The following is a 72,089-nucleotide window of genomic DNA, read 5'->3' as shown; positions in this document are numbered from 1 at the left end:
TTAAAACAACATATGGGGTGGAAGCATAGATCAGCCCCCCAGAATAATTTCACTTGGGGGGCACTAGCCCGTACCCCAATCCTGGGTCTGCCACCTCTGTCTGTAACAGCCTTTTGGTTTCAGGAAACGTTCATGTGACAAGTTTTCATGTAAGAATTACTACATTTAAGGCCAGATTTCTTGCACATTATGTATAGTCCCGTGTTCTGCAGACACTCCCATTCATTTAAGTGGATCTACTCATAGATCATATTAAATCTGAGTAAGGAGGGTAAAATCTAGCCTTTAATGTGGAATTTCTAATCAGATGAGCACCATTATAATTCTGGCAACCAAGGGAATTTTAATTAGCTAAACGTTTCTATGTGGAGAGAAACAGAAGCTGTTAGATTTTGGCTACTTTGGAATATTTCAGAGAAAGATGTTTTGTCTAAACATTATCACCCAGTTTAAATAGCACTCACTTCACTAACTCACTGGCCAAAGGGGATATTGCCCAGGGAATATTAATATTTTCACTTGGTTCCATGGATGATTTTGGAGATTTGAGGCAGAAAATTAGCCATGTTACTTGTGGTGTGGTCACCAGCAGGGCTTACTCCTGCGTCAAAGAAGATTATGACTAATAGGATTTGGTACTTGGAAGCTGCTGGCATGTCTGGTGCAAACCCTGTGTTTTCTTAAAGAAGAATATGGACCCCATTTGTCACATCATTTTTCTTCTTCTGGCCTTTTGCAAGATAAACCCAGCTCTTTCTTATTGTGTTATAGGATGCTCCTGCTCCAGTGATAGCTTTGGAAGGTAAGAAATGGTGGCATCTTATTATTAGTCTTTGGAAGGGTGTTTTGGAAATGCTTCATGTGGACTGGGCAGTCTTGTGAATATTAGACAATAATAGATGGCGATATGTTGTGGATATCGCTAATGTTTTTTGGGTATCACTAGTTCGAGTAAATAATAAGATATTTGGTATATGTATTTTAAGATAGTTTTTTATTGGGTTAAGTTTTTCTTTTTCAGGGAGTAGGAAGTTAACTCTATCTAATAGTACATTCCTGATGAGGGTGTCCTGTTTATAATTCCTAGTACCCATTGTGCATATTAGGTAAAACAGTTTGTTACCCATGAGCACAGCGTGTTAGCTAAAGCTTTACTGATTGCCTCTCTAGGAGTTTGCTGTGCATGTCTACATCCCTGAGAAAGATACCTGGCGACATCCCTCAAGACATCAGAAAAATTAGAATAGAAAATTCTCATCTAACAGAACTGCCTCGTGGGTCATTCTCCAATGCTAGTGCCTTAGAATATCTTTGGCTGAATTTTAATAATATCACAGTTATGCACCTAAAGAGCCTGGAATTCCTGAAGGATTTGACAGAGCTGAGATTGCAGGGAAACAAGTTAAGTTCACTACCATGGACAACATTTCAAGACACTCCAGCTTTAAAAATACTGGATCTAAAGCACAACAGACTGGATGTTCTTCCAGAACATGCACTCAGGTACCTGCCCAACCTGACCTACTTAGATTTATCCTCAAATCAGCTTACTGTCATATCCAGGGATGTCTTCTATAATTGGCCTGTGTACCAGAAAACCCAGCAGCCTGAGAGGAGGATGGAAGCTATTTCCAACGCTGTTCTGGCTTTACACGATAACCCGTGGATCTGTGACTGTCGCCTTAGGGGATTTGTCCAGTTTATCAAATCTGTTAGCCCACCTGTGATTCTGATGAATTCGTATTTAACTTGTTCAAGCCCTAAATTTAGGGCAGGGAAATTCTTTCATGAAATGGAGCTCAACAGTTGCATGAAGCCATTAACCTCATCCCTTGACTCCAACCTGACTGTACCAGTGGGATCGAATGTTACTATGGCCTGCTTGGTACAGGGCAGGCCCTCCCCAGCAGTCTGGTGGACCTATGCCCTAAAACATTTAAGGGCATTTAATGGTAAGCAATAGTGTCTATTTTTTATTTACAATGTAAGGAGGGGGAGTCAGTGTCCATGACTGCTCTGCGCTGTTTCTGACAAGAGCATGCTAAGTATGTTATTTCAAATAATTGTAATGGTTAGGTGATGTCTGAACGACTCACTAGTAGGCAAGGAACTAAGTCCAGCAAAGTTTTTTCAAGTAGGATTTCACTGTCCATTTGAGAGGAGCGAAGCAGAGACCTTCACAAACAAGCTTCTCTCTTTTCTGTGATCATAATTATGGTGAAAAACAGGAGGCTGTGAAAAAGATACATTATCCAAGGCAGGTGCATTGGGCCTACAGGCCTTTTCCTGCTCCTAAAATTTCTTAAGTTCTTATACACAGACAATACAGCAGCTCTGTTATCTAGCTGATCACGTAAACCCTCAAGTTTTTCTACAAACCAAAGTATATTTTTCTGGTCCTTGCATAAAACAATAGGTCACAGAGTCTACTTGTTCTATTCCCTTCTGGATTTTGTCTCGGTTAATGAGATCCTCTCTTCTCCAAAGACTATACTCCAAAATTCATTACCATTCCTCTTTTTTCAGAACTTAGATCCTTAAGAGACTCCATCTCATGCTGACTGCCTTCAGTAATGTAATTTATGTATTTTCATAAGATAATTTTTATAATTCGTCCTGTTTTCCACACAGAATTCTGAGTGGCACCACTATGCCTGACAATTAAATTGAATAGCTTTAGTCATGAATACCAGAATATTATTTGCTTTTATTTTAATGTTTTATCAGCATTTGTGATTTTACCTTAACAAGCCACATATTACATCAATTCTGTATTTTCTCTCTTGTCATATATCCATAACTATTGTATCTAGTTAGATTAGACAATATTTTCATCTGGTAGAAAATACTATTGTTAAGATTGTTTTTCAGTTTCCATTCCAACCCACCTTATGTTGCTCATAATTTTCTTCAACACATTTCTTTAAGGCTGAAATTTGCCTTGCCCGATATAATGGACGACAGAATTTGGCTTAGAATACATGTCCATGTTCATTAAAACACTTTCTCTTTGATATATTGTCACTTATGTAAGCCATTTGGCCTGCTGAGCATGGAAGAATAAGCAGGGTTTTGCTGGGAGATAAAACAAAGAGCTCTTTGTGCTTATTATTTTTCTATTTTTTAATGATTTTCACCTGTATTTAGAAAATCTGTCTACGTAGGTGTGTAGTCCAGCACACTCATGAGCTAATTTACAACAACCACCGGTAAGGCAATGGGAGAAGTGATTAGATACTGAATACCATCACTACCTTCCAACGCTCCAGGGAAATAGTGATTTCAACTAAAGAATCTGAAAACGATGAAAAAATACCATGACATTTTCCTCTTATGTTGAGCTTAGCTATGTATATCTCTAAGCCTGGACATGCTAGGTAACAGATGCTATGCCCAGACCTTTGTTCTTATGTAAATGTTTGCTGACCTAGATGTGAGTTTGTATTTAATGTAGTCATAACACGTCTGTTCTGCATTTCTCATGGAGCAAGTGAGTTACCATGTTCCTGACTTATTTCTCCCCTCCTCCCCAACACACACATCTGTCATGTGATGTCCTGCTATTCCCATGAGATGGAACATAAATCAGTGAGTCAGCCTGGTCAGTAAATGGGGGCTAGAGGGAAGAAACATTCACAATATTTTCATGAAATTTTATGTCGGGGGTTAGTTTTCGTTTGGGATTTCGAGTCAGAATTTCCTGACCCGTCTCTACCAAGAAGTCCTTATCTCCCTCAGGGTTACTCACAGGCAGGAGTGAACTCCTGGAGCCACTGTGCCTAGAACACAGCTGGTGGTGAGTGGTACAAACTGACATGTCTGCTTTTGCTCTCCTTTTCTCCCCAGTGTCTACCATATATATCAGTGACGATACAATGAAATCAGAGCTGGTGATTCCTTCGGCTCACCTTATGGATGAGGGCAATTACACCTGCACAGCTGCCAACTTCATTGGCAACACCTCTACCGTAATCTCCCTGAAAATCCAGGCTTCCAGAATGGTAGCTTCTTCCTCTGTCTCTGCAGAGAATGCCTATGTTGATGTAAGGATTGCCAAGCAGACAGTGTATGGGATTACTCTGGAGTGGTATGCAGCAACTGAGAATCCAGGAGAAACCTGGTTTACCCTTCACTTCGGGAAGTATGACGATCCCAAGAAGGAGATGATTTACATTGGCCCTGGCATCAATACGTACTCAGTCAACGACTTGCTCCCAGCTACCAAGTACGAGGTGTGTGTCACTTTAAGGAACCAGACACCCCGAAAGGGCCAATGCATTGTGTTTGTCACTGGCAGCGACATCAGCGAACTGGAGCAGAGGGAAAAGCTCATCCACATCATCATCATTGTGTGCGCCATGGTGCTGGCCGTGCCTGCCGGGATGTACGCGTGCACCACGGAGACCCGGCTGAACTGCATGGAGCGGTGTGCTGAACTCTGCCGCAAGGATCGGAAAGGGCAGAAGAACCTGAGAGCCGGCAACAAGGAAAACACCTTTGACAGTTTACCCACCGGCAGCGAGGAGGGGCTGTGTTATCGAGACTCCAGCGAGGACAAGAGAAAGCCCAGGTCTCTGGAGGATAAGGAGAAGCCTGACAAACTCAAACCTAACCACAGAAACAGCGCTGATCTCTATTAGCTGCTACAAATTCAGTCCCATATTAGATTAGATCACGTTAAATATAGACGAAGCAACAAAAATATACATACACATAGGACATAAACACGGGGCATGCGAGAGGCAGGCATACAACTTGGTTTTTTCAAAGGTTTTGGAGACATTAGAAACTTTAAGGAAAAATGGGGTTAATGGTAAGCAGGGAAGTAATGCGTGACATTGCTGTCAGGGGAGCTAATACACATACATTGAGCTACCTGGGAAATTCAATTAGATAGAAGACAGAATATTCATACATGCACAACCTTTTGGGAAATTACTGAGAAGAAATGTATTCTAGCATTATATGCATAAATCTCCTATTAACTATTTCAGCCATGACAGTTATTCAAAACTCCAAATTGCTGAAGCTAAAGTTTTCTCCATTTTTGTTTCTTTGTTTTTCCTTTTGTATGCAAACCTACATGCACCCACAAAAATTAGATTTTAAATACACAAGGAAATCTTGACAAAATTCTCATTTACTTCAGTGAGGACAATATTTTCCCCACAGGATCTGTTTCTCAGTTATGTTAAGGCCTCTTTTTATAAAACTTATAAATTATGATTATCCATATAGTGAATACGCTCAGCCATGTACAGAATATAGGAGAAAAAACTATCGCCTGTTCCAAGGAAATGCATGTATTCATGTATTAATTATGATTATTTATTATATGTATTGTGATAGCAGGTAAAATCCCTAGGCATGCACCAGGACCCCCATTGTGCCAGGTGCTGTATGAACACAGAACAAAAAGATGGCCCCTGCTCCAAAGAGCTTACAATCTAAGTAATGCATGTCCTTAAGTTTGAAAAACAAAGTTTCTTCCCTTTAAATGTAAGAAAAATTAGTGTATAAAAGCAATTACATACCTTCTAACAGTGTAGTTACAGCTGTGTTTCTCAGGCGTTTGAAGACACTTGATTTTTGGATTCCTGCTCTAAGACGTAGCCAAGGCATGTGGCTATCTCGTATAAATGCGAACGGGTTGCTGCAGAAGTCTTCAGGAAACAAAGTAGAGCTGAAAACAGTGCTTTAGGTGGATCTTAATAAACTTGGCGGAGATTCACTCTGTCGTCTCCTAGATTTGATGGTAATAGTTTAGTAACAAGTAACAAGTAAATAATGCTTTCATAGGTATAAGAGGCTATATTTTCTTCTCTAATGCTTATTAGTTCCACAAATTATTGTACAGGTATTTAACTATAAAACTTTTATTTAAACAGCTCTTATTTTCCACAGTTTGTTTCAAGTGGTTTTGCAGTCTTGACAGGTAATTCTTAGCTGTAAAATATGGTTTTAAAATAAAATAATTGATTTTCAGAACACCCAGAGTTTTACCCATTAGTGAATTTTACTTCCTTGTGCATGTTTGTTCTTTTATATATAATTGCCTTACTTGAAAAGGAACGCGTATGGCCAGTGATTAAATGAGGCCATATCACATGAGTTCACAAAAAAGCTCCTATATGTCAGCTGTAACATCTATACTGCAGAGGTGACAACGTGAATGGAGGAATGTCAAGGGTGAGTTTGGCCCTGTAGAGCTTGGCCCCCACCTCTACCAAGGTAACTTCCTTTTCAGGAGATGAATGCTGAGGTTTCCTTTAAGAGCGAGCCAGCTTAGCTTGGTGGGAGAAGAGAATTTCAGGGAAGAAGCCTCCTTCAGGAGATCCAGAGGAACAGTGAGACCTGTAGGAAGACAGGTGGGTTGCAGAAAGAGCTAGTAGGCTCTCTTCAGTGGGCTGAGGGAAGAGGTAGAGAGCCCCAGAAGGGGCTGTGGGAAAGGCCCAAAGACAGGCTGATGTCGGGAGTGGTCCAGGTAGGCAAAAAAAGGTGTTTTGAGCTGGTGGATTACTGCCTGTGATGGGGTCCCTGGTGTGGAACCCAGAGCAGGAAGGCCTGGGTTCCCTTAGCGGTGGTGGGAACACATGAGGGATGAAAGACTATTGAGCTGGCATTGGACTGAAGATCCAGTGTGAGACGGATTGCTTGCTTGTTGGATTTTTCATTTACCCCCTAGAGTGATTTGGCTGGAGGGCTAAATCATTAAACAGCACTGGAATTTGCCTATCTAAGAGTGGGCCACTGAGGTGCCTGAAGATGGAGAAGGGAAATTGAGCCACAGCACATGTAACAAGGTGATCTTGTCACATGGAGTTCTTTTAAAAAATGACTGAGACTAAATATCTAATTGAAGCACACGACGAAATACTGCTTCAAAAGGGGATTTACTTAACATTAATGCGAAATGAACGATTCTCCCTCCTGAGGACAGAGACCTGGCTGACCTCTTACAAAAGAAACATTGTCTTATAACCAATACTGTGGAATATAATGACTGAGTCAGTTCTGCTTGATGTTACAATCCCATGCTATCTAATGATGAGCTGTTCCATAAGAACATAAGACCAGCCAGACTGGGTCAGACCAATGGTCCCTCTAGCCCAGTGTCCTGTCTTGCAACAAAGGGCAATGTCAGTGCTTGAAAGGGAAGGAACAGAACAGGTAAATCATCAAGTGATCCATCCTGGCACCCATTCCCATCTTCTAGCAATAAGGGTTAGCTTGTGACTTGGCCTACAACTCTGCGCAGAGAAATAAGAACACTTCTTATGCTGCTGTATAGGCTACTTATACATTGTGCCTTGGCTCTGCCCCCGGTGTGCCAGCCAGCATGGGGATGCTGTCATGTCTGCTTGTATATGCAACTAGCAGCCACTACCTCCCAAAGCAGGAAGGGAATTGTGCCTTAGAAGAGTGTCTCTTGGGTTACTCTTGAGACTGTGTCAAAAGATATAATCTAGCCCTTAATGGCTTGATATTAAACTGTGGGTCTAACTTTCACACTTGGATCCCTGGTTTAGGTTACCCAATTCTAATCTGGGCATTCAGCTCTCTTGCAGGTGCCTTTAAATTCAAAGCCTGCAGACCTAACTCAGAAGTAAAGGCCTGACCCACCGCCCATTGAAGTCAGTGGAAAGACTTCCATTGACATTGGCGGATATTGGTTCTGACCAAAATGTTTTCCTTCTGTTTTTTGTAGGGGAGCATATCCTTATTCAGACAAAACTCCCAAGACCCCATAGGTTGGTTTTAGCATTCAAATGCAAATATTTTAAAAGGAAATTTTACACATTAAAAGCATTTTGTGACCTTTTGTGTAAGCAAAGGACCCATCTGTGACACTTTCACAGGGGGCTCAGGACTATGGTTCACCACGCCTTCACTGAGAGCATCTTTCTTGTAGTACCTAGATGTCAGGTCCCTGACACTGTCAGCCCGTCAGCCATTTAAACACTTTCTTCAGGGGTCTGCCCAACCCTACGTTGTCCTGCAGGTTAATACTTGGTGTACCGCAGCGCCTGAATTCCTCTGAAGCATCTCCCTATCCCTGTCAATGGACACTTAGAGTAATTACAAGGTAAGCTATCCCCAAGACACAGTGTACACACAGCTTGACTGGTACAACTCAGGATCAGGTGCTTTCTAGCAACCCAGCACTATAATCGACTTAAGGTGAAAACAAGTCTAAGTTTATTCACAAAGATTAAGATTTAAGAGATGCTGAGAAAGGACAATGAGAGGAAACACAACTCGTTACCCATACAAAGCAAAACATAAAATGCAATTCTAGGTCTATGCTTATTAAAGGTTACTGCTTCTATTTTGTAAAGTAGATTTCCTCTGTGAGAGAACTGCTGGTTTTCAGTCAAAACCAGAATCTAAGATTTCATGAATATATCCCCACCTTGCAAGGGGTTTCATCAGTAAAGAGATAACAACATAGCTTTTTGCTTGTCCTTATATTTCCCAAAATCAGTGTTTTCGCCCTAGAGAGTCAAGATGGCATTCTGCTGTTTATTCTGCAGTGTGCTAGCTCCATGTTGTCTTCACATCCTCATGTTGACTTGAAATACAATGGTAGCTGCCATTGTGTTTTCACATACAAAGTTTAATCGACATATACACCTAGGCAGACATGTGACTATACATCTCTTTGGCTGGCAAAACCAGTTCTTCACCTCTGCTAGGGAGTAACACCTTGATACGAACTATGAATGATGTATTTTCAGGCTATATATGTGCCTTTTTAAATGTAATTAGTACATACGATATAGTCACAATAATGAAAATGACCAGCATGATCCTGGCTTTCATTTAAAAATCTCATGCAACATTCTATATAGATAAATACTATGTCAGCAATCTGTTAGGAGTAATGAGGTTGTCAGGCCTGATAGGAGTTGCTGTTACAAAATGAACCGTTTGCTGGTTAGCATTGAGGGTTCTTACCTCACCTCGTACAATGATGCAGTAGGGTCAGTCACTGGCTGAGCTGTAGGCGGCGACTCATAACCCTATTGTCTGGACAGAGCATCTGCTACTACATCCTCTCCCCTTAATATACACAATTTCCATTTTATATTCTTGGAAAGTGATGCTCCAATGCAACAGTTTGAAATTGGTACCGTTGGATTGATGGAGAACAATCTGTCAGGACCCTAAATTTTCTTTTAACTGCTTGACTGCCCAGATGATAGCATAACAGTCTTTTTCTATGATAGAACAATTATGTTTAGTGGGAGTCAATTTCTTACTCAAGAAAGCAATGGAATGTCTTTTGTTACTTTCCCCTGACTGTATTAGTACTGCCCCAACCCAATATCTGATGCCTCAGTACACAGTTTGGTTTTTTTGCATGTCTGTGATAGCTATGTCACTAAAACCAGGTACGAATTGGTGGTAATAATTAACCAAACACATGAAAGACTGGACTTGTTTTTTAGTGTGGGGTATAGACCAGTTAACAATAGGTTCCATCGTCAAGGGGCCAGGAGAAATTTCGCTGCCCACAACCCAGGTAGGAACTTTGGCAGCTCCTATTTTACATTTTGATACCTTTGCAATAAGACCTGTAGCTTTGCGTGTTGGTAGCACAATTCCCAAATGTTTTTTTTATGATCTGACCAATGATTGCTAAATAGTGCAATGCCATTTATAGAAGCCCATGCAAAGTCCTGTACTCCATTTAACACTTGATTAACAAGCCACTGAGAGGTGGCCCCTGCACTAATTAACCCAGTTGACCCATGAAGTCCCATCTCAGTAATGAAAGTGGATTTTCTCTGTGCTTCGCTGTCTGAAGGTAGTTGCCAGTAGCCTTTAATCAAGGCATAGTACTGAAGTATCTACTATATCAACAGTTCTGGGCATAGGATAGGTGTCAAGTACTGTGACAGCATTAAGTTGTCTGTAATCAACACAAAACCTTATAGTCCTGTCCCGCTTCAGAACCATAACAATTGGTGAGGCCCATAAACGGTCAGACTCTTTAATTAGCTCCATGTCCAGCATACTACGTATTTCTTTACAAATTTACTCCTGTACTTCGTCAGTGGTTCTGTAGACCTGGCTAGGGGCAGGCTGTAATCCCACAGTGTTAATTTTATGGACAATCTTATGAGTCAAACCTGGCATGCTAGAGAAAATCTGCTTGTGCCAAAATTTCTGCCCTTTTCATCAGTTAACTCATTACATCTCTTTGGCTGGTGGTCTCTCATTGCCAAAAACAAAGAATTGTAGTGCTACTGTAGGAAATGTAGGCTATCACTGAGCAATATTAGACTAGGAAATAATACAGGTACGTAGGGATACAGAGGGATGTATAGAACATATATACGACAGACAACTTCTAATCCATTTATCATGTTCCACTTTGATACAGGTGAAACAATAATTAAACACTGGGCAAAGTCAATGAACGCACACCTAGGTCATTAGAATAATAAATAAATTAAATAAAGAATAATTTTAAAAGAAAATCCATCTTTTTATAAATAAACCTGTTTAGTGAACTCTGGGCTTCCACATCCATCAATGAAGAGGAAAACCTGATTAACACAAGTACATAGGTAGTGGGTTTCCAAATAGTAACTATATAATGACATCATAATAGTAATTTCATTTTAGTATCAAATTTGCTCAGTTTCTACATCAAGCTGTTTTTTTCTATCTTCCACCTCTGCTTTTTAGAATTCAGCTAGCTTTTCAAATCCCTCCTCCTTCCTACTATACGTCACCAGCAAAAAGATTCTGCAAGTTGGAACTTAACCTGCAAATTTTGCTGTTGACACATGAGGCAGAAGAGCATCAACTTTCCTGTCAAGGGTTCTGCAGAAGTAACCCTTTCCTCTCCCAATGTCATTTTTTGTCATCAAAGGAAAACTGTCTGGCTTGCAGATGCACGAAGGACAGTTAAGCAGAGTACGATGTTACCATTTTTATAGTGTCCTAAAACTTAAGATAAAAGCTGCAAAGACACCACAGCCAAGAGAAACAAAACAGAAAACACTGATGCCATGAGCATTGGGTACCTTTTATGGATTTTATTAATAAAAACATAGGGAATACAGTGTAACTGGTAAGAACATCTGTATTCACTGGAAAAAAAAGTCTCACAATATATAATAAAACATCTTTTTCCTCTTAAATGTTTCTTTAAGACTTTAATCTTATAATTCCTGTTAAGTCTCATTTAATTAAATGGTCCTTACAGGTCTTCCTCATAAACATTAAATACTGGCATAAATACATCAGTGGTACAGACAATAGTTATAAGCTTTTGGTACTTTATGAAATGTTGTATAAATAGATTCAGAAATGTAACAAACAATGAGTGTGTTATGTACAGATCATTACTTCAAGTCATCACAGTACTTCAAGTACCATACAGAGTGCGCCTCTCTGTGCAGTTATGATGTTACCTGACTATCCCGGGGGTTGGGCCTGGACTGTAAAGCAAAGCTGTGCTACTGCTGCTACTGTTGTTTTGCAAATGGTGCCCTAAGGAAGCTGATCATTCAGGCAAAAATTGGAGACGTGTATGGAAATGTTAATGTTGCATTTGGCCAGCGCACGAGGCCAGAGCCTCAGCTGGCAAAAACTGACATTGCTCCTCTGGAGTCAGGCTGATTTACACAACCTAATGAGCTGGTCCTTCAAGTCAAGCCAGTACCTAGAGAAAAAGTGCAAACAATATATTGTTGTGCATTATGCTGTATAACACCGATGAGGAAGTGCAAGAACCAGGGAAAAGCTGCCGCAAGCAACAATGAAACAATAGGGCTGCATGGGAAAAAAAGTTCAAAAATAGGCTTGCCACCTGACTTAAGTGGAGTGATGCCAGCAGAGAATTTTGCCTGTAGTGGTTTGAGCTGTGAAACTCAGTCACCACCACTGTCACAAGCCACTTTTAAAACGTGCTCCATTTCTATAAATTTGCCTATTGAGGGAATAGCAAAAGCCCAATTAAACTTTGTTTTAAGTGTTTCAAAGTCACGTTTTTCCCTGCTCAGACAAACACGCTTTGCACAGTTCTACTTCACAGCAAACGCTTCTTAAGTGTGTTCGCACAATAAAACAGCCAGATTGATATCACTTGGTCCTCATTTCTAGATTTTACTGGAACTAGTCACATCTCCCCACCCCCTTCAGTGTGATGATTCAAAAAGAAATAGAGCCAGTAATTAGTACACTGGTGGCGGTAAACAATTGCTTTGCCGGTAGATAGGGCAAGAGACTCCATCTCTTACACCAGGTTTAGGTCAGCATCACTCTAGTGATGTAATGGAATGGCGACTCAGGCGCATAGCACAGTCCTACTCTCTAAAATCCTATGTATGACACTGTGCAATGTCTCGCAGAATATTCTATACCTAGCTGTAGCCCTTCGGAAATACCGCTTGCCTCAAATCTATAATTGCAATATAAAATATTCACTCCTTTTCTCTTTATGGGAAATTTAGCCAGAAATAAGTGGAAATAGTAATGTTTTGGAGCCTTTATAGCATGGCTCGGACTAATTCTGCTTCTGCCATTCAGTCACGTTGGTGTAAATGAGTGAGAATCATGGCCAATATTTATATATACTTACAAGAGAGTTAGTTAAACTGCCTTTAAGTACAGTTCAAAAGAGTTTTCTGCTCCACTGCTTTCTCTGGTTATCTTGCACAGCTACTGCTATGAGCTTTAGCCAAAGCATGTGCCAGAGTATTTGTCTTTTCTAGAGTGGAGACAGATGATAGACTCAAAGGGAATACTTTGACAGTGAAGCTGAGTCTCACTGTACCTGCTTGCACCAAATTGTGACACCTAAGTGATGTCAAATGGCTATTTTACAAAGGTCTGAATCTTGGCTTTAAACAGAGCCTAAAAGCAGGCAGTGAAGTGTGGTTATAGGCTATAGGAGTGTCCTACTGAATATTAAACATTCACTCATAATGCCTGGGATTGCTGCTACGACTCAGCACATACAGGCAATGTAGGCTCTACTTTAGGGAACTCATGCCAACCCTTTTAGGGAGTGTGGGAGCTGCAGGCCACTTGATACTTGATCTAATGGGGGTGAGAGAACTGTGGGCAGGCAGGAAGAACAGTATATATGACAGAGCTATATGACACCATCTATTGAGTCATTTGAGGCATGGCATAGATGTTGCCCTAGGGAAGATGGCACATTTCACCTTCCCTGATGGAGAAAAGGTGAGGCAAGGAGCAGTCACGCAAGGATGGTAGATGTCGAGAAAAGAGACTAAATGATGGTTTATGGATAGAGGTGTTATGGAGGGATCCATAGCTAGGTCAGCCCTATTGCCTTAGACTTACTCCCCAGCTGCTTTTGAACAAATCAGTGCTGCAGAGGAGCTGTTGTTATGGCCTAACCAGCTGGATTGGTACAAAGCAGCCAGACTGCACTTCAATGCTCATTTCAGGAATACAGACAAACAGCTTAACCTGCTCCCTTATGGTTTACTGAGGTGTTTATTTCAGGAAGAGTAAAGAACTTTTCTTTAAAAATCAGCATCAAAGAGGATAATCCTAGGTTAGACCCTTTTATTACCAAGTCACAAACTTCAGGAAACAAATAGGGTCTTCAGATGCAAATGGGAGCAGCTTTTTAACTGCAGCATAATTAGGTCATTGATGTTTTGGGACAAAATGGAGCCTTTATGTTGCCTGACAGCCCCCCTCCCTACAACAGCCTATGACAGGTGCGGAAACATATCACACCAATGTTCTATGCTAGAAAGAACGCATTCCAAAGATCTAGGTAAATAACTTTTTTTTTCCAGACAGATTCCTACCTGATGGACCCAGTTTCCAGGACACTGCTTTTCTTTTCACTTCTATTTTTTGCTCAGTTTTTACATTTCAGTCTTGCTGCTTTAATAACCTTTTGCTTCTCCCTTATTCTACACCATTGTTGGGTGCCCTAGGGGCAGGGCGCAGCATTGAATTAGTATTAGCCCCACCTCTTGTAGGTGAAATAATTTCCATATTTGGACCCATCACCAACTTTTGGAAAGAATGAGTTGGCCTTTCCTTTTCCTTTTTGGCAGGGATGTTTGGCTTGGAAATGGAGGAATGCATCATGTCAAATCTGCTCTGGAAAAATCCAGTGTAAGCTGCATGAAAATGAAAAACTTATTAAAGCCCATCTGTTTATATCTGGGGATCAAGGATGCTTAAGTCCTAAGCGCATTGCTTCACAAGCTGTTGCAAAATGTGGAGTATATCTCTGAGTGTAAGTATCCATTTATAATTTATTTACTTAGAGAATAACAGCTTGCCTGTGTAAAAAAATAACCTCCTACATTGTTATACCGCTAGTTCTACCTGAAGGCCAACCTTTTCAAAAGTGTGATGTGATTTTAAGTGCCCAGTTTTAGGTACCTGGGGACTATCCTCCAAAATTGATGAGCATTGACATCCACAGGCATTGTGGATGCACAGCTCCTCCGAAAATTGTCTCTCTTCAAAGAGTCTCAAGTTGGCCGTCTCCAAAATTAAACCACCCCAAATCACTGGCCACGCCTGAAAATTATGGCCTACATCAGGACAATTAGCAGCTTGATCATACAGTCCAGGCAGGAAACCCAGTTTTTATAAATGATCTGAATAAAATTTTAGCACTGACATTGATATTATTAGATGCTATATGTGAAATAATTCCATTGCAAAATATATTATATTAGCATGTAATATTTTTGCAAAGTAATGGGTGATTGTAGCTGTGGGGAATTGCTTTTAGTTCGTTATGTATTGAAAGAGATGGAAAAGATTAATCACACCATGCACCTACATCCATGCACTGCAGGGATATGTGATCTCCATGCCTGGCTACTATGGATACACTAGATCTGAGGGTTGTTGTTCGCTACGTTCCTCTTTTCAAACTTCTGTTTGAGCTCTGACACGAGGGCATTGTGTGTGCTGCTGAGACCCTTTTTCTTCACCTGCTTGTTTATAACCTTGGGGCTAAGGGAGCCTGATACTGTGGGCACTCTCCACTCAGTGGCATTTATCTTGGGCCCTAAAACTGGGGGAGCGGGCAAGGCTGGGGCGGTAGGTGGCAGACAGGGCACCTGGATATTATTGTTGCTGTTCTCATTCTGCAGACTCATTGTATCGTCCTCAATGGCAAACTTCTCGGCAGTATTGCTGGACCTCTTGAATTTCAGCCACTCCATCCTGATCGTCTTGGGTTGATGGATCGTTCTCTTTTTTATGATCCGTCTCACCGGCATAATTTTGTTGGATCTCTTATTGCGCCAGAACATGGCAGTTGAGATCATGATTGTGATCACCACCATTACGCCCATGACACCAGCTAGCACTCCTAAGGCTTTCATGGGGTTATCTTTAGTTTGCATCAAAAAGGCGGCTATAGGCCCTTTGTGAAGAGTCTGTAAAAGAGTACAAAGAGAACATATGACTTACTCTACGGGACAGACAGAGATTCTATAATTTCATTTGTCCAAAATATGTAATAATGAGAGTTGACCAATAGAAGTTGTCTTTTTGTTTAAAAAAATAACCAATTTGATTGTTTTACATTTGAATTTGGGTCATGCAGTTTTAATATCAAACTGGACAAAAAGAAATCCCTGCAGTATTGTACTGGAATGGTCAAACACTGAAGCTTACTGTGGTGTTACTGCAACGATTTGGATCAATCCTGTGTGGCACTGGAGTATTTATTTAGCATAAGGGAAGAAAAGAATTAGCTCTGCAATATGCAGCTGAACTGTTATGCTGTATTTTAGAGCTAATTTTGAAGAAGGAATAATACTATTGAATCCCAACAGAAATGTACAAGTGGGAAATAATTGTTTTGAGAAGATCTGCACATGATACAGTTTATGGAAGTGTTACTAAAAATGGCATTAAAGATATTTTGAGGCATTTTTTTAAATTGCAATGTACAAAATAATTATTTAGCAGATCTGTGTTGCATTCTGTTTTCTAGTACTCTTTTACAGACCTAACAAAACTGTCTGAGGTAATGGACCTGAGTAGAACAAGATTTTTGGTTTTTAAAAACTAAATAAGAGCTAATGTACACTAAATATGGCATATTAAGGACAAATGAATGAACAGTTCATTTTGTAGCTTAGCACACTGAGCGCTTTGGAGGGCCCCGTATAATTTTTCGGACTTTGCCCTGTGGATGAAGTCTGGATCTTTTCACACTTTTCCAGTACGTGATGGTGGAGATCACCATAGTTACAGAAATGGTGGAAAGGACGCCACTCATGCAAATTCCAAATATTGTCCAGGGACGCTTCTTGAGGCCTAAAATATAGGATTTTACCCTTGACTTGATCTGGAAATGTCAAAAATAAGAGAACTTGTCAACCTGTGCACCGTTATAGTCCAAAGCAACTGATATTTTGTTGTAAATACAGTCATAGCACACTAGAGATACATGATGCCTAATTTTAGGTACCCATCTTGGACATAAATCTTTATTCTACATACAAATTGCCAACTGTATGAATTAATCCTACATTTTCCCCATCCCTGACCAGTTCCACAGCCACGAGAACTGGGGTAACTGATGAACATGATAGATTCTTATTCACTGACTTAGAGCAGTCGAATTATTTCTTAGCCCTCCATCATTCATGTTCTCCCCTAGCTTTGTCATGTGGTCATAGGACAGCATCATGCAATGGGTGGTTCATGTGATTTGAATGCCCCCCAGCCCTTCAACAACACTTGCATCTGCGTGGGGGTGAGGGCTTACTGAGCATCCTCATAGGCCTAACATAAAGTAAGAGTCTGAATTGCCCATAGACATATAAGCATCTATTTCCTATACAAACGCATGGAACAAAAACATACCTGGCTCTCCTTAATATAATTCTACACAAGAAAGCTTCACAGCGGTGCACATACAAAATGAAATTCCCTTTAAAATGACCAGGAGGTGTTGACGTGTGGGGCAAAGTATCATATAGGGAAAAACATCAAGAAAATTAGTTCACACTTTAGTATGCAAGTGGCCATATTAATCTGATATGGCAAACTCATATTCTTTTAATTAAAGCCTTAGCCTGCTAAGGAGAAGGTCAATCACAGAAGTATATCTTCACCATACACTCTGTTCAAGACTGCAATGTAAAAGACTACTAATAATACTTGTTTGCAGTGTAGTTATAGCTGAGAGACAAAGTGGGTGAGGTAATATCTTTTACTGGACCAACTTCAGTGACAGGAAGAAGAGCTCCTTGAAAGCTTGTCTCTTTCACCAGCACAAGTTGGTTCAAACTACCTCACCCGCTATGTCTCTCTGCTAATAATACTTAGCATCTGAGACTTGCGAAGGTAACTCCAAAGCCTGCATTGTCACTAGAAGCCTAATAACAGAGGATCTGGCAGTCATATAGGCTATGCGATTTTCACTAAAACACCTGGGCAGTACAAGAATCATCAGCACAGTAGTAGGCAAAGGTAGCTAATGACTAAAGAATAGAGATGGTCCTTAACAGTTTATTTATTCTTGTCAAGGTAAACCTTGTTCCGACTTAGGCTTTCCATTTTTCAAAATTGTTAAAAACCTTTCAGTGACCTTGAAACATTTGCCATGTTTCACCAGTCCTATAATTATTCACAGCTCCTCACTGGCTAGTTTTCTCATTGTAACTGAGAAAATCACAGCAGTAGACATCAAAGCATTCTCCCCGTTAAAATTGGTGTTTTAACTCCTTTGATGTGCTGTGAAAAGATCAAGGGCTTGAGAAGAGTGGGCTTTTTAAACATGCCGAACAATTTATGTTTGTGAAAATACTACAGAAGCTTTCTGGACTAACATTATTTGATTTCTGTGTATGAATATATTTAATGTATACAATCTGAATTGAAAAAATTAAAAACACAGCCATATTATTGCCTAATATTCATATCTGAGGAAATTACAGCGTAGTAATATTTCACATACCCATTCCTATGTGCTGATCTACAAAGTATTAAAAAGCTGGCCAGTTTTTATTGGCCAGTTCATTCATTTCATTTCCAGTATAACAACTTGAGGGTTTATGTTTGAGAGGTAATAATCATATGGGAGCTGGATAGTTCTGAGGCCAAAATGTTCAAACTCCAGGGCCTAAATGCTTCCTGACCTTCCTCATGGGGTTATGTAGCTCCATACCATTCCCAAGGCTGGCCTGTATGTTAATCACACAAATTGGTTCAGAATGCTTATGCAAATCAGACATCCACAACCATAGTGCCTAAGTGGTTAAAAACCCAGCTACAGGGCCACATTATCCATTAGGCACAATAGGCACAGGGCCTAGGGCCTACGAAACTTTCAGGGCCTAAAACATTTTTTTTCATATATAATTCTTTATTTTTATTTAAAAAACTACTTATTAATAGCTTAAAATCAAATTAATTATTTCGGTCAGGGGGCCTACGACGGCAAGTGTGCCTAGGGCCTACGAAGGCCTTAAAACGGCCCTGCCCAGCTATTACAGTTATGCCATTTTGATTGGCCAAGAATTCCATTTCAGTACACAGTAGAACCTCAGTGTTATGAACACCAGAGTTACGAGCTGACCAATCAACCACAGTCCTCATTTGGAACCAGAAGTACATAATCAGGTAGCCATAGAGGGAAAAAAAAAAGAAAGCAAATACAGTACAGTACTGTGTTAAACTTAAACTGATAAAAAATAAAGGGAAAACAGCATTTTTCTTCATGGTAGTGTTTCAAAGTTGTATTAAGTAAATGTTCAGTTGCAAACTTTTGAAAGAACAACCATAATGTTTTGTTCAAAGTTATGAACATTTCAGAGTTACAAACAACCTCCTTTCCTGAGGTGTGCGTAACTCTGAGGTTCTACTGTATTTTTACATGTTGTTTCATATATTTAGTCTGTAAATGTCCTGACCCTGGCAAAATGTATGTGTTCCATATGAAAGCTGGCAAAATGCATAGTATTTTCAATATGAACATTAGAAAAATTCATCTTCTTATATTTACTTTAAATCAGACAAATGATGAAGAATATGATGATGAAGATGCATTGTAAATAAAATAGGCTGTATAGGCGGAATCTGATTAAACCAGTGATGTTTTTAGTTTTGGCATAACATGAACAGGACCGAAACTCAGTGAGACAGGAAACAGTTCAAGGGAGTTGAACTATGAATCTTCTAATATGAACTGTTATATATTTGTATTTAATAATGATTCAAGATTGTCAAATAGCAGGTTCAAATGGAGTTACTTAATGAGAAATTAATACAGCACTAGACAGAATACAGAAAAAAGACATACCCCTGTAGATGGTGAAGAGAAGGTAGTTTTGGTCTCTTCCTCTGTACCTAGTGGAATGCTGACAGGGTTTATTCCCAACCTAACTGCCTAAACCTCTGTTCTTTTGTAGGGTGTGAGAGAAAGAAACTGCGTTTTGGAGGGAAAATACTTTTCCACAATTAATTTTATCATGTGTTCTGTTTTCCTAATTACTGATGGAATTTAGTTTATCATCCTCAGTTTATCTGACTGATGAGTAAAACGGAATCTCTAACCCAGACAAACTGCTGTGAAAATCTACTGTTCTTAACGAGTGACAAACACCTTCCAATGGATCATTGGTTCATCCATTACAGACCCCTTCTGTAAAAAAATTATTCCTTATTCATCACCCAGTCCATTACAGAAAACAGCTGCCATAACATATATTCCTTATCAATCACCCAGTTTTATTTATAACAGTCTGTAGATATTTTTATTAGTTTGAAGGGTATTTTCCCTGGACACCTATATTCCACAGACTTGGCGATGCTGAGGATATTGGTCTACACTGAGGATATTGGTCTATACTGCTGCCAGGGGTCGACGGGAGATATGCAAGCTACATAAAGTAGCTTGTGTATCTTCTGTCAACTTACTTACGTTGCCATACCATGGTGTCTTCACTGAGCTGTGTCGACCGGAGACACCCTCTGGTCGATGCAGCCTCTCTCCTTTCGGGGAGGTGGATTAATTGTCTTGGTCGGAGACCACTTTCTGGATCAATTGAGCGGGCCTCCATAACTCGCTTAATCAATCCTGCTGCATCGATCCCTAAGTTGCCAGCAGTGTAGACATACAGCCCAGCACTCAATCAGATAAAAATTCCTGAGTGCAGGTCACTCACAAGTTAAGAACCAACACCCTGGGTCTTAGAATTTAAAACACACTCTTTGCTAATATCATAAAGATTCATATAATAAATAGTTAATATGCAAATGAATTTAATATACAAGAAAAATTGGTCTAAAATGGTTAATATTTACTATCAGAACTCAAGGCTATACTGCCATTTAGACAGAATTCAAGCAATTACATCTTCAAGCTGTATCCCATTGGAACAGCTCTGTTCTGCTAACATAGAGTGCTGTCTAAGCCCATTTATTCATGACTTTCAGACAATTTATCTTGCCATATAATTAGTACTGATAAATAGCAACCTCTATAACATCAATAATCAGATGAACTACAGGTAAAGATAAGAGTGCATCAAGGATCAGCACTGAGCCCTTTCTTGTTTGTCCTTATCCTGGGTACCTTCACACAATGCCTAGAGAAGGAAGTACCTTGGTGCATGCTGTTTACAGATAGAATTCTATGCAGTGACGAGAAAGATAGTCTAGAAGAGGATTCTTGATAAATGGAGAAATGTGTTGGAGAGACATGGGCTCAAAATAAGCAGAGGAAGAACAGAGTATATGGTATTTTATTTAAATACTCTGAACAGTGAAGAATTATTCTCGAACTAGATGGGCAGGCAATATCAAAATGCAAAGTTTCAAGTATCCAGAAGTATGGGTTCCAGAATCTGGGGAAATGGAGTACAAAATGAGAGGTAGGATAATAAATGCCTGTCTCAAATGGAGACAGATAAGTAGTGTCGTATGTGAAAGGAGGATACAGGTAAGATTAAAAGGCAAAGTCTATAAAATGGTGGTTTGTACATGTTTAACATATCACACTGAATATTGGGCAACAAAGAAGAAAAAAGAGAATCTTGAAATATGAATGTTGAGATAGATGTGAGGTGTAAGCAAGAAAGACCACATGGTGAATGCGTATGTTAGGGACAGGCCCAAAGTAACATCCAGAAATGAAAAAAATGAAGGAGTATGTCATCTCAGATGGTTTGGTCATGTCAAGTGCAGTCCTGACAAGAGAGTGAGAGAATCCAACAGATCGTGACTGAAGAAAAAATTCAAAGAGGCTGACCAGAGAAGAAGTGGTGGGATGTCATAAACGAACCTATGTTAGCATGAGGAGTAATAGAGGATATAGCATTGAACAGAGCACTTTGGAGGGAGAGGACTTGTAGAGCAGACCCCATTTGATGGGATTAACACAAGAAAGAAGAAGAAACAGCAACCTTGCCAGTAAATGTAATTTTTCTCTCTCTGTTGTTCCTATACTATACAGCCTTCAGTGTCATGATACAGAATTGATTCTGACAAACATTCATAGTTAATGGGCACATTTCAGGTCATGTACTACTTAGCAGGGTTTATCTGACACTTAATTCATCAGGCTTTCATATACAGTTAAGTAACTCATGGGTAGAACTTTTTCATCTTCAGGGAATTAAATGCACCATGTCTACCTAATACAGAGATGAGTCTGAGCAGCAAAATTTAGATCAGGATCCAAACTTTCCAAATTTTGGGGTTGTTCATATCTTGAGTTCTAGTTCCATCTCTATTTTAATCATGGGAACACTGCATGTGCCTTCTTGCTCACCAAGATTAAAACCCATCCCTGGATGAGGCACCACTGAGCTTCAATGCAAATCCTTTGCCAATTTCCCCAGGCAATAGGATACATTCAGGTTGCAGTAATACTAGTCTTGGATAAAGGTGCTTGGGGTGTGTTGTAAAGCGCAGAGTAATAAAAGATAACATGACATGACAAATGAGTTGCTCAAGAGCAGGCTCACTGCACGCCACTTCATAATAACCACTCTCCATTACACTATTTCCAAAGGACAATCTTATATAAGTGGCCTTTCCCAAAGGTAATGTCACTCTAGGTGAGAAAAATTCTGTCATTCATTGGTTGCTAGCCTTATCTTAAGTTTATGGAAACTTATTTTAAGAACTTCTAAATGAATAATAATGCTATAAATACCTAGCCACTGTGGCAGTTTCAATTGTGGCAGGTTCTTTCTTTTCCTGATCATCCTAGTGTTAAAACCTCCCCCCAAAAAACTCTCTTAATTCCTATATAAAAATGTTTTCATTTTTAATTTCTGCCTTATTACACTCTGTCTTATCTCTCATGCCTAATGTATATGCTTATCTTCCCCTACTTTTATCCATTATCCATTTGTTCTGTCATCATCATCTATATTTCAGACGTCTAAATAAATGCCCAAGCTGCAGACTATTCAAAAATACCACTGATTTTAGCTGCCTAAATATGGACTTAAGCCCCAGTCCTGCAAAGAGCTGTGTACAGATAGTTCCATTGAAGTCAACGGAGTTCTGTGTGTGCAAGGGTCCCTCCATGTGAAACAAGCTACAGAACTGGAGCGTTAGGTGTCTAGGTTTAGTCACCCATCTTTGAAAATATTGGCACTAGAGAATAAATTTTAAGGAGGACATAATAGGGAGAAAAAAAGTGGCTTCTTCAGTGTATGTTTCTTACTCTGATGAGCAAGGATCGGAGATAAAGAAAAGCACTGGGCACCGATCGATACCAATTTCCGTACAACCAGACTCAGTTAAATTAAACAGCTCCTTGATTTTTTTATTCATGTATTATTCCAAGAGCAAAAGGTCTTTTTGATCTGTTATACTGACGAACTTAGCCTCAAGGCATCTTTCATGAAGGGCACAGCCTTATGCTAATTGCAATGGTAACTGTTAATCAGAAAAATATGCCTGTTTAATTACTCAGTGTGATTAACGCTGTGAGAAACCTCTAGTTATGCTGTCAGAAAAGCTCTACATCCAAAAGTGAGTAGTTAATAAAAAAAAATCACTCAGCATTCAGCACACTAATGGAGATGGTTCGTGCACAGCGAAGAGAGAAAAGAAGACACATCCACCTATAGCATGTGTGTGTGGCTGGTGCATAACCCTAACAAAAGACTGCTTCCTTCACATGGCTAAGATTATGTCCAGCATAGATTTTAAATGCTATATGGACTCCCCTCCCCCCCCACCAGATATGACCTCAGATAAATGAGTGACAACCCAGATGGACTCTTCAATGTGTAAACAGGACAGAAACTGAACACTGATTACAAGAGGTACTCATAAAGCAATAGAATGAAAACCCGTCCACAGCAGATTTTTTGTATTTGAAAATTGAATCTCCCCCACAGGCTGAATCTGAGAGTATTTTTCGCAAGTAACTCTGGTCGCCATTGAAAAACTACAAGTGATGTAAGAAGTGATCAAGCACTGTGCAAAGATTTTTTCTGTAGGGCAGGCTTCAAGATTCGTTTTGTATCTCCTGCTTGAGTGGACTAATTATGAAGTGAATATAGTGGACTGAAGTTCATAAATGCAATACTCGAGGGATAGAACACTGAAAATCATTCTATCAGGAGATGGACTGAATGGAGAATACGCAACATCAGCAGGTTGCTAGTAGGGAGTCAATGTAGTAAAAACAGGAAGAAAAGTTGCTTCTCCATTCTGGTGATTGTGTCATCATGGTTTGTGAAGTGGCAGTGCAGCAATTTTTTGATGAGCCATGGCATAGGAAAGAGAATAGGAGAAAGGAATAAATGTGTCTGAAAAGTGTGCATGTCCCAAAGTAGGTTCATGGATTGTACACAAAAGTACACGTGCACATGCAGGGTGTAGAACTGCACAGGGGAATATCATTTGGTTTCCCAGCTACCTTCCTCCCCTCTGCTCACCGACACTCCCCACCAGGGAGTTCCAGGAGTGGAGAAGACACTCACAGGGCTATTCTATTGTCTCTGCAATTTGCCTCGGGGAGAAAAAGCTGGTGGCAGGTCTCCCTTTTCTCCTGGAGTGGCAGGGCAACTGGAAGTGGCAAGCTCTCTCTCCATCCCTCTCTGCACCTCGGGAGGGGAGGTGAAACTTGCTGAGGGACAGATATTTTCTGCAAGAGGCAGGTAGGGTAATCCTAAATGGACACTTATTCTCTTATTAGGAGTCAAAGCTGATTCACCTACTGGCAGGAAGTCTTGGAACCTTGAGATAACCAGCCAAGCAACAGCCTCTTCTGCCACTCCCACTTCAGCTTCTCTCGCCTGAGGAGTCCTCATTTCACCGGCCAGTGAACAGAGAGAAGAATGGGGAGTTCTGGGCGAGCTGAGCTACCCCAGTGCAAGGGAGGGAGATGGAGATGGAGCTCAGCTCCCCTATCCGCAGAAGATAGAAAGGAGGGAACTCTCCACTGCTTTTAGCACAGCAGGGGGAGCTGCTCTCTAACACATCCTCTCTACTTTTAATGCCACTCAGCTTGTTTAGCTTGTTGTGCTGATGACAAGTCACGGGTCCCTGTGAGCTCCCTGGTGCAGTATGCTGACTCAGGTTAAGGCCCAAATTTCTGTGATGTCTCTCACTTGCTGGACTAATAGCCAGGTACACACTACCGTGAGGTCAGTAGCTAAGTCCATCCTCACTATGCTACTGAAGGAAATTGTGTGAAAGGATGGTTGAATGGTTATTTTACATTAGAAGAACTGGAAATGTTCTTAGAATTAATGGAGTGGCTCAAAATCCAATTTGACATAATTCCATGTCACCTAGTATTAAATGTGGAAGTGGAATGTTTTATTTTAATTAAGGCACAGGTTAACACCAACAAGCGGTTGCAGACATTACAGTTTGCCTCAGGGGGTTAAACACTTCTACATTTACACTGGTGTCACTCAGAATCTGGCTCATCATTTTTAAAGAGACAAGTAAGATGAGTTTTCTCTGGTGAAGCCTTTTATCTGTTAGGAGATGGATAATAATCAATGGGCTCAGAATATGCACACAGGGAGCATCCTGTAGTGCAGAAACCCCTTTACCCTGGATGACTGATATCACTGGAACATGAAAGGGGAAACAGAAAAAAACCAGAAAAGAAGAGAGATTCTAATATTAAAAGGATACAGAAAGTTGGCTGCATTTTGGACAAAACAAAGAGAAGACCAGGCACTATTAGCATGAAGAGATTTGCACTTATGCTGTGCAGGTGTGGTCCAGATAGTGAAAGGCTACGGGTGTGTCTCTTTTGCATCAAAGTCTGTTTGATACCCCCTTTAAGGTCCCAGTACAGTGTAAAAGGGATTTAATATAAATGAGAATCAGGCTTGAAGTGTGCACTGTTATTCATAAATTAGTACTTGTTCTTTAACACATAAACACATTTGGATTGAAGGGACACTGCCAACAAATGCATATATATATTTTAAAGTATTTTTGTTTAGATTATTAATAACACCAAGGATGATTAAAATACATACAAATTAATTTATTTTAAGTGTGCATTATGTATGTTTACATTTCACTCTTGCTAAACAATGAAATTTGACTGGATCATTTCTATGTTGTCTCCAGTCAACTTCCAATCAGTAATGTTTTCTGGTTCTCATGCTTGGAAGATAATTCTGGTGCATGCGCATGCTTACTTTTTAGAATGCTGCTTATATTGAACTATTTTTTAAAAGCAAGAAAATATTTTAGTCATAGTAAATCCATACAAATATTCCTCAGATTGATCTCTATATATCTTAATATATATTTATAAAACTTAAATTTGGGGTCTAAAAGTTCTTAGGAATAGTCCTTCAAATGAGCATTTCTGATCTCTTATATTTTTAGATGTATATTATAAGAAACCAATATTAAACTCGACACATTTTATAACATTTAGCTGGTGCAAGCATGTATTTTGTACCATGCATTTGGATGTATTCAATAAGGGCATTTTTTCATTAATTGTAATGGTATCCTACCTTGGAAAATTGAGTAAAAAGTTGCAAAGAAATTACCCTATTTAGCTAAGTAGAATGAAGAAAGTTTCTTCTTGTCCGCAAATTATGGTGCCTGTCTAAAGAAAGCTACCACTTGGTTAGAGGCATTGCACACTGGGCATTCAATAGCTCCAGTGTTTTAAGGAGAAAACAATTCAAGCACCAGGACCAGACTGAGGGACAAATATTCAGAAGTGGGAGCCCCGGTTACACTGGCAAAGTTTGTGTGAAAGCCTGTTCCAGTTGTAAAACTCACATCTGTGCATTCAAAAAGTACTAGTGCATGCAAAATTTGTACTTGCATACTTAAACAGACCATTAGGTAGCCAGTTATCTACTGCAATCCCTCAGGAACAAATTATGAGCCCTGATTGCATGGTAGTAAATGGTATAAAAGTCCAAATACACAGCTGGCTGTACACTAAGCTTACTGATCCTCAGTATCATGGATCCACTCACATCTGGCAGTGACTAAGTGTGGAACTCCTTGGAGGAGCTAGGAGAATGTTCCATGAGTTCTCTGCCTTCTTCTATGCATTCACCTCTTTCTTTTAGCCACACTGAGATTATGGAGGTTACTATACCCAGACAGCCATGCTGATATCACAGGGGAAAGAAATGGATTACAGTTAGTCTAGATTCTAACCCCTCATCCCATCTCCTCCAATCAGGATCTTCTTAGGACTTTGAGTCCATGGAACTTGGTTGGACTTAGGGCTCTGGAAAGGCTCTGAACTGTGGAGCTACAATAATTCTGTGGGGAAGATTCTGATAGCTGGAACTTTATTTTATTTTATTTTATTTTGTTTTTTGCTTTTATCAACTGTTGAAATTTTAAACCACGCTCTTTAGAAATGGTGAGAGTGGAAACTCCTCTTTGGTTCCACCAAACATCTCTCAAGACTGGTAACTTCTGTTCATTATTTGCTTACCTCTTCTGTGATATCAATCTTCAGCACTGCTGTTGTGCTAAACGAAGGGGAGCCCCGGTCCTTGGCTTGGACTACCACGGACCATATGCAGTCTTTGTTCTTTGTGATGTTGTGAATGATATCCAGGGATCTGATATAGGACTTCAGCTTTATTTCCCCAGTGCTTTGGTCTATATCAAATACATTGGCTGGATCTGCTTGCATAATGGAATAGTCTACAATGTTGTTGGGTTCTTCTGCATCTTGATCGATAGCCTATTCAGGAGAAATATTGAAAAGAGATGTGTTATTGCTGATGAATTTGAGTGAAGGAAGAATGCTAAAAGTTCTTGGGCATGTATTTGCACACTTTAGGGATAGTCAAAGCATATGCTGTGAGATTACTGAGATGTTACTGTGTGATTTTAGATGACAAAATTAGCAGTCCTTTCAGTCTGGGCAATTTTTATTTAAGATTAAAATAAACAAGAAAGAAAGTCCAAATATAACGTATTCATGGATGTAATGGTTATAAATGATAAATGGTTATAACAGAAGGCATGTTGTGCTAATTTAATGGGTATTTCCCTGTAGCCAAACTAGAGGGAACACTTTACTCTTAAAGGTGAAGTTGATAAAAAACAATCTGACAGTTAACTAGCTCTGTACACCACAAACCTATATTTGTTTTTGTTATTATACTTTGATATTTACTTTTGCTAACCATATGTATAATCTTGTCATCAGACTTGATAATGTATATTTGATAATATATATTTTAGGCAGATTCTCATTTGACTGTACAGGACAGCTGCATTTTTTTTCATATTCCACATCAGGGGAACCACATAAGCTACTGGAAACACAAACCCTCTCATTACAGAACCAACGTAATGACACGGACAGATGCAAGTATCCCTACACAGTCTTGCCAATGGATGTGACCTCTGTTTTGAAGGGTAGCTGGGTTTCAGTTCCCATGCGCCTTTACTCACTCCATGGCATCTGTGTCAATTGTGATGGTGCTGGGCTTATGTTAAATTTAGCACAATACAGTACACTATATCCAAACTGATCATTTCAATGATGTGGCTTGGGTTTATTGTTTTATACAGAATTGTATTTGTTTTGGTGCATTTCCCCTTTTGAACAGTATGGAAAAAACATTAGCAGTCCATGTTTTATATCTCTGGTCTACACTGCCACATCCAACTGGCAAACTGAAACATACTAGAAGTAAACAAATGTGGTTTGTTCATCCTCACCCCATGTAGGCACACTAAGGGTAGGATTTTCAAAGCACTTGGTGTTGTGCTAACTCTGCTCCCAATGAAGTTCCATATATTGTTTCATTCCTCACCTCTATTTTCACTGGTGATCCAATGATCATAGTCTTTTCCTGGATGTTCTCATGGAACTCCGGAGAGTGGTCATTGACATCTAGCACAGTGATAAACACCTCAGCCAAGCTATACTTCCCCTCTGTGTCTTCTGCCTTCACATAGAAGTTGTACTTTGCGGCGACTTCAGCATCTAATGTGGCCCATGGCTGGGTATAAATAATTCCTGTTGATGGATGAATTAGAAATCTGGAAGCGATGCATGAAAAACAAGCGTTTTGAGTGTCATGTGATGGATGCTCACATCCTATTCTAGATGATTGAACTGCTGAGGTGAGCTATTGGTACCCAGAATAGATGCAAACTCAAGTTAATTTACATCTTGTCTTGTTGGCTCTGCATAGGCTCAGTGGTGTCACATGGTATACACCAAAGGCTAAACAGTCAAGTGACAAACACAGAGGCCCCTAAAGAAGCAGTTGAGGTTTTCCTCTGACAGTAAGGAATCCTTGTGTGGCACAGAGCTGGTATAGCTTGTTCTATGCCATCCATTTCCCTGCCTCACAATGCAGGGTGCTGCATCTGGGATGAGGAGGGCTTTAGCAAAGGTGCAGTACACGACACTTCACCAGATTTTTGGCCACTGCTCTAAATTATGCTGGATGCCGCAGCCCAGGACTGGGGTGGTGGAAAGGTGGACTAGAGACACCTTTCCTCCACTTTCTTCTCAGCTGCACTGAGTGTAAACTCTACCTTGCTGAGAACTGAGCTTATCGTACAGTACAATTCAGTTATGGTCTAATGCAGATGGGATTTTTAAAGATCTGGGCAGTGGTATAATACTGGAATTAATGCAGCTGGGAGCCTTATACAAGGGCTGGCCTGTTCTGAAAACAGACTTAAAACCTGATAGATCCCAAATCACTGACCCTAGATTTTTTGTTTTGAAAAACAGAGAATTATTGTTGTGTGGTGTTCTTTATGTGTTAGCCCTTTCAGTTGCAGTTCTTAGAAGCTTTTGTACTCGTGAAATGCTCAGTGTGATGGCTTTTTCCCAAATGTGATCTCTTTGTGTAAAAACGTTAGAGAAGTGCATATTTATTCAGTTTGTAAGTACAATGTATTAGATCATGTCCTGAATAAAATAAGATTGATTGACACCATCTGAATAGCAAAGGAAAGTGTGTGGCATACAATATTTGGCTCTTGGTTAGCATCTCAGATGTAAACTAAATGGTTCTTCTGAGCCCACTAAAAAGCGCAGGGGAATTATGTCCTCCAGAAACTAATCACTGTTTCATAAACTGGTTTTGGGAGGTTGCAGGTATTCAGAATTAACCAGGGTGAGTTCAACTCTATGCATTTTTAATTACTGAGCCACGGTCAAGAGCGACAGGCAAAGGATTGAATTGATCTTAAAAATACCAACATCCTGTCTTTTAAAAGGGCTCTGTCAGTCTAGACCCAAAATGCAGGTTTTCTAAAAATGAAAGGTTTTACATAGCCTATAATTAATGCAAAATAGAATAAAGTATATTGTGCATTCCAATTTTGAGCTCAATATATAATTATTATAAAATTGGCCTTGTTAATATCTATGATTATAAGTGGCTTGTATTACAATAGTACCTCCCAGCCCCAGTTAAGACTGACACCTTATTGTGCTGAGTACTGCACAAACCCACAGAAGAAGCCAGTCCCTATGTTGAAGTGCTTACAATCTAAAAAGACAAGAACTACACAAGGGAGTTGTGTTATCCCTATTCTACAGATGAGGAACCAAGGCACAAAGGCCTTGTCTACACACAAAAATTGTACCACTTTAACTATACCAGTATAGTTATAAAATACCAGTCTAGTTAAAGCAGTTCAGCACCTGGTGTGGGCTCAGTTATACTGGTATAAGGCAGAGTTATACTGTGTGATAGGGTAGACAAACCCCATACTGGACAATCAGGGGATAAGGGGCTGCTCTGGGCTCAGCCAACTCTGCGTCCCCACACCTGCAAGAGATGCACAGGCTGGAGGAGGAGCTATAAAAGGGGAGCAGAACAGCTCACTTGTTGGCAGAGCAGGAAAAGAACAGATCTTCAACCCGCAGCTCCTGACGAAAGGGCCGAGGAAGGCAGGAGCTTCCCAGACGACCACTGTCTGATGGCCCCTGCCTGAGCGGAGGAAGGGCCAGATCCGGATACACGCTGAGATGGAGTCACTACCCCTCTGTCCCTTACTAACTCAGATTATTTACTTGTGTTAATTCCCCTTGCTTTTTGTTCACCGACTATCCTGGGAGGGGAGACTTTGAAATGACCTGGGCCGAGGGCCAAGTTACAAGAAGAGGCAGGCCCTCACAGAGGCAGAGCAGCCATTGGCAGGAGACCCCAGTGAAGGGAGTGCTGTTACACCACCCCCCGTCATGAAGAGGTGCCAGTGCTGAGCTGACCCCTTCACAGACCGACATTGCTATTCCTATTTTGGAAAAGGAATAAGCTATTCCAGTATAATGCACCTTTATACCTGTACAACTGCAGCCATGATAGGAGTTGTACCAGTGTAACTGTTTTGGTAGAAAAATGTACAGCTCTCACTGAAACAGTTCAATTGGTACAAGGATTATAAAGCCTGAGTGATGTGCCTGAGCTCCTGCTGGAAGTCTGTGGCAGTTGGAAATTCAACCCAGATTACCTGAGTCTGAACCCAGTGCCTTAACCAAAAAATAAAATAAAATTCCATGTTTAGGAAAACAACCAAAACAAAACAACCTCATTTCCCTGTTTTAAATTCTATTTTAGCTTTCGTAGTGTGAAAATCAGCATAAATGTGCAATTACCCTTTTTCCCCCCCCCAACATCTTTTTTTCAAGCCTTCAGAGGCTTTCTGGCACCATCTGTTACATATTAAACTTAATAGGTCTGAGTGCATCGGATGACCTTTGCTTGCTTGCTTCTACCCAATTAATGGCTTGCTTAAGGATTTAGTGAGAAGCTCAAAATAAGCCATGATTTAGAAGCTCCTGTATGTGCGTCCTTGTTTGGATAGTTCCCAATAAAACCCTGAAATTCTTGACTTTGACTGTCATAATTAGCATCTTACTAAAAGTGGGGATCAGAGCCTTAAAACCAGGTGGGGAATTTACAAAAAAAATAAAATGTTGGGGGGGAGGGGTAAGAGTCTGGACAACATACACAGTTGTATGTTCTTCTCTTCAACCTCGTAAGTCATAAGGGTGAGGTGGCTGGCCATGCCTGAGATGGTTAGAAGGACCAGCCAATTATTGCAATTGCAGTGACCTGGGTGGGGTTGGGGAGCTGATCAAATCAGTGCTCGTTTTCATCTATCCTACAACAGAAAGGAAAAGCTAGGTATCTATTAGAGACCCGGTGAACATGCTGTTCCATTCCTCCATGCCCTGCTGCTACTAGTGTTAGATAGAAGCAACAGCACCGGCCACCAATGGCAGAAGTGTTACCAGTGTCAGACCTCAGAGAATGTTGTGGGGATTTGTAGATATGGTTCCCATGGTTTTTTGGTCTTTTCTGTACATTGGGTAAATCTTGACACAATTTTCGCAGCTAAATGGGGGCAAAGGGGTGTTGTCCACAGATCTTTTGCAATAACCAGCACAAACAATCCTTCCTCCTGTGAAAAGTATTTTTGAATGATAATTTGAATAGATTCTGTGCATTGTCGCTTTAGCTGCCTTATGTTTCTTTGGTCTCAGGTGGGTAAAACACCATAGACTCATACAATAAGCATTTAATGACTTTGCCTGTTTTTTGCAAGAGAAAATATTTTAACAGAAACAACGCATGAAAGACATAGGGTAAATGCCCCCCTGGAAATAATTTCAACATGCATTAGTCTGAGATGCAAGCAGTTGTCCTAACCCTCATATTTTGTCAGTAGTGATTTCTCTTTTTAATGTTTGCAAAGGTTAACTTTTTTACTTACAGATCGGCTCCTGTTCCATATATGGAGTATTTGACTTCTCCCCAAAGCCCTGAATCTGGGTCTGTAGCCTTAAGAAAAGAATTCAAAAGAGTCCTGTTTTATTAACCTGGAGTAAAGTGTATTTTCCTGTTGTGCCTAACAGCCAAACAGATTTTTCCCCTTTAAAATATTTTCTCAGTACATTTATGGAATTTTCATTTGCTTTTGAAAATTTCCAAAATCCTATAAAATCAGATGATATTGGATGATACAGCAAAGCTTTTTCAAACAACTGCCTCCTAAGCACTCCACATGAACATAAACAGTATACTCTATAATGCTTCCTGGGTGGCTCCATTCTTAGGAATTCATTACACTATTTTGCAACATCCCTTTCATAGGAGTAAGGAGTGCGTTACTGCACTCACCAAACAAACAATTCATTCTCAAACTTTACTAGAGATCAGCTAAACCCGAATGCATTGTCCCTGGCCAAAACGGTCTTTTTTAAACAACACAGAGATTTTTTTTTTAAAAATGTCTCTGCTGTGGTATATTTAGTTGGTATTTATACGTAACAATATTTCAGTCTGGCTGGTGTTTTGATCACCCTTGTGCACGTGGGCCCAGGTTGTGTGTCAGGTATCTCTTCAGATGTTGCAGTATTGTTCCATTGGCTCAGGGTTGGGAGAAGCAGTTGATTCAGCCATAGTGGGAGCTACTTCTGTTTTCTTTGGGACCTATGAGGAATTTTTTGTTACAGCAGTATATCTGCCCATCTACTTCTGAATGCAGATACTTAATGTAGGCAGGTGTCCTGTTGAGTGCATAACAGGCTCCCTCACTTGATTGCTTGAACATTTCTTGCTTGTTTTGCAGTCTTTAACAATGTCTTTGATTTCTAAACTCATGCAAGGCCAGTGTAGCTTATCTGTAACCTTATGCAGAGTGGGGACATGTATTTGGTTCCTGATATGGATTCTTGTCAACTTCTCAGGTCTCACAACTTTGGGTCCTTTGTACTGGATTCCATTTTGCATGCTATTTTTTTCCTGGGATGTCCAATATTCTCTAATACATCTTTTATATCTACCCATCCGGCTAAAACAGTTACTACAAGCGTGCAGTATCGCAGCTTGCTGGGTGTCTCTCTGAATCTGGTTTAGGTACTAATCTGGTGCCTACATGATGTTTAATATTGAATATGAACTCTGCAGATGCAGTGTCCTGTTTGTCTTTGACCAGAAGGACCTTATTTTGCTGCTTTTGCAAAATGATGGTGGTGGGGGATTCTTTGGGAAGGGGTGTTACATTTTCTGCAGACTACCTCAGTGTTGGACACTTTTCTCCATCTTCCACATTGACTACTACAGTAACAACACATGATAGTCTCTATGCTGTTCTGCCTTGGTGTCAGCGTCCCTGTGCTGCCTTGGTGTCAGTGAGTCTCTTGTTTCTTGTTTTGATGTTCTTTCCTACATAGAATTTAGCGTTTTCATTTCTAGGATCTGCGGTTAGTATCTCAGTAGCATTTCTGTCATGTCAGTGCCTCTGCAGCACATGGTAAAACTAGTTTGCATCCTGCCTCAGGTATTTGAATCTCTGGTGCCCAGCACTATATGCTCTTGTATCACTCCCAAATCCACACGTGGCTGTCGGCTGCCTCAGCTTTGTGTGACATACCGATCTATGGGTTCTAGCACTTACCCTAGTGGTTGTATTAAACAGATGTATAACATTCCTTTTCAGCTGGAAACATTTCTCCAGTGCTTAACTGGGTGTCCGTAACCTCCTGTTTTTCTTCCTCTGCCAGTGTGAACTATTGGTAAATATGTAAACAAACTCTTTCCATTTCTGAACACATAAAAGCCATACTTACACTGGGGTCATTCTTTTCCAATTCTGGTGCACTGTTATAATCTTGCCATTGTGAGCAGCATAATTATGCATATAGCAATCATATCACCTTTGCAATCTATGCAGGATGGGACTAGAAATTTACTAGCAGCCATTTTCCTTTCTTTTTGTTCACCCTCAATCAAACCCACCTCTTTCTTACAACAGTTCCAGCCTCACTCAGCTGTCACTGAGTCTTCCAGCTGGATGATGATTGGTTTTTACTTGTTGAGTGTGTGACATTTTTGTGGCTTAAAAAAACAAAAACAGAAAAAAAAAAAAAAAAAAAAGACACTTGAGAGACATTGTCTGAAAAGGCTTTGCTGAAACAACAGCTATCTTGCTCGGCATTTTGCGCTAATATAACAATATAATCCACTGAGTGGCTCTGCACAAAATGCACTGGGTGATGAGACTGCAGCAGCAGTTTTATTTTACTCATTGATTTAAAGATGTTTCAGCAGGTGAGCAGTCAACAAACACAGGAGTGACTCCCCACCCAGGTTGAAGTCAATTACAAAACTCCCATTGACTTCAACAAGGGAATAGAATAGAGCTTATAAAGAAGAAAAAGTTCTCAGGAGGACAGGCTTTGTCAGTCTCCACAGACTGCTAGTTAGATCAGATACATCTCTGGAAGACTGAATAAAACTTACTGTTACAGCAACTACATTGGATCCTCCTGGGGAATTCTCTGGGATCCTGGCGATGTAATAGTCAGATGAGAACTTTGGGACGTTGTCATTGGTGTCCAAGAGATGTATCACTATATCTGCTGTTGAGCTAAACTTCTCAGGAGTATTCACCTCTACAGCAAGAAGCTAAAAGATAAAATAGTGAATTCTACTATTACTATTGCAAGTATTTAGGAGGCACTAGTCCTAGGTGCATTTTACCTCAGTTAGAACAGGAACCAACACCACAAGAAGGAAAGCATGCTTTGTGTAACTGGCCAAATCATGCAAAAATCAAACTCAAATTTTAAATTAATAAACATTTTAAAATAAAGTTCAGCGACATCCGTGTACATGCTGTGTTTGTTTTCCATGAATGTCTGAGCAATCCAGTTAAATTTTATGTGCAGAAACCAAATTTTAAATCTGCATGTGTCCTTATTTACAGTGGAAGTGCTTGCATGACTGTTTGATCAATCACAGTTACCAGCATAGCCCAGAGAGTGCATATTGAAAACCAAATATCTATAGAGAACTGTTACAGATTTTTTTTTAAAAATCTCAAATGCACTGAATTATCTTGAATGATGAATAACACTGATGGAATCATGATCTGCTGGTGAACGTTTTGCAGACACAGAGGCTAAATTAATCAGATTATTTGCTGTGAAGTTATTTGTTCCGCTCCAGTGTTCTGCAGCTGTTCACAGAAGGTAACTCAACTACCTTGAATGGACTCAAGATGGGAGATATATACCAAGGGCAGACTAACATTTCATTGATTTCTATGGTATGCTAGTGGCTAACAGTAAAGCAGGAGGGAAGGACTTAATCACTGATTAGGGAAGATATTGCAATTTTGATGAACTGTTGGGGATAGGCATTGAATAGAAACCAGCCCCAATCTTGTCCAAAGTTTTAACTGAAAGAACTAACCCTGGCAGTAGGGGTAGCAAGTGGCTTTAACTTGTCAGGTAAATAAAGCAGCTAGGGTGGTTAGGTAAAAAAGAAAAAAAAAAGTATTTCATTGTCATATTTCAAATGTAAATATTTGATTTTCCCACTGCCTTCCTTTCCCAACTGGGAATTTAGAAACAGGCTTTGCATTTTTAGCAAAATTTTTGCAGTTCATCTTTAGAGTCCCGTGAAAATAATGTTATCCAAACAAAGTGAGAGATCTCATCAATTAAAAAGGAAATCATCTTCACTTGTAATTACTACTTTTGGTGTTCACTGCAATAGCATTCACCTGAATTCTCTTGGTATTCATGAGCTAGCTGTGTGTAATTTCTTTAATGGTCTTTTAGTAATTTACGACGAATAAATCTGCACTTATTATAATTAGTCTGGGTAATACTTCATAATCTCCATTTGAATACAATAATAATATGTTGCATTTCTATAGCAGCTTGAATCTAAGGAGCACCAGGTGCTTTACAGACATGACAAATGGCAGCACTGAGACATATAGCAGTGAAGTAACTTGTTGAGGTCACATGGAAAATTCTTGGCAAAACTGTGCACAGAACCCAGGAAATCTGACTCCCACTCCACTCCCTCTAATCGTTACAGAAACTGTCTCTTTGTATACAGAGCCCGTTAGTACCCGACTATAACTTGGATAAAATATTTTACGATTAACAAAGCACTGAAGGCAATGAGCTACAATGGAAAACTAATTACCCATCAGCAGCGGTTTTTTTCCAGTAATAACATACTGTAAAGCAAGATCATGTGCCACATGGCCTAAGACTAAGTAGGTGAAATCCCAGATTCACTAAAATCAGTGGGGCCAAGATTTCATCTATTGAGTTTTACTGACAAAAGTGAAATAGTCTCCCTGATGTCTACGCTGCTTCAGAGACATCACAAAATGAAATTTTTATACCAATGTAATGGATAGCTCTCCTTGCATTCACTGGCCAAAGATAGCCCACAGACCTCAGTTACACCTGTTAAACCCCAGAGAAGTCAATGATTTGACGGAAGAATTTTGCTTGGTGAGCTTCATTAACAGGGATATAACATCATTAGAATTCAGCCAGACAGCCCTACTTTGAAATCAGAAATCAAAAGCCAACAAGTAAGTATATGAACCTTGTAATCGGAGAGGGCAAGGAACTTATAATACCTTAAAAGTTAACAACTGGAACTTCTCATAATCTATGGCAGCAGAGTGCTCCACTATTATGGTAACCTGAGCCTCATTCAGGACGGTTTGGGGAACGACTCGGAAGATGCCACCAGGTCCAACTAGCCGGAGGTTGAATTTAGCATTGGCCCCCTGGGAATAAAGGATAGGTATGAAAGTAAAAGCAGTACAAAGTGCTGTTACTTTGCTGTCAACAGCAGGGCTACGTTTCCTGTTGCAAGGCATAGGCTCTGTATTTATTCAGTATATCATAATTAGAATATGTGTTTGACTGCTTAGGACCTTCTCTTTCCCATGTCCTGGAGAGGAGCATGCTAAGAGGCTTACTAAAGTAATCTCATCTGCTCTGGTCACAGGACACACATGGCTTGTTTTAAAAATAGATTAATTATTCCTCCAATTATAATGGAAAAACACTGCACTAGGCGTGGGGAGGTGGGCAATTCATATGCGAAAGAGGCTTGGACTTGGCTTCAAAGCTCGTGTCCCCTAAGCTGGTCATGTTCCAAGGAACCAGGGGCACATGGATGGGTGATTCTAGCAAGATTTCTCCCTTCCAGCATCCTAACCAGGATTTTATAACAACCAATAAAGCAAGGGTCTCCAGAGAATCCATCCTGTGCGTTGCAGTGAGATTGATGAACGATTGCATAGTACTTAGTGAGTTTAGTCAGTGTTGTTGTGGGTATGTGCATATAGAGCAATGAATCTTTGTCTCATTGCTTTTGATTTAGGGAGCTTCCTCTAACTGCAGCATAACAGTTGGCTGGAGGTAAAGGATGACCCAGTGGTGGAAAACAAGGGAAATCACTGAATAATAGCCATATATAAAAGGCATCCGCCTAGGGCGTTCTGCCACTTTCTGTGATAAAAAATCAAGCTATTGTACACCAGAACAATTCTCTTGAGTTTTGACTGAACATGGCAGGGGAATGGCAAAAAAGGGAGGTTCATGCAGCGAGTCATTTTAGCCATTAAGCTGGCAGACATTTATGCTTTCCTACAGCGGATGGGGAAAAATGGACTGACCGTGATTTACCAACTAACTGAGGGAACGTGTAAACATACTTCAGTACTGGTGGGTACCAACCTCTCAACTGCTGTGATTCTCAACTAAAGCCACCAACCATGATCACGGATTGGCTGAAGCTATGATGTTCCTTCAGGATATACTGCTTTTTAGATGTAGCACTTCTAGTTGTGATGATGTGGAAATAGGATAGCCCCCAGTTGCTGATGTACACACAGGTGGACTAAGCGTGAGAAGTTATTGCTTCAATACTTCCCCATCTCAATGGGAAAAAAGCCAGTGTTAATCCCCAAAGCAAACCTGAATATTTTCAGGTTCAAGATCAGAGGCTTGTGTTGCACTAGACTTCCACAACTAAAGAAGAACCCCTGGGCTCCTTTTTGCTTGCAGTGTAGACTGGAGCAACACATACAAATACTGGCTGGATGTGACTGATGTGCATGGCATGAGTAAGAGTATGGCAATGTGGAATGCTATTTTCCCAGCCAGGGAAGGATCCTTTGTGTGGGACTCAACAGATTTTTTGGGGGACCCATGCTGCGTTGGAGATGGCTGCTCTGCATAGTATGCTTCCCCCCAAAAAACTAAGCGATTTTCTGTCAAGACTTTCAACAGAACTCAACTCTGTTCAAAGCGACCCATGTGCCCAGAGCCCAGTTGAACAATCACAGAGCACAGGAATGTCAGGAGAGCCAATGGATGCATGGCTCAGAGCTGTCTTTCTTGCTAGTGAGAAGAGGCCTGGGATATAGAGCAGATCCACTCCATAATCCTCAGGCTTTGCAGAAATGAGAAGCTGTAGCTCCAGCTCCCTCCCATGCCAGCATTCACCCATTCCATCTGTAAGAAAAGTGAGCCAAAGACTCTGAATGTAAGGTAGGAGACATGGTTTACTTTACTTTTTGCCTTGAATGAGGCTCTGTGTGCAGAAGGGGAATATTTTGGCTCTAGGCCTTTAAAAGAAAACAAACATTGTGTGACACAGCAAGAAACATTTCCAGAAATGTGTTCTATGTAGTTACAAATGCTTTCTGTGTATTTTATAGTCTGGTTGTAGCCTATGTGACTTTTTTAAAACTCTAAGTAGAGAAAAAGCCAGCATAGCAGTTTTTCTGTTTGCAGCAGTGACAATGGCAGGCTTGACTGAGCACTCACATGACAGTAATCATTTATCTGCTCGCTGCAGAGCAGCAGGGGGAAGCCATTGGGTTTGATAGCAGTACAATAGTAACAGCACAATACTGAGTACAGTGACCTAAGAGCATTGCTGTCAACAGAATACCGTTCTGGAATATGTTAAACCTTTGGTTGTCACTCCCTGACCTCAGGCTAACTCAAATGAAGGCCAGTAGTATAGTATCTATCTTAGTGTTTCCAACAGCAACAGTTACCATAGTATCTAAGTGCTTTCTAGGTCAGTTAGATCTACAGGGTGAGGTTCAGAAGACTTCATGGAGTCTTCTGTTCTTCTGCCATCTCTGGTTATAGGACGCTCTGGGCTATAAGTTTTATCAAAGCATGCACTGCAGACTCATGTTAAAGGATTAAGGCCAGAAGAATGATAAGTTGTAGGTTTTACTAACAGAAACAATGAAAGGGGCAAGGACTGTATTCTCGCCATCAGGCTGTGGGAGACAGCAGTAAGAAAACCTACTGTCTGTAAAATCTTTTGAAGTTGTAAAATGCTAAGTAGTCCTCCCATTACCTTTAGGAATTATGCAAGTGTGTATAATCCTCGTTTTACATATGGAGAAACTAAGTGAAAGAGGTGAACGATCTGATGCTCATTCCATGTCACTGTAAATCATGAGTAACTCCACTGATCTCAGTGGAGTTATACTAGTAGTAAAATGAGGTTGAGATTGGAAACAGGGCCTAAAATGTCTAAGGCCCCAGTAGGAGTCAGTGTCTGAGCTGGGATTAGAACTCATGGGCTTCAAACCAATAGACCAGACCTCTCTGAAGTGTTCAGAGCACTGTCAATGGGCAATCATATTACACTACTACTAATTTATCCTTGCTCCTCCCCAAAATGTAGGTGACCAGATGCTACAGTGAAAAGTGCTGCAGAAAACCCTTAGACAGACCGATTAGATAGATACTCTTCACAAACTCACCTGATCTGAATCATTGACTGTAATTTTCAGGCCCCTCAAGATCTCACCCTCAGGTGGATGCTCATACATTGTCAGTTCAAATCGATTCTGGAGCCCATTTTCTCCATAGAAAGTTGGTGGGTGGTTGTTGAGGTCAACGACCCTTATTGTCACGGTGGCAAAAGCATATGCTGTCACATCACCCTCTAGACTTATTTCTGATGCCTGTGATGGGTAAAAGAAACCAACTGTAGGGCTTTTTTTTCCTGGAGAATTATCATTTCACTTAAAATGTTTCTTCCCTCGGGCCCACAGAGGGCCTAATCTGTGTGCACAAATCACGTTGATATTAATGTGAATTTTGTATAGAGTTGATTATGGCTCATGGCCTTACATTTGTCTATATCTTTAAATCCATTTTAGAAGGGAGCATAACCTTGGTATGAAGTTTAGGGATGGAATCTTGGTTTTACTGAAGTCCAACTCCACACACTTCAGGGTCAGGATTTCACTCTAGAGCTCTACAAACTTGTAGAAAGTCATATTTGTTCTGAGCTAAGAACAACCATCCCAAAGCTTAACAAAGTCAATGGTCCTACATTGGCCATGAGGCCACATCTGCAGAAAAGGGCTCCACAAGCCACCTCTGCCCTAGAATGAATACTGCTCTCTTGGGATGAATAATCCAATTTACATAAAATAAGAGGTAATAGAACTTCTGCACAGAATGCAAGATGAAGAGGAACCCAAAACTCTTTGAAGTTCCAGAAAGCTTGGACTTTTCCTCTAGGTTATTTTTTCAGGTACCCATGCTTTTCTTAGCTCTGGCTGAGGGCAAAAGTGCTGAAGCACTGTGAGAAGAACTGTGCCTTTGCAGCATTTGGGGGGCATATAGGAAGAAGAAAGTTCCAGAAATCTCCTTCTGGAGATCCTGTTCTCAGATTTATAGCTCTGCTTTGCTGACCTTAAGAGCTCTAGATAGGCTAGATAAGCAATCAAATCACCAGACCTGAGGAGGTTCACCGATCACTGTTCTCTCATGGCCTATGCCTCTCTTTCTTCCACTACTGATGAAACTCTGGCTGCTGACTTTGTGTAACCAATGAGTTACCAGTAATTGAGGAAGCAAACCAAATTGGTCAAATTAATCTCTGATGTATACCCATTTCAGTCAAAGAGCTAAAACCAACACCAGTTAGGACCCAATATTTCAACCTTTGTTCCAGTTGTAGAAAAAACATGCATCACTGTACTTGCTGGTACAACATGATGCAACACTATTTTAACACTGAATTTCTCTAAAGGCTTTTATGTCTTTATTCTCTGAGCATACAGAACCGGATTCTCAGCTTGAAGTCAATAGCCCAAGGATAAATAAATAAATGCTACATTATTTTATTTTAAAAACAATAGTATAAGGGCCAGATTCTCAGCGTGTGTAAGTTGATGGAATGCTAAGTCACGAGGCCTTTCTAAAGACTTACTTCAGTTCTTATTCAGAAAAATAACAGTACTTTCAATGCATGTTTGTGTGAGTAAACGCTAATGAGGGCCTAATGATGTGGCCCTGTACCTTTAAAATGGTGATTGTTAGAATCCTGTGGAAATTTCAGCAGCATGTCACATTCATATTCCCTGTCTCTACTGTTCTTGTTCCCGTTGTAACCTCAGACATGCATGCTATATTTTTGTGTTAGAGACTCAGTCAAGTGGCTATGGATTTAATAGCAAAGATTCACTATTCAACAGCATTTATTCTAACCCTCTCGATAATTATAGATTTAATAGTAATCCACTCCAACAGATATGGCTTTAATAAGTCATTAATTTCTATTTTCAGTAATAAAAATTGAAAATATGGTTAGCAGACAATCACCTAAGGGAAAGAAGACTGAGAATGACCTTGTGCCTATTAGATTTTACTTGCAAGAGGAAATTGGGGTCACTTTGAATATTTGGGTAAACAAAGGAAAATTATGCTGATTTTCATGAGGTGAGGATCTGACCCTTGAACATACAAATACAACACGTAGCACTTAAGACATGGTACATGTTAACTGCTTTTAACACAGATGGACATTCATGGCTCTTAGACTATGGGCACAGGGAAACTATAGCGCATACCTGAATTTTTAGTTCATACACTTCTTTCTTTAATTTACTTGGATTTTTTATAACAGAAATAGCTCCAGTTGTTGTATTTATTTCAAAAGATCCTTCACTTCCTGTCACAAAAGAGAGACACAGTTGATTATGCAGATAACATTTTCCAACATCCTGAAAAAGAAGAGTTCTAAAAAAACCTTGAGTGGTAAAATGTACAGTGGTCTGTATAAAAAATAAGTTATAGTTCCTTTCTAGCCATTAGGTGACAAAGGCCTCTGAGGTAGGGCATCTAGCACAGCCTCTGCAGGGAGTAGTAATTTACCAGCTTGGATACTCATTAGTACCCATTTTAGATACTAAGGGGTAACCCATCAACTAGAAAAAAAATCTTTGCTACTACATTTGAGGCATATAGCCAGTGGTCATCACCAGGGTGGATGCAGATGCTTGGACAGGAGCAGTTTTTCTGTATCACATAATGTTTAAATGTTATTGGGCAAAAAAGTCACACAAAGGGCCATAACTACAGTTTAATTTTGACCAGAACTGGCAGACAGTTGATAATGCAAGTATGTACTCAAAATAGTACTGGTTTTAAAAGTTTGAAAAATATTTAGTCCCAGGTGATATGTTGTATGCATTTTCCCATACTTTTTTTTGCCTTTGATTAAAGTGAAAGCCTGTAGTTTCACAAGTCTGAGCATGTTTGTACCATCAGAGTATTTGTCATTATTTGTACAATGCACTGAGATGCTTTTCCATCTGCTATTTTTATGATGGTAAGTAGATGATAAGAAGACTTCCTAACCCTAATTATAAAACATATATTTATCTGCTTGTTCAGAGACACAAGTCTAATGCGCTCATAGTACAGCTGTAATTATCATATTATCACTGAATACGACGATACATGTAAACTAGTTATGTAACTGTCATGACTCCTGGTAAGAGGGCTGTAGAATGTCTTGTATAAATATATCATGTCACTAACAAAATATAATTATGTACTCTTATGTAACCCTTACATATAACTATGAGCTACTGATTGTCTAATGAAATACCCTTTTGGGCTCTATTTATTCACAAAAGGAGTCACAGTAATTTGCAGATAGTTGAAACATTTCTATTCCCCCTCAGAATCTGCATATGACATGTACATAACTCTGTTGCTACTCTCGCCACTGTCAGTTGTGTGCATTGCAGCACGCCAAATCTTCTCCGTAACATTTGTATCTCTTTATTTCACAGGCCCTTTTACAGCTGCACAAATGTGAGGATGGCTTCTGGAGCAGGTGCCAGCACTATCATTTTAGGAACAAGCTGTCCAGGGCTATCTATCACCCATTCATTGCTGATAGGGGATACTTTGCCCTCAAAAATGCTCACGTGGTAGGTAATGAGAATAGGCTTATAAATGACAGCATGCAGCTAGGTTACTGACACACCACGACTGACATTTCATGCCTGTTCTTGAGATGGGAAGAAATCACTTTTCTTTTGCACAAAGCTAGTGGAAAAAATGAGCAGTATCCACATAGAACATATCTCACTAGCATTCCCCTGATCGGACCAACACCCAGCTCCAAAAAGCAATGATCTGAGCATTTCATTTTGTTTTTATCACGTGGTGCTGCTGTGCGCAAGACACTGACTGCCAATGGCGGTCACACAGTGAATCTGAGCCACACACAGGCTGCAGTGACATTGCTACTTAAAGGTAAACATTCAACGTGCTCTAAAATTCGTTGACAGTCAGATTGGTTTGAAAATTTGTATGCTAGTAAGAGGCCTTGAGTACTATTTGTGGAACAAATTAGGGGTCATAGTTAAGGGCTTCTGAGATACAGTTCCGTCCCCTCCTGGCCGATGAGCTGTGTTTAATTTTAAATTGCTCTAAAATGCAAATGCAGAGCCTGATTGGCTTGATAAAGATGCAGAATAGTATCGGGGGAGGGGGATGTACAAATTTTGGGGTCATTTGGCCCTTTTCCCCTGAGTTATTTTTACAATGGGGCAAACTATGCAGGGAACTCCAGCCATGTTTTAGTTGGAGGTATGGGCAGTGCTGATGCAGCAGGCATGCAGTACTGAGCTAGCTGGGGACTGATATGAGAATGGGTGTGCTCTGTATGTGCCACATGCACACAACACAGCAGAATTTAGGGGAGCGAAGAATGGGCACACTTGCTGCCCCAATGGTTTTTCTAGGGATCTAAACATTAGGGAAGGGAACGCTGATATTGCCACACCTAAGTCCCTTTGTGGATCTGAGCCACAGTGCTGAGAGAGAGGGTGGGGTGGGAGGAGCTGAGACTGTGTATACTTGGTCCATATTACAGGCCAAGAGCACTGAGCCTGTAAGGGAGCTGAGAATGGGCATGCTATGCTGAGTGGGCATGCTCGGTTCATGCCACAGACACATTGTGAAGACCAAGAGAGCTGAGAATGGGCATGCTTTGTGAATAGCTCCACAGACAAGAAAAGTTCCAGAGGGAACTTGCATCTGACAAAGTGGGTTGCAGCCCAAGAAAGCTTATGCCTGCAGAAATTTGTTAGTCTTTAAGGTGCTACAGGACTCTCGTCGTTTTTACAGACAAGAAAGTTTGTCTCTTTCACCAAGAGAAGCTGATCCAATACAAGATACGACCTCATCCACCTTGTCTCTCTAATAGCCTCGGAACAGCATGGCTACGACAACATTGCAAACAAATGTCCAGTCAGGTCAGAGCCTTATCTTTGGTGCAGAGCTGCTGATGCTTCCCACGGTGCTTGTGAGTGATTTCTCGATGCCAATGTCATGCCATACATCACTTAAGAGTCTGACAGTCTGGTATACTGTTTCCTCGCTATCAATTAGGGCATAATTTGTATTTGGCTTCTCCTCCTCCAAAAGTCTGGCTTCTGCTACCTTTGCACAACCCCATCTAGCAAGATTCACATGACCACACTGGAAATCAAGCGGAATAATCTCTGCCAATATCTCAAGCTATATGGATTTATCATCTCTCGCTTTGCTGCTCTACAATCCATCAGATGTTGGGAGAAACCCATTACATAGTTTTCCCAGAACAGGAATGTATCTGGACAGTTTTTTCCTTGGGTAATGTAACTGTCCATGAGCTGGAGAGGGTGATTGGGCGCTGTTCATGTCATCGGCCAGCACATTCTGTGCGTCCACTCTGTTTTCTTTGTGTGCCTTCGCCACATCTTCAAATGCTTCCATGCCTGTTAGAACTTTCTTGAAGAAGCATCTTGTCTCGTCTTCTGCAAGAACATCATTGTTCATGGAATCACCAGGTCCCATCCATTTCAAACAGTTAATTGCCTTGTTCATAAGTTTGTGAATTCTAACGCCATGGTTATATGGCTTTCGCTCTTAGAACATGGATGATAAGCATCATAGCTATTGGCTTCCACAAGGATGTCTTCAAACCCACTTTACTACATCAGACTGCCCGTGTCACCCTTGACATTTATTACCTGATGCATGCCTCCCATCACAAGGTGGTCATTGTCAAATTAATGTTGATTTCTCCATTTAATCAACTGAGCATTGCAGTAGATTGCTTCATCATACATGACACAGGTCCAGTTTTGGCCCAGAGAGTGAAACATATCCTGAAAATATTTCATCATAGCATACACTGTACTAACATCAGTTGCAGGTGCAGGAATCATTGGACCATAGTCAATATTTATAAAATAGCAGACAGAAAAACGTTTCTCAATTAAATTTATTCTACAAATATTGACAAATATTTTGATGTATTACATGGTACGAACTAGTTCATACGGTTTTGTCTATAAACTTTTGCTTTAATCGAAGGCAAAAATGTAGAGGAAAATGCATAAAATATATCACTTGGGGCTAAATATTTCCCCAACTTTCCAAAACTGTACTATTTTGAGTACATAGTTGTAATATCAATTGTATGTAGCAGATTTCTGCCAATTTTGGTCAAAACTAGACTATGTTTCTTTGTGTTAAGGTCCTTTTTGTGATTTTATGATTTTTTTCAGATTTGGATGCCTGATAACGTTTAAACATTACATGATCTAGAAAAACAGCACCACTTCCAATATCTACAATCATCCTGATGATGACTACCAGATATGTGCCTAACGTGATGATAGCAATGACATTTTTCTAGCTGATGGGTTATCCTAACTCATTAATAAGACCCCTTTTTAATTTGGTGGGTGGACTATAATGTGGAGTATTGCTCCACTGGCAGCATCTGGAGTCATTAGCCAGGAGGCCTCGTTGGATTGTGGTAGCTGTGTCGCTTTGAAGAGGGTACTGAAGGTGCAGGACCATTCTGCTGATTGGAGTGGAGAGCGCACCGAGCAATGACTTGGCTCCTCTGCTCTGGGAAGTCTGGCAGTACTAGCAGCAAAAGACTTGAGTAGCACTCAAAGGAGTGCAAGGATTGTGAAAGTTCCCAGTGTCTTGTTCACTCACACACGAGTCAATCCAGTGCCATCTGTTTCCAAAAGGGTGTGGGGCTCCTAATAGTTAGTTAGCAAAAAAAGGATCAGAGAGATATGCACAATATACAGACGGGATGGCCCATCAGGGTGAAGATCTCAGCAAGGTCAACAGCAGTTCTCCTTCTATATAACACTCTCCTCCAGCTGCACAATAAACTCAGCAAGGCAGTACTCCTGTGCTAGGAAGATGTGCTAAAATAAGAATGGGATTCACTGGACACGTTTTTCAACATTGATTGGGTGCTTTGGATACTCTTGATTTTGGGTTCCCAGCTTGCAACGCTTTAAAAAAATTCCTGATTTTCCCAAAATGCTGAAATTCAGTTTCCTTTAAGGTGTCTGAAGTTGGACATTCCAAATTACCAGTCACTTTCATAAATAGTGAGTTCATGAAGAGACTGAAATAAAAATGAGCCTTCTCAGTTTAATTAACAAATATCTAATAATGTCTCTGCAAAAACAGGAACATCTCTCGCTAATATCAGCTAAGGTGAGAAGTCTGACAAGCTAACTAAAAATAGTCATTGCTTCTGCAGCATGCATCTCTAGGGGCCTTAAGATGTTTGGGCATGAAGAACTCAACCTCCTAAAAGATTGGACTGTGTAAAAGGCCTTCTCTGGATATAGGGTCAAATTGTGACCCAAACGCCCACTCAGGCTCCCAGGCAGAATCTGGCCAATGGAGCTGGCAGGGCTGTGTGCTGATTTCATCACTCCCACTCCTCCATGTGCCTGGGTAGAGAAACAGATGCACCATATGTACCGCGGGGAAGTGTCACATCTTGTGCTTCAGCTATCTCATTCTTGGGTCTTTTTGGTGTCCTTTTTTTGGTGGAAGTTTTGTGACGTGCAAGGAGAACCACCATGAAAACATCATACTCAAAGCTGTGACTTGAGCCGAGATTTGAACCCAGTTTCTCAGACTAATGATTCATTAATCCAGCTAATTCCACAGTTTCAGTCCATTAAAGACATCCAAAATGTTTAAGAAGCTCTCAGGTCAGTTGACAGAAAACAATTGTCTACCTGGTACAATCTCCTTATCCACATGTGGAAGACGGTCAGGCCCAGATCCTCAAAGGTATTTCACTGATTCCCATTGGACTTAGGCCCTTAAATGCTGTTGGGAATCTCAGCCTCAGTCCCCCCCCACCTTCATTCATTAAAGCTCACTTCTTCCAAAAGACTCACAAAGGTTGACCCAGGCCATTAAACATTTTCACTACCACATGAACAAAAAAAACCCAAAAACAAATCATCCCTCTAAGTACCAGCCTCTGGGTCTCCCAGTGTGTTGGCCTGATGGCTCCCAGTTTTAGAGGGGAAAGTCCCTCAGTGCAGGGAATAATTTCTTCCTTTATATCTAGTAAAGTGCCAGGCACACTGTTGGTCCTTAACAAACAATAAATAACCAAAATAAATTATTCCAAGATGAGCTTCATGAAACACTAAAGCTCAGTGAATAATCTCTGGGCTGCTCCCAGCTAGACAAGAGCCAGGAATAGTTTCAGGTATCAGACACTATTTCATAAGTGGCATCTTTAGCTTTACTAGACCCCAGCATGCCACATTCTAATTTAAGGTCATGTCTAGCTTTGACATCCCTTAGGATTTCAGGTCAACTCTGACTACTCACCATTCACAAGACAGTAATGAATATTGTTAGGCTTTCCTCGGTCTCCGTCAAGAGCAACGACTGTTAGTACCTCAGAACCCTAGGGAGAAAAGAGGAATTACAGTTTATGTAATCAGCGCAAAGAGCAGTGAAATTGCTAGTGCATATTAATAAAATCCACTCCAGCCAGTTCCTCCCCTATAACCAGGTGATAGATGCCCTTGCTGTGGCTACATGAGTCCACGCTCCTGCCAGAAAAGAAATCACAGCTTGACTTTGTATCAGGCCAGTTGACTGGCTGATCTACAGTGATCGTGAGTGAGCCCCAGACCAGCTTTTGGGGCTGGGTAACTTCTTCCTGTTAAGGGAACTGGAACTTTTTTGCCTCCACTCTTCTCCCAGTAAAACTCCCACTTGTCCATCCATGGGCTGAGGTAGAGAGACTGGTTGTTTCAAACCATTGTGAGACCAGCATGACTTGTACACAATTTCCCATTCTGCACAGGGAGCTGATATTGCCGTCGGGTAACCTCTCTCGGAGTGAAAGGCAGAGTGCTGACAGGACAGTTCATGTGCGAGTCAAGTGGCGATTAAAATAGGGGAAGTCCATGCCAGCAAACTTGGTGAATACGAGATGGGGATGGCTCAGGACTGCAGAGGGCTTACCTGGGGCTACATGTCATCGAGGTGGAATGTTTTCTGGCTTATGGTCAGTGCCAGCTGGCCAGGCACTGTAGCTGACCAAGACCAAGTTAGTCCAGGGATTGACTGAAGGAGACCTATGGGACCCCCTAACCATTAGCTGGGACAAGGGGCAGCCTGTAATCCGGACATCAGCTGCAGTGATGCCTTGCTGAAAGGCCTATTTTACGTTTTCCTTGTGATGATGGTTCTGATTATATTCAGTGCCATCACTGCCATTCCCCACTGCAGCATCCTGAGCAAAGATCCCGCCAATCATCTTAGTGTCAGCACAAGGTAAGGAGCCGCAGGAAAGGCAGAAGCACCCTTTCTGGTATGTGGGTTGCAAAGTGTAACTCTGGGTCACAACAGTTAATCCTTTCTGCTGCCGACATATTGTGCTGGCTTGTCCTTTTCCCACCTGCTCATCTACTTTTTTCCTACATCGTCTTTTATGAGCTGCTACAGAAGCAAAGATAATGCTCTTCTGCTCCCTTATGGAATGGTAGCTGAACCCATGTGAGCATTTCATGGCAAAGCTGAGTACATTAGCCCAAACTGAAGCAGTAAATTCTTTTCTGCAGTGGTTTTAAAGTACCGTTGCTCTTTAATTCCTAGGGAACAAACCACCATGGAAGTGGACAGAGCATGGTAAACAAGAACCAGAGATGGGTTGAAGCCACAAATTTGGCATCAAGTTTCTAAGTCACAGTTTGAGGGTGTTCACCCTCTAGGTTATAGATGGGCTCATTGAAAAGACTGGAGCTACTTACAAAATTCAGGTGTGGATTGAAATGTCCAGTGCCCCGACATCCAAAAGTCTGGAAGAACTCAGTTTTAAGATTTTTGGTTCATGTGCACCTCTGATTTTAAGCAGAGGATGTCAACTCTCTTTCTTCTGTCCTCTCATACAGACATTATATTTATTTAATAAGGGCATCTTCGTTTTCTAAAACTCCTCACTTAGGACCTGTCCTGCAAGATCCTTGCTTAGTTCCTGCTGATATCAGAGGAGTTCAAATGCCCAACACCTTTCAGGCTCAAGTCCTCTAATTTGATCCTGGAAATGCCATTGAACTGTTGTAGACTGCAAATATGTATGCACTGGTAACTACTCTGCAGGTTTTCATTGCTTGGAATTGCAATGTCTGATTGCCAGGTAATTCACGAAGCAGCAGACAGCCATTTACAAAGTTAATTGGACATTTTTGTTCTTTCCAATAAAATCAAGACAGATGACAGAAGCAAACTAGATGTCCCAAGGTAATATAAATTGTAAGTGCTATGAAATCTTCAGGGCATAAAATAACAAGGAGTATTTGTGGCTGGACTTAAGATCTTTACAGTCTTTCCTTTTAGAACATAAGAACAGCTATGCTGGGTCAGACCAATAGTCCATCTAGCCCAGTATTCTGTCTTCTGACAGTGGCCTATGCCAGGTGCATCAGAGGGAATTAATAGAACAGGTAATCATCAAGTGATCCATCTCATCAGCCATTCCCAGTCTCTGGCAAATAGCAATCCCTGCCTATCCTGGCTAATAGCCATTGATGGACCTCCATGAACTTATCTAGTTCTTTTTTGAACCCTGTTATAGTTTTGGTCTTCACAACATCCTCTGGTAAGGAGTTCCACAGGTGGACTGCGTGTTGTGTGAAGAGATACTTCCTTTCATTCATTTTAAACCTGCTGCCTATTAACTTCATTTGTTGACCCCTAGTTTTTGTGTTATGAGGAGTAAATAACACTTCCTTATTTACTTTCTCCACACCAGTCATGATTTTATAGACCTCTATCATATCCCCCCCTTAATTGTCTCTTTTCCAAGCTGAAAAGTTCCGGTCTAATTAATCTCTCCTCATATGGAAGCTTTTCCATATCCCTAAGCATTTTAGTTGTCCTTTTCTGTACCTTTTCCAATTTCAATATATCTTTTTTGGGATGGGGCAACCAGATATGTATGCAGTATTCAAGATGTGGGCATACTATGGATTTATAAAGAGGCAATACAATATTTTCTTTCTTATTATCTATCCCTTTCCTAATAATTCCCAACATTCTGTTATCTTTTTTGACTGCTGCTGCACATTGAGTGGATGTTCTCAGAGAACTATCCACAATGACTCCAAGATCTCTTTCTTGAGTGGTAATAGCTAATTTAGATAAATTTAATAATTTATGTTATAAGTATAGTTGGGATTATGTTTTCCAATGTGCATTATTTTGCATTTTTCAACGTTGAATTTCATCTGCAGTTTTGTAGCATAGTCACCCAGTTTTGTGAGATCCCTTTGTAACTTTTTACAGGCTGCTTTGGACTTAACTATTTTGGGTAGTTTTATATCATCTGCAAATTTTACCACTTCACTGTCTATCCCTTTTTCCAGATCATTTATGAATATGTTGAACAGTACTGGTCCGAGTACAGACTCCTGGGGGGCACCACTATCTATCTCTCCATTCTGAAAACTGACCATTTATTCCTATCTTATCTTTCAACCAGTTACTGATCCAGAATAAGGACCCTCTTATCCCATGACTGCATACTTTGCTTAAGAGCCTTTAGTGAGGGACCTTGTCAAAAGCTTCCTGAAAATCTAAGTACACTATAACCACTGGATTATCCTTGGCCACGTGCTTGTTGACTCCCTCAAAGAATTCTAGTAGATTGGTGAGGCATGAATTGCTTTTACAAAAACCATGTTGACTCTTCCTCAACAAATTGTATTAATCTGTGTGTCTGATAATTCTGTTCTTTACTATAGTTTCAATCAATTTGCCTGGTGCTGAAGTTAGGTTTACTGGCCAGGATCGCCTGAGGAGCCTTTTTTAAAAATTGGCATCACATTAGCTATCCTCCAGTCATCTGGTACAGAAGCTGATTTAAATGACAGGTTACATACCACAGTTAATAGTTCTGCCTAATTAACATTGCTGTGGGCTAGACTGTGCCCAACGTATTCATGTAGGTGACCATTTCCTCACACAGGTAGGCCTGTTGACTGAACCAGGACAGCTCATGAGTAAAAATACTAAAATGAGGAAGGATGGCACATTCTAGGGCCCTTTATAAATGTCAATCTACACCAACATACAGAAGAAGGAACCCTGAGAGAACGGTAAAGAGTTGCAAATTGTGACTGGACATATTTTTGTGACAACCATTGTATACTTCAAACAAAAGGGTAAGGTCCTGTCAGAGCAATAGCAATGATATAGTTTACTGGATGTGCTGACAAAACCCCTCCTCAAAGAATCATTTAATTTCTTTACCATATTGATGAACAAGATATTCACAGAGAAGAAGATAAATAAAGCTGAATTTAAAGAGTGGCTTGGAAGAACTTATTTATCAGTTAATCCCTTGGAGGGAGATAGAGCACTTGGTCATGGGTTAAAAATGTTCACTCCAAGAACAGCACTACCAAGGAAAAAGAGGAGAAACCTCATGGAACACAAGCTGAATGTATAAATAACAGTCAAAGCAGTAAGTGCACTTCTCTGTGTGGAGTTTGCTGTAATAGCTGAGCCCATGATGGGAAGGATGCTAGTATTTCCATCATTATAAAATCATAATCGTGTAAGTTTCAGGGCTCAGACTGGATGTAATTAATACTTACTAACCCATGGTTTCCACAGTAAATCCTATGTTTTATGTGCACTTGATAGATATGGGTCTTTCAAGATCACTTGGTAAGTATAAAGAGTAAATTAGTATATAGCACATTTTTATAGCCTCTTTTATTCCAAAGGATTGCAAAGTGCCTTAAAAACTACCCACAATATACACCGTAATCCCTTCCACCTCACTACCCAGCTGAATTGCAGCTCTTTATTCAAAGATCTATAGCGATTGTTTAACTGCATACAGCAATGCTAAATTATTATTTAGGACCGACACTAAAGAAGAAAACTGCATCCATTGAAACTGCCAGGGAATTTAGGTAGACAGAGTGTAGACACACTGCTACTAGAGGTCAAAGAGTCTACAGATGAATAACTTTATGACTAATAATACCATTTGTAGTCATATATGCTAAGAGATGGTAAATCAAATCTCAGGCTTGAGCGTGAAAGCAGATCTCCATTGGGCTTTGGGAGGAATTTTCACCTCCTTCATATATAACATTGTGCAATTGGCTAGAGACATTATGGATTTGTTTCACTTTCTTTTTGAAGCATCAAGTATAAGACTGAGGAAGCAAGATAGTGGACTTGATGGACTAATTTGCTATGGTTCATATCCTTTCTATGTACATGTGGCTGAATCTTGATTCAGGATTCCTCCATATCATGGACAACTCAGGAACCCCATAGTTTGCCGGGGCTCTGTGGTCATGGAGAAGAAATGGAATTTGATGGAAATATCCCCTCAACGGCAGCCATCTACCTGCTGTGCAGCCACTGACTTTCTGTGTCCACCCATGAGTTATTTGCTCAATTGACAGTTTGGTTTCAGAGCTTTCAGCTGACTCTGCAGGCTGTAAGGGCACTTGGCCTATTCCATTTCCTTAGTCATCATTCAGCAGAGAAGATCCCACATGACTGGTGTGTCAGGGGCACCTCCTCCCTAATGACTCCAAGGGAGATGTTGACTGGGATCTGGTAGCAGAACCATAGATTTTGCCTTGGCCCATTCTCTACAGAGCTAGCTGATGGCTCCAAAACAGACTTATCAGTTGGGAAGTACAGGTCCATTTAGATAAAAAATCTGCCCTTGCAGCAATCGTCAGAGGCCTGTGCAGTGCTAGTTGGGTTAATGCACTTTTAGAAGCAGCGCAAGTCCCAACCGTGGAGTGGCTATTAATCATGGTCTAATTGTATTCCTACGAGTCAAAAATTCCTTTGGGCAGGCCCTCTGTGATTTTTGTGATGGACACAAATAAGCACTAGCGTGAGACTTACCAAACTCATTTCACTTAAGATTCAAGTCAGAGTTTGAATGTAGGTCTCCAGAATTGTAAGGCTGGTGCCATAAACCACTGTGACATCTGGTCCCGCTAGCTTGTAATGTTGGAAGGTTTCTCCATTGCTTCTGGGTCTCCTGTAGGTGAAAGTGTTACTCACCGCCAGGGTGTCCTCATAGACATAGCCATAATAGGGAGTCCCAATGAACATGGGAGGCGTGTCCTGAACATCTTCCACATTGATAGTGACTGTGGTTGTGGCTGAAAACACCTTGTTGTCTCCCCTGAGCTTCCCGCCACCGTCCTACAACAGAATACATTGTGCAACCATTATGTTGAAATTCACCCACTGGAACACTTGATTGCAGACTTATCAGCTCACAGAGCCACACAGTCCTGATGAGAATTCAAACATGCACTCCCTAGGCTCATGCATCTCCCACCATACACCCAGGGCCAGAATAATCATAACGAGAATGGTGGGGAGATAGCTATTCTAATCGTAGGAAGAAAATGGCCATTGCCCAGTCAATAACATGTGGAAACAGCTCAACTAAACAGCTAGCTTTAGAGCTAATCAATGAATGCCAATAGTTATAGAAAACTCTGCTCTGTCCAATTCTCTCTATTTTCTATTTGTTTTGTTCCCTCTTTGATTTAGCAGGCAGCAGCCCTGAGACTCTCTGGAGTCATTTTTAACATTAAAAGTGGTTGTGCTGATACATGGAATCACATATGATATTGTGTGTTTGAGCTCCTATTTATCAATGCCATCTAGGGAAGAAAATCACAGTCTTTGCAGGAAAGAAGGTGAGTGAGAAGAATAGGCCAAATTTGGAAGACCATCTATAAATTTTTATGCTAAATGTAGGGCATACATGACACTGCTCCAGGAAGTGCATTGCTAGCAGAAGATTAAATTCTGCATGTGATCAAAGTCTCTTAGGGACTCTGTGATACAGTCAAAGATGTGGAGGAGCATAAAGCTGGGAGCTGTTAAGTGGTCACACTGTAATCAACTCTGTTTGTACTACTGACACTGCAGAACCAATTAGAGAGGACTCAGTATATGAGAAGATTTTAACCCCTTCATCATTAGTAATTATGCTGGCAATTAAAACAGTGTGAATTGTTTAGCATCCCCACTGTAACAGGAGTAAAGCACTTTTATGCAGTGATATGTCCACTGCTCTCAACCGCTCTGCACTATATTGAAGACAGGTGAATCTGGGCCATATTTTGCCACCGCAAACTCCTCCCCTGCTCAAGTCTGGCCCCCCAAAATTAAATGATGCCCAGGCCAAACTCTTCACACAAAACACAAGAGCACTTAGTAAGTCCTCAGGCATGTTCTTTGTGGCCTGGCAGAAGCAGTGTCACCTCATAGCATCCAGCCAAATATGTCTATCAGTACTACAGGTCCCATATATTTCTGCAAGTCTCTACACCTCAGAATCAATAGTTTTACAGTCTGTTACAAGTACACAGCAGTGCCACAGGCACAGACGCCACAGGATTTATAGTAGCAAGGAGAGGAGTGGAATGTGCAGCTGCCTCTGAAGGATATGAATAACTATGGTCCATTAGTCAGCCAGCAAGAAAAGTAAGAAAATATATTGTTTTTGGAGAAGAGATAAGTCATCTCTGTTCTGCAGTGTCACTATTCTCCACCTGCTGTACTGACAAAAAGCAATGATACACACAGACACTGCCAGGACTGCAGTTAATTACTCTGCTTTATGTGCTGATAACTCCGACTCCTAGATGTCACTTCATGCCTTCCTGGCAGTGGGTTCCCTACAACAGCACACACGCTGCTGAGTACTACATTAGCCAGAATGAGCTCTGAAGTTACACTCCTCTGGGTCTAATTCTTCCCCATCCTTCTTTGGACTGGCCTCAGATGTGGTTTCCACAGTTATAGTCCTTCCCCTCCCTCCCTGCCTGTCCTTTCAGAAAAGAGCTTGATACCTTTGCTACCACGGTGACAAAATGAGTTCTTGATTTTTCGTAGTCTAGAGTGATCCCTGTCTTGATGCGAAGAACACCACTGTGTCGATCTACGGTAAACTTATTAGTACAGATGTTCTAGAAGAAAAGAAGAAGAGAAGGGTGGAAGATTACAGGTATGGAAACAAGATTGGTGTCAGGACCTATCTTTTATTTAAACTGTTAAAGACATAGACTAGAATAATAGAGGTGGGTAAATAATGTGTAAAATGAATGATTGATGTGATGAATTTCACCTCTTTGTGTTCATGAACAATTTATGAACAGATCACAATTTTCTCATTATTCAAAATAATGCAACAACCTCAACTTAGACATTTCCTGACCCTTAATGTTTAACCATGTAGCCATAATATTCTGTTAACATAGTTTATTGGATGGAACTACTCAGTGGGTTTTTTGTTTTGGTTGTTTGTTTTAGAGGGAAAAAAAAAGAAAAATAAACACCACAAAAAGTTGTGTCCCTCTTCAGGACTTCAAAGTTCTACTGGTTTCCAAAAAATTGGCACTAGGCCATGTACACTCCATTATCTGGAACACTGACCAAGGTTTTTAGAAGTGACTTCTGGATTCTGAAGCATTTTAAAGGGGAACTCATTTTCAAAAAGGACCTTTTAAGGTGTCTGAAGTTGGGCACCAAACACTGAGGCACCTAAACTCACTGACTGTTTTTGAAAATCTTGACCTATTTGAGTACATATCATTACTGGAATGTTCTTCCTATATACTGTAAGAAGCCAGTGAGAGAGAGAGAGAGTGCCTCTGTTATGTCATACTTGGGAGCTCTCAGGAACTTTTGTGGAGCCTTTTGCTTCAACCAATGCACACTTTAAATGGACTTTTTATTAGACTGATATGTTAGTCATATATACATGTATGGCATGGCCTTTCTTCGCTGCACATTTTGTAAGCTTAGTGAAAAACCCTATGCAAAATGAATTACATATGTGATGTATGAGATTTTCAAAGAGTCATAACTTGGTCTTATCAAAAGCAAATTTCAACAGAACACTCAAAGGCATGTCTTCACAGAAAAGCTATATTTGTGCCAAATTTCAATTTTCTACATCCATTTAACCTGGCTACAGATAGCATTATTCACAAAAAGTTTGCAATCTTTTTTTTTTTTTTTAATAATGGGAAAATACATTTGTTCGGTGTTCTCATATTAAAAAATGACTGCACCAATTTTCTCATACTTTAAAAAAAAAAATTGCCTTCAGGAAGAGCCTAAATCTGGAAAATTTCTGCCACAAAGGTGAAAGTTTTAAGAGTAATGAGCGACTCCTAACAGGGGCTTAAGATAGATAGAACTGTTCTGTCAAACAAAAGCACGGACTGAAAATTGTCATGGTATTATAACAATAGTTTGTAAATAGAGTGCCTCTTCAGTGACTTACCACAGATGACATTAAACATTGCAACATATTGTCTGCTAGCTCTGTTTCCTGATAAGGTGAAAACAAGGGTCCACTAGCATCTTAAAATTGGAATAGAGTGGCAAAATGTGGAACAAAAATGATTGTGGGGGGGAAAAAGTAAGACACTCAATTTCTGAAAGAGAAATGGGTTTTCACATGGTGACCTGATCTGAGGGAATCGTCAGAATTGCAGAGTGGATTTGTAAGTGGGATTGAATTTTAAATGAGAGGTAGATTCCCTTTGCAGTAAGATCAGTGTGGAGTTTTTTGTACCTTTTTTTGGCTGCTTACAGTACTTGGTTTAGGGTGTCTTTCCTTTCAGTTATCTCATGTTAAAAGGATTAACTTTAATCCTACATAAATATTTGCATTTTCTCAAGTAGACATTGATTTCTGCACACACTTGAATCTAAGTAAATATTGTAATGAATGAGTTAGTCTATGTGTACCACTACTTCTTGCTGGGAAGAATCAAAATTACTCAGCTGCGGGCCACTAAGCCATTAGCCACAGTAACTAGTCACTGGTTGTAGCCACCTGTTCTTTACAAGATTGTCTTGACTAGGGAAAGTGGTCAACCTTTTAAAACATGCTTATTAAATATCTGGTGGTAATACTATTAGTTCACTCAAGGCAGTGCCCTTATTTGTACTTCTCTTCACTGAGACAGTGCAAAAGTGATAGTAGCTACTTGCGTAGGCTCCAGATAAAAAAAGAAAGATTAAGTGGGGAAGAGAGAATAGGAAGCATGCGAATGGCAATGATGTGGCAGGAGACAGATGTTCTGTTGGAACCATAAAACACTGCATAAGTTATCAGTGTTACAAGTATTAGCAGGAGGAGAGCAGCAAAAGTGAAAGGATGTGTGAATATATATCATGGAGGTGATAGAAAATATTTAGTTGTATGTATTAGTTTTTTGGCAGATGGACCCTATTGCACCATCAGATCACAATGCAGAACCAGTCACACAAGAACTCTTTCACAGCTGACCTCCCCAGCTGTCTGACCCCTACCTGGAGTTAACAGGAGTACAGACAGAAGTTTTCTGACCCATCTGATAATTCAGCAGTGTCATTTCCTCCTCCCACACTAAGGTCTTACTCAGTATAAAAGTTGTACTGCTTTAGCTATCCTGGCATACATCATCTCCCATCCACCACACACACACTCTGGATGTAGTTATACTGGCGTACATGTATTTATAATAGTATAGCTTATTCCCTTATAGGACGGGAAATAACCTACACTGGTCTAAGGCAGCTTTTACTGATCTAACTCCATCTACACTACAGGTCATGCCAGTAGAAATATTTCAGCGAAAAAAATTACTCCCCTTCCCGTCCCCAGTCCCCCCCATCCCCCGCCGACTAACTACACTGGTATAAAACCTGTGTGTAGACCAGGCCTGACAGGTAGCCAGGAGAGACAACACTGACTATACTGAGAAGCGGATGAAGTGCTGTAGCTTAAGCACTTCAGAGAACCCATATGTGCCTAGAAGATCAGAGAAGCAGGAGTAGGACTGAAGACGACTGGGGCCCCGTCGACACTTACCTGGAAATTCGGCAGCAGTTGTTGAGTAGCTTGCGTAACTCTCATCGACTTTGTAACTCCTCTTATATGCAGCATCTTCACTGTGCTGCATTGACGGGAAATGTGTTCCCGTCAACGCAGCGCTGCTCCACTTGAAGGGGTGGTTTTATTGTGTTGGCTTCCGGATCGATTGAGCAGGTCTTCACTGACCACACAATCTATCCGGCTAGATCGATCTGACAGCGATGAATTTGCTGCCGTCAATGAAGACATACCGTGAATCTTAAATTGAAGTGGAATGCTAACAGTTCCCAGTCCTTGGTCATCCAGCCCCCGCCTTTTTCTTGGAGGTGCATATTAATTTAGAATCTATTTATCTTATGTACTGTCTGGGATCATTCTTACTGTTATGGTGACACTTCTAACAGACTCAGCCTCAGGGCCTTGTTTTTATCCTGCTGGGTCCTGAACACCTCAATAAATGAAAAGAAACTACTTTTAAACACACATGCGTAATGCCCATACCTGCAAGAAGTAGGTGATACTTCCCCCGGAACCCGTGTCTTTGTCCACTGCCTCAATCTTAAAGATACTGCTCCCGGAGGGAGTGTTCTGTGAATCAAAACAGTTACCAGAATCAGGGGGATTGGCAGAGTAATGTGAGGTAAAAGATGAGAGAGGCAAGAGATGAAGAATTCATGAGATGATAGGAAGAGAGAATGAATGGGAAAGGGATGGAAAGCAGCAAAGGAGTGAGAAACCAAAAAGAAAAGCAGATGGGAATGGGAGAGGCAGAAAGAGGAAAGAAAAGTGATCGAAAAGGAGGGGAGAATGTAACACAGAATGTGATGGGGAGTGAATGGGCAGAGGTATGAGTAGGGACAGAAGTGAGAGAAAATATGAGATATAAAAAGGAAGAAAATATATTAAAAATAAGGGAATGACTGGGACAGAAACAGGAAGAGAGAAATGTCTGTGTAGGGATCAAGGAGACAGAGAAACCTTCCTCTCCTGTGATGTTCCTCCTTCCATTGAAGTCAGTGGTAAAATCCCCATTGACCTCAGTGGGAGCAGAATCAGGCCTCATGTGGAAACTATTGTGCAAATGAGCTTTGCAGCTTTCCCATGGAGAGCGTGTGCATTCAAACAGTGGAGAACCACTACATGACTTCCTCACTAACTGTGCCCTTAAAAACCTAACCAAACATTTCAGCTAAACAGCATGAGTGAATTACATTAGTGATAGTTCCTTACAAAAACACACACTAGCTCTTTTTCTCTGCTCCCTGTTTAAATGTACTTACAGCATGGAAAAAAATTCAACCAACCTCTGGGACTTGGACTATATAAGGTGTGTTGAAAAACTCTGGACTCTCATCATTAGCATCTGTTACAAGGATTTGGACTTTTTCAGCAACCTGGAGTGGAATATGAGGAACACTTATTGAAATAAACTAAATTACACCATACGCTTGTTCATTTGCATACCATGATCCCGATTGGCATATGAAATCATAGCAATGAAAAATTGCTTTGTTATAGACTGTCCTCATGCTACCAACATTCAATTGGAGTATGGACAGAGAGAACATCACAGGCTTCTTAAAAATTTGTTCAGAAAAGACAATGTAGAGCTTTCCCTGAGATTATTATTTATACGATGCCTTTCAAAAGTCTCAGAGCATTCTATGAACAACAGATTATGGGACTGATTTTCAAAGTTAGTTTCACACTGACTGGACTCTTCAAGAGCTTCAAACATACCTAGTGTGTGCACACAAATTAGATATTTGTGCATGTGCAAGGCCACTTTGGTGGCTAGCTGGCTATGACGTGCACAGATATCTCATATGATGCCACTGGCTTTAATGTGCATTAATTGGGCTGTGCAAATACATGCATCTACCTTTGAAAATTGGGCCCCATTTATACTTAGAGAGATCACTTTGCCATCCAAGAAAAGGTACCCTCTTCTGGGACAGAATATGGTGGCTAAGATCAATTCCCAGCAAAACTACACCATTTTTTGTGAAGTGAAGATGTATACTTGATGCAGATTTTTATTTTGGGGGATTTCTATGGCACTCCTCATCAGTGAATCTGAGCCTCCTAAACATTAATTAATGTATTCTCACTACGCTTCTCTGAGCAAGGAAGTACTGCAGAGTATCATTATCCCAGTTTTACAGAAGGGAAAATGAAAGCACAGAGATTAAGGCCCAGATTCTGAAAGATATTTAGGTGCCTAACTCCCAGTTAGGTGACTAAATACCTTTGAGAACCTGGGCCTATGTGACTTGTCCAAGTTCCCACAGATAGTTCTGTGGCACATCCAGAAATAAAACTCAAGTTTGCTGACCACCAGTCCTGTGCCTTATTCATAAAACCATCCTTCCTATCTTTAAAACAAGTAAAAACAACATGGGAATGTATGGGTCTCATAATGGAATTAGGCCAGGATATTGGTGCAGTCACTTCAATTACTCTTGTGAAAGTGACATCAGTCCCTTAATAATCAGAAATGATCAGAGCTTCAACAACAAGAAAACAGCACACCAAGCAACACAGAGCTTCTCTGTGCAATGCCATACCATGCAAGTTCAGTAGTGACTCAGAGGGAAGAATGCCAGCTATGGCCTCTCCAACACTTATTCCTGCAACATTGAATTTTTCATTAGGAGGTCTCCAAATATTGACCAGGCCCAACTCTTTGGGCTTGAGACCTACTCTGGTCTCAGCCTATGGTGCTTGCTTGTATGAAAGGACACTATGGTTTTACAGCCTAGTTTGAGTCAGGCTTGGACCACGGAGTCCATAATTAGCTTGAAATGACTGCAAGGTGTTGTATTTAGTCTGAGTTACTGTAATTTCATCAACTCTTGCACAAGTAGGGTAGGACCCTACTCAGACCACGTTTTCTTATATAACAAGATACTGTCTGAAAGGTGGCTAATGCCGAGAGGGTGAGTTTGGCACATGTTAATACTCACAGTATTCAGGCCATCTGAAATACTGACTATAACTTCAATCTCATCTTCTTTCTGCAAACAGAGACAATCCACTTAAACAGAGGTCCAGCATTTAGCAAGATGATTCAAAGAGGGTTCGAGGGTTTAAATCCATCACAAGAATATCCAGAGTCATAACAGTTAATGCTAACAAAAAGAGTATCGGAAAGGAGACAAAACTTCACTCTAACTATTAGGGATTAGGATAATTCTTCAATGGGGGGTGCGGAAGGCAAACTAGCCCACATCTGCTTTCTTTGGGATTTCTTGCACCTCCCTCTGAGGCATCCAATGTTGGCCACTGTTGGAGACAGGATGCTGGACTGGACCCATGCAATTCTGATCCAGTAATTCCTATGTGTGAGCTGCTGGAATTCACTTTTACATTTTTCAAGCAAATACTACCTAAAAAAGTATTTTGTGAAACTTCCACTTGCTTGGTGTGTAGTAGTTTAATATTGGGCAGTCTCCTCTGAAAAATATTTGCCCCCAGAAGAAGAAAAATCAGAGCATTAGAGAATCTGATCTTGGAACAAGATTGCCTAATATGTCATGTTTGGTGGGACTATTCTGAGCTGACATGAAGGGCTTTGATTTAACTGGATATATATTTCTTAATCCATTTTAGTGGCTTTTATTTCTATTATTTGTAATCATTCCCAAACAAAATATTTAAGAAAATTCAACAGCAGCAGCATGACACTTAATTGAGGGCTTTACACCTAAGAAAATATGCTTGCGTGCATGTGGGAAAGAATATAAATGCACAGCAATCTTCATCTTTGGGTTCCATAATCAGTTCTTGAAAAGTAATTACAGAGAACCCAACTCATTCTACAGCTGGGAGAATCCTAAAGAAATCTGGATTCCATCTCCTAGGATTAGAGAACCTTAACTGCAACTGGAACTAGACAGAAAACATAGTAGGAATAAACTGTGAATTTTCAATTTGGCAAGAGTTTAACAGTTGGGTACCCCAAGATTCTGTAGAAGAAGCAGTGTTATAAATTAAGTGAAAAAGTACTGACAAGTGCAATGATATACTGTATTATATTAATATGGATGGCATTATACTGAAAAATGATATGGAGGCCATATAGACTCATAGACTCAGACTTTAAGGCCAGAAGGGACCATTATGATCATCTAGTCTGACCACCTGGACAATGCAGGGCACAGAACCTCACCCACCGATGCCTGTAATAGACCCATAACCTTTAGCTGAGTTACCGAAAGTCTCATATCACGACTGACAGATTTCAGGTTACAGAGACTCCACTATTTACACTAGGGTATGAGCTGACACTATCCCTTAAACCTACTAATCAAATTAAGAACTTGAATCCTTTATAGAAACATACAGATGGGTACCATTTAATTGTGCTCTACCTCTCTATCAAGCTCCTCAATCAAGGTGACATTTCCAAAATTTGTGTCAATGGCAAAGTAACTTCTTGACCCAGATTCATAGGTCATTCCATAGGTCACAGGATCTCCTTCTGGGTCGGTTCCATTTAGCGTGTACACATGTGTACCTGAAAAGATAGATGTCGTCATTCCACAAGACTTCCCAATGGTAACTTCGAACAGTATATGTTTTCAATTAGCTATGTCTTATGAATCTAGCCCCTTTTTATGGTTAGTGAAGTTTTGTGAACCAGCTCTGATTTCTGGGAATGTGTTAATAGATTCATAGAGTTTAAGGTCAGAAGTGAATCCCAGATCATAAGTCAATGGTTCAGTGGTTAGGATTCATCATTTTCCGCCTATTTATTAAATTCAGATAATCAGTGTGGGAAACTGGTCCTCCCACATCAAAACCCTCCCCAGCAGAATACAACAAATACCCCTTATAGTGTTCATTTGCATGAAGAGTAGCTAGCTAACCCTTAACCCAGGCAAGGATGAGGTGATGCTGGTAGGAGGAAGTATGAACTCAAGTAATTTGTGCCCTTTAACATTCCCAGCTATTGAAGTTATCTGTCCTCAGCCTGTTAAGATGGTCCACACCATTGGGGTCCTCTGGCTCCTCAATACTATTGGATGTCCTGCCCAGATACCATGGAGGCATTAAAATGCCTATTTCCATCTGCAATTGACAGGAAGACTGCTGCCCATCCTCACAGGACAGCTATGTTCCATTGGAACGATGAAAGCATCAATCAACATGGGGAGCCCCATGAATGCTGACGACAACTTCTACAAGAGCTGGACTTATACTATGGAACTCACCCCTAACGGAGATGTCAGAATGACCACAGGCTTCCCCATGCTCAGAACTAAATAAAGATCAACCTCCTTTCTTCCACACTGCCAAAATCCACTTTACCCCATCCCCAGTGAATACATGGAGTTTGGAAAACAGGCTCACAAAATTGCAAACCAGATAATGTTTTCCTTATGCTTTTTCCATTAAAAATCTAGAAAGACTACAAATATAACTTAATAATACACAAACTAGGAAAAGGCACACGGGAGTCAGAGTTACTTTTGATTTACTGCAAAATAAAATAAAAGGGCAGAAGAAAAAACTTGGTTTGAGATTTTTTTTCCCCCTCAAAAAATAGGGTATTGTGGTGTCTACTTCCTGATTCAGCTTCCTAAATAAGGGAGATGATTTTCAAAAGTGTTGAACATCCAGCAGCTCTCTCTGACTTCAAATGTTCTTAGTTTTGAAAATCTTTGTTTGTTAAACATGTTTCAGGCTGGATTCTGCTCTCATTTATACAGGCATATAATCTGGATTAATTCCATTGACTTCAATATCAATGCAGTCTTTTTCTCACTATTTTTTTCATTGTACCTTTCCACTTCTTAATTGCCTCACTGTTATATTTCTCACTCTCTCTGCCTCTTCAACCTTATATGTCTCTGTCCTATCTGTTTCCTCTTCAAATGCATAACTATTTTTTTGCCTTCCAGCTGATTTCTTCTGCCTCTCTGAGACATCCTGCTGTGGGTTTCTAGCACATATGTCTGTCTATGACAGTTGTTCCAGTTGCATTATTTGTTTAAAAAGCTAAACTGGGTGTTTCAGATTCCAGGAAGATTAGTGATAAATATAGCACTTGACATTTGCCGTACATTATACCTTTCATCTATGGAAAGCAAATCACTTTAATTAAGCCCGACAGTACCACAATGCAGAAAACTAATAATACACCCATTGTACGGATGGGGAAACTGAGTCAAAGAGGCCCAAGATCTCACGGCAAGTCAGTGGCAACCTAGAATCCTGGCTCCCAGTTTCATACACTAATTACTCTTTCAGGCAGGGACCACCTTTTTGTTCTGTTTTTGTACAGCACCTAACACAATGGGGTCCTGTTCCATCACCAGGACTCCTAGGAATTACCCGCAACGCAAATAAACAACAATAATAATATCACTCCCAAGAAACACATAACTGTTCAGTAGACAATGCAGCATAAGGGCTAGGGAAGTCAAATTTTATGCAAGTGTGTAAGAACATATTTCAATAACCCACCCTTCCCATTGAACTATCGGCAGGATGGAGACTGGGTGACTGAAAACCCAGTAAGGATCCCTTTGCAGAGTTTTCATCCTTTATGAGAAAAAAGAGGCTCTGCATGGAGGGAACACCACTGTAAGTGAAATATTAGCCATACAATCTGGCCTCTTATTTGCAAGCCTATGAATTAGTCATATCAAAATCCCTTATGGTATTGAAACATTTTACCCTCTGCAGTTTTTAGGGACCTTTTTATAAGGGCAGCAGGAAATTTCTACTGCTGAAGATGATATGAAGCATTGACATTCACATTAAGTTTGAGATTGCTGAGGTCTCCAAATAGGAAATAATGGGGCTCGTTGATCTTTATGCCCTACAGTTTCCTCAGCTGGTTTTCTGGATATAACTGATACACTGTTGGTTGTGTGTCTACAGGGTAGTTGGTGTGCCATTAAAATTGAATTGTTTGATTGCAATTTCTCTTCCAGTTCAATCACAGCTCCTAATATTGGATGAATTATATTTGAATGCACAAGCGCCCCATATCATTAGCACCCTGGGAACACTTCCCAGCACAGTGTTAATGCCAATTAAAAATCTATCCTTGGCATGCTGACATCACTTGCTGAAAAAGAAGTAAATTAAAAATCCAACCAAAATCGTATCTGTGGGTACAAGCAAACAGCTCCCTCCTGGCATAAACATAGACAGATAGAGCATTATTCATATAGGGACAGGGGAAAATTCAGAGTAACTGATAAAGCCACAATCTGTCCCTTCAGCTGCCATTTCTATGTGGACAGGACTCTTGTATCCTCATTGCTTAGTGCATTACTCAGCACCACAGGCAGCACTCAATAAATGGCACGTTAGCACTGAAGCAGTTGCCCCACATGGATCCTTCACCTGGGGGAGCCTCAGAATAATAAAATCATAGAATTAGAGGGCTGGAGGGGACTGCAAAAGTTCTTATAGTCCAGCCCCCTGTGCTGAGGCAGGACCAAGTGTACCTAGACCATTCCTGACAGCTATTTGTCTAACCTGTTCTGAAAAACTTCCAGTGATGGGGATTCCACAACCTCCTTAGGTAACTTGTTCAGGTGCTTATAGTATCATTATAGTTAGAAAGTTTTTCCTAATATCCAACCTAAACTCCCTTAGTGCAAACTAAGCCAATTACGTCTTGTCCTATCCTCGGTGGTCATGGAGAACAATTGATCACTGTCCTCTTTATAACAGTCTTTTACATATTCAAAGACTTATCAGCCTTATCGTCTCTAAAGTACACATGCCCAATTCTTTCAACTTTTCCTCAGATGTCAGGGTTTTCTAAACCTTTTATTTTTTTTGCAACTCTCCTCTGGAGTCTCTCCATTTTGTTCACATCTTTTTTAAGATGTGGTGCCTCAAGACAGTACTCAGCTGAGGCCTCATCAAGGCTGAGAGAGAAGGACAATGACCGCCTGTGTCTTACATACAATACTCTTCTTAACACACCCCAGAATGACATTTGTCTTTTTCCCAACTGCATCACATTGTTGACTCATATTTAATATGAGCTCCATTATCACCCCCAGGTGCTTTTCTGCAGTACTACCACCTTTCCAGGTATTCCCCATTTTGTAGTTGTGCATTTGATGTTGTTGCCTTCCTAAGTGAAGTACTTTGCACTTGTCTTTATTGAATTTCATCTTACTGATTTCAGACCAATTATCCAATTCATCAAGATCATTTGAATTCAAATCCTGTCCGCCAAAGTGCTTGTAACCTCTCCCAGCTTGGTGTCATCCACAAAATTTGTAAGCACACTGTCCGCTCCAATATTCAAGTCGGTAATGGAAATATTGAATAGCACTGTGCAGGGCCACAGTAGATTTTTCCTTTCTGTTTGATAGTGAATCATTGAAATTACTCTCTGAGGCTTTTCAACCCATTACACATCCAGACTATCTGTTAAATTAGGAGCTGAGAGGAATACATTGAATTGGCTCACAAGTAAATTTGTTTTACTGATTTTGTTTTCTCATTTTTCATCATGGCACATCCAGGTTCTAAGTAAGACTGGAAAGGAACACATTGAAGTACTTCCAGAAAAGGAGTTTTCACACTACTTCCAGCCCAAGTCAGACAAGGAAGTACTGGAAATCTCAGACCAAAGAGGCTTGGAAAAAGCACCCAAATGCAAGGGCCACCATGTCCTGGCTTCTGGACAGCAATCCCACGTTGCCCTTCATGGGAGCTGCCTAGCCTTTTTTAGCCTAGCTAGTTGCCTCTCATATCAGAAAGGCATTTCTAGACGGGACTTTGAAATCACCTGAGATTTAAGCCAAAAAACCCACCTCTCCCTCTCTTGCCCCCAAAGCTCCTACCAGCCTGCAGCTCCTGCCTGAGGTTGAAGTGATGTGATTGTCTTTGCATGAGCCCTTAACATCAGGGTGAATTTCATTCAGACTGAAATGGTGTGAGTGTCCCATATTGCTTCATTGTATACTAATGGAGTTTCACTTCTTTTATAGGCTTGGTCTGTGTTGGGAATTTATCCTGATTCCAGCAGCCAATGGTCAGGTGCTGATGTAGCTTCCCCAGAACAAACCCCAAGTGTAGACAAGAAAAGCTGGCATTTACATGAGTGACAGAGGTAGGATCCACTGGTGCAAAAAACAACTTTCCTGACTGCATCTTCGGTTTGCTTGGTGTGGATAAAGTGATGCTGACCTTCAATTGCTGGAGACAGAGCAAATTCCCACTGGCACTGCAGCTTCATTCTGCTTATAGTGAAACTTAGCTTCCCTATGAGCAGACTCCAACTGTGCTAGTTCCATTGGAATATATATCACTGAACACTGCAAGCTGTGTGTTAACGGGTGAGTTCGAAGGGGTTATCATTCCTTCTCCTCTTCTCTGGTTGATGTTGCCACTATCCCATTGGCGGGAAGAGCTAAAGAAGAATCTCTGATCCCAGCAAGGAGTAAAGAAGACTCAGACCATGTCTACGCTATGGGGACTATAGCAACACAGCTATGACTCCATTGCTATGCTGGCATAACCCTGTAGGGCTGATACGGCCAACAGCGATGGAACGGGTTGTTCCATCCCTGTAGGAACACCATCTCTCCGAGTGGTAGTAGCTAGGTCCATGGAAGAATGCTTCCATCGACCTAACTGCATCTACACTGGGGGCTAGGTTGGCATAACTACATCACTCAGGGGTGAGGATTTTTCACACCCTTGAGCAATGTGACTATGTCGACCTAAAATTTAAATGTAAACCAGACCTCAGGCTGGTGTTGTGGCAGTCTGTCCACAGTGGGTGCGGCCCTAAACACTACAACTGCAGGGAGAGTCCATCCCATCACTTCCAAAAGGAAGAGAAGGATCATTTTTGCCGATTCCTTTCCTTTTAGGGCAAAATTCCACTGCCTATATATTCACCACCACTGAAAAGCAGGCATTTCTGAGGTAGAAGCACCCAGTGCATAGCATTCCAAACAAGAATGGAATGGGGATTTTTTCCCCAAGCACACCATAACAAACACCTCCTCATACAAAACATGCCAAAGGAAATTTAGGGTGAGATTTTCAAAAGCGCTGTGTTGCCCCATTGACTACAGTGGGAGCAGGTTTAGGTCAATGCTGAGCACTTTTAAAAATATCTATCCCTTTAATTCCAGAAAGAACTGACAGGGCCTCTCTTTTATGGGGCTCATTTAAAAGCTAGTAACTACAGCCAGAAAGGAGTAAAAACAAAACAGAGCCCCAGTGTTGCATGTGGGTGCATTGCTATGCTTGTTGCTGTTTTTAGGACAAAACCTTTAAACTAGAGCGGGTTGGGAAATAAAACCTCCAAAATTTTCAATAAAAATGGATTTTTTTCTTGCAGAAATGTCCATTTAGTCAAAAAAGATATTTCTGTCACAAAAACATTGTGACAGAAAATGTTCAACCATTTCTACTTTAAACGTAAAAAGGATAACAATTTTTTGAAGGAAAACTTTGTGTGTGTTCTTTCTTATTTTCATTTCGACATACAGTTTGAATACAAGATGTCATTAATAATTATCAAAAATTCTGTTCTTTTCCCATAAACATCTGCCTGGGTAGACAAGAACGTCTCTTAATATCACAAATCATTTATGACCTCACAACAATCATGCTCAGATGCTCTGAGTGAATGAGGTGACCAACAGTGTGGGAGAGAAAATAATGATTTCAAAATGCAGTTTGCATTCAAAGAGATCATTTTAAATGAAGCGAGATATATAAAAAGAGAAAGAATAACATTTAAATGCATCAAAGGCAAAGCCACTAGAACATTTTTGGAATATATTAATAGACATCACAACAAAATAAATGGCATGCTTTCCCATTACTTTGTAAGGATCAAGGCAAAAAATGACAGCAATTTTAGAGTTTATTTAAACACATGTACTGTGATACTGACCAACAGGTGTGTCTTCCGAAAGGCTGAGAAGTGCCATGTTCCCATTTGCACTGTTGGCTCCATTATCAAAGAAATAGGGGGCATAATTTGCTTGAACTGCAATTAAAACAAAGCAGAACCCAAAGAAAAGCATTTAATAAATTAGTAGCTTGAATTTCTTACTCTGCCTCTCTCTCTGTACAAAAAACGATGAGCCCTTTGGGGAATAATCTGAGTTTGTAATATAGCCAATTACACTAATCAACTTTTCACCTTTAAAAATATATATATTTATATATGTTAAATTGCTCTTCTGTGGTGTTATACCAATAGTTCATATAATACTTCATAGCAGCATTTAAAGAATATGAGTGTAGAAAAAAGAACTAAGCAGGCTATGTCTAAGGAGCCTCAAACATTCAGACAACGCTTCTTGCAAAGTAACCTTCATAACCATTCACCATTTCTGTATACAGCTCCCATACACTCTGTGAGTCTCTGTCTGACACCTGGCCAATGGCTAAGTAGTAACCTAACTCATATGCTAAACATATTATTTTTAAATTACACCTACTGAATGTGCAATAAGCCATAATTAAATAGTTACTTACTTGCTGCCAGACAACAAAGTTAAAAAAAAAAAAAAAAGAAGCAAATTAGTTGTCATTCTAATCACTTACAGTTAGAGAATCAAAATAGCCCATTTGAAATGAAATTGCAAATATGCAAAGGGAGGGGTGGGGGAGATAACATTTGCACAGTGATCAGTTTCTCAGGAAACATTTTCAGGAGCACATTATCACATCAGTAAGGATTACTATAGGATATGCCATGTCGTCTTATTTGTTTATTAACAAAGAGAAAGCCGTACTCACCCAGGCAAACCTGCACCCAATTGAGAAAGAAAGATGGGATGAAATGCCTTCCATGCTTCATCCCACTGAAGGAAAGGCTAATTTTTTCTTTGTTTCAAAGGGTTGGGGGTTTTTTTTGTCTGAAGGGACTAGCAAAGTCTCCTTCAGACCTGTGCGGTGGCGAAATGTGCAAGAGGCAGTAACAGATGTTAAGATGTTAAGCGGATGACACGTCTTAATTTCTGAGGAATTTAAAGAAGCTCCTTCCTACCACTTAATTAGACCAATTACTTTGCAAGGAGCTGTGGGACTCATTTCTGATACAAGGTTGGGAGGAATCAACATCACTCTCACCGGGTCTGTTGTTTGTACTGTACTTAGGTTGCCTAAGATAAACCTTTCTCTGCTTCCCAAACACAGAAGCCAGAAGGCAGGTAAAGTTGAATTTTTAAAAATATGTCTTATTCTCTAACTTACTCCTTTGCTTTTCAGAACTAAAAGGAGGGTTTTATTTATTTATTTTAGATTTTGGCTTCATTGAGAAACCAGGGGGATAGGAACTCAAAACAAATGCATGGAAGAGTAAGCAGCAATACCTTAATATCAGAATTTTAAAGAAGACCAGGTCATTAATTACAACAGAAAATATCATAGACAGAAGCCAGCAGCTGTTCTTCTATTCATGAAATGGCCCAGAGATTTGTTTTTAAAATGTTTGGATTTCACTTAGGTTTTTGATGCATCTTTTATAGCTGGTATATAACTTGTAATTAACATCCTGAAACTTTTTTAAAAGTACTCCAAAGAAAATATTAATGAAATAGCTTTTTTTCTTTTTGTTTTCTGTTTCATATAGTTAAAAGGTGACTTTTAAAAGTGTGTTTCCTGCTACACTAATATATATATTCAGTGTCAGTAAATTAGAGAGAAAAGAAACACACACTGGAAAGTGCATACAGACAAAACATAAGAGGAACTTGGCAAATGGTAATAATTCCTAAAGAGAGATGGTTAAGCAGTGCTCTAGCTGTCAGTTTGATGCAGAATTCTTTCCCTTTAAAAATGCTCTACTGCATTTTGAATGATGTTTTTGAATTTACAGAACACAAAAAACTCAGAAGTTAGCAAGAAATTAGTGCAAGTCCTTCTTCTCTTTGTCCAGGATTTTTTTTTTAATAAACCACTTTGCCACTCAGGTGTGATCAAAGTTACTTTTTCTTCTGGCAGATATGAACTATTTACCTGGGAACTGAACGTGAATTAGAATTGATGGCACTAGTAAGATCAGTCCATTTTCCAGTGGACAAGTAGCCATGTCACCGTACCCGTTACCACAACTGCACTAGCTAGCACTCTTGCTAGCAACTCTCAATAAAGGCAGAAAATACCAACTGATCATGGAGCATTAAATAATATCTCTCTTCCTAAAGGTCATTCCTTCTAAAGCATGCCCCGGGGTCTGGCTCCAAAACACAGCCCGTCAGCACATGCTTAACTTCACTGGGATTACTCACCTGTTTAGGTGCTTTGCTGGATTGAAGCCGTTGCCGATGGGAATAGGACTGATCC

The 72,089-nt window shown here is 40.4% G+C and overlaps 2 protein-coding genes across 3 annotated transcripts; one reads left to right on the top strand and one right to left on the bottom strand.

The window, feature by feature from the left end:
* Positions 1–692: 692 nt before the first annotated feature.
* On the top strand, positions 693–4,640 carry LRIT2 (leucine rich repeat, Ig-like and transmembrane domains 2). Its single transcript, XM_067552927.1, has 3 exons — positions 693–802; positions 1,171–1,952; positions 3,847–4,640. The coding sequence occupies exons 1-3, from the start codon at positions 693–695 to the stop codon at positions 4,638–4,640; spliced, it is 1,686 nt and encodes a 561-aa protein (XP_067409028.1).
* Positions 4,641–13,321: 8,681 nt separating this feature from the next.
* CDHR1 (cadherin related family member 1) lies at positions 13,322–70,602 on the bottom strand. Of its 2 annotated transcripts, XM_067552926.1 has the most exons (18): positions 70,542–70,602; positions 69,688–69,783; positions 63,164–63,309; positions 61,757–61,807; positions 60,095–60,184; positions 59,292–59,378; positions 55,771–55,887; positions 53,960–54,103; positions 48,233–48,311; positions 42,124–42,224; positions 40,021–40,224; positions 36,853–37,005; positions 34,704–34,868; positions 32,173–32,240; positions 28,242–28,470; positions 26,903–27,157; positions 15,090–15,410; positions 13,322–14,129 (listed from the first exon to the last, which is right to left on the bottom strand). In XM_067552926.1, the coding sequence occupies exons 1-18, from the start codon at positions 70,600–70,602 to the stop codon at positions 14,094–14,096; spliced, it is 2,403 nt and encodes an 800-aa protein (XP_067409027.1). In that variant the 3' UTR covers positions 13,322–14,093. The 2 variants fall into 2 exon arrangements, with proteins under 2 accessions (XP_067409027.1, XP_067409026.1); XM_067552925.1 differs by lacking the exon at positions 13,322–14,129 and having other exon boundaries at positions 14,705–15,410.
* Positions 70,603–72,089: the final 1,487 nt, after the last annotated feature.

The sequence above is a fragment of the Emydura macquarii genome, unplaced genomic scaffold, assembly GCF_026122565.2.
Source record: "Emydura macquarii macquarii isolate MOO-44397 ecotype Brisbane River unplaced genomic scaffold, CSIRO-AGI_Emac_v2 contig_1390, whole genome shotgun sequence".
Classification (NCBI taxonomy): domain Eukaryota; kingdom Metazoa; phylum Chordata; order Testudines; family Chelidae; genus Emydura; species Emydura macquarii.
Note: the sequence above shows the minus strand (reverse complement) of the source record. Positions and strands in the feature narration are given on the sequence as shown.

Bases quoted from the DNA above. Each gene is read 5' to 3' on its own strand.
- LRIT2 (XM_067552927.1), top strand. From the start codon at position 693: ATGGACCCCATTTGTCACATCATTTTTCTTCTTCTGGCCTTTTGCAAG. The intron at 803-1,170 runs GTAAGAAATGGT...TTGCCTCTCTAG, and splicing joins TCCAGTGATAGCTTTGGAAG to GAGTTTGCTGTGCATGTCTA. The intron at 1,953-3,846 runs GTAAGCAATAGT...TTTTCTCCCCAG, and splicing joins ACATTTAAGGGCATTTAATG to TGTCTACCATATATATCAGT.
- CDHR1 (XM_067552925.1), bottom strand. From the start codon at position 70,602: ATGAAGCATGGAAGGCATTTCATCCCATCTTTCTTTCTCAATTGGGTG. The intron at 55,888-59,291 runs GTATGGGCATTA...CTTTTCTTCTAG, and splicing joins GTATCACCTACTTCTTGCAG to AACATCTGTACTAATAAGTT. The intron at 54,104-55,770 runs GTATCAAGCTCT...ATTCTGTTGTAG, and splicing joins TTGTCACCGTGGTAGCAAAG to GACGGTGGCGGGAAGCTCAG.